Source organism: Mercenaria mercenaria, chromosome 5 (assembly GCF_021730395.1).
Source record: "Mercenaria mercenaria strain notata chromosome 5, MADL_Memer_1, whole genome shotgun sequence".
Classification (NCBI taxonomy): Eukaryota; Metazoa; Mollusca; class Bivalvia; order Venerida; family Veneridae; genus Mercenaria; species Mercenaria mercenaria.
The window spans coordinates 14,040,384-14,112,472 of record NC_069365.1 but is presented as its reverse complement, the minus strand read 5'-3'; the positions used below and the strand labels follow the sequence as shown (position 1 = coordinate 14,112,472).

Sequence of the window (72,089 nt, the reverse complement as noted above, 5' to 3'; positions counted from 1 at the left end):
ACATCAATATTACTGCTTAAGTAAGTTAGTGCACTGGTGCTGTCATATAAATTTTCCACTCAGTTCAGTTACATACACAAATCACCTGCACACTGTATGTGCTTAAATGTTTACTACTACTTCCAGCTGCCTGCCACCGAATGTTAAACTCACGTCTTTCCTACCATTAACGCTTCTGTCTTACATGATTGACACGGTCAGACCGAAATATTAATTTCAACTTGACAGATGGTAGCCTTACTCGTTGGTTTGAAACGGTAGCCTTACTCGTTGGTTTGATATCTTACCGTTGCCATCATACGGGACAGCGACAGTAAAAGATATCACGCTGTCCCAAAACGTCATATAATTTTGACCAGACAATGGTTTTTTGTTGTGGTTGTTGTTTGGTTTAACGTCGCACCGACACAATTACAGGTCATATGGCGACTTTCCAGCTTTGATGGTGGAGGAAGACCCCAGGTCCTCCATGCATTATTCATCCTCCTAATCAAATCAAGATGAATTGAAAATGAATAAGTGGAATCTGGACAGAGCTATGTTACTCTAACATACAGTTGCCCTATGGTCTTCTTCCATCTAAATGAACGTTTTCAATATGGCTTTAAACGAAATAAAAAATCAAATAAACAGTAGCGAGCCTATGAAAAAAAAATGATATACTCGAATTAATCAACATTGCTAAATGACACTTTTCGTGGGCGTTCAGTTGGTGTAAAATACGTAAAAGTTAAACTTGTCGCTCTACGTCAAGGTAGTTCCCCTAACATAAAAGAGAATCGTCTACTAGTAATATGGTATAAATGTCTAATAGATAAACAATGTCTCAATAGGTTATTGATTCCCCGTCGAAGTAGAGCAACTATTTATAGCAATTACACCTAGCTAAAGTTCAATATAAATACGATAGATTTATATGCAAAATAACTATACTTGCAGACTTTCCACCTCACTTTAGGTAAGAAATTAATTGTTTATTTTTATTTTCATTTTTGTATTACATATTTCGTGTTTATCACGTTTTTAATTTTACGATTTCACTCTTAAATGGCGTTTTTGTTTAAATATTTACCATTGAGTTACAATATTTGGATTTACCGCTATTATTCATAGTTGCCTGTTAGTGTATTCTGTAATGTATTCGATCTAGCGTACTGTAGCGCTTCGCCATCGTACTGTCGCGCTTCGCCATCGTACCGTTGTACTTTCGCGCTTCGCGTTCACAGGCAGCAGGCACTGTGCCCTAACGGAACACCGTAGTTTAATATCAAAACTAAAGTCTCTTAAAATTCTGTAAAGAATGGTTTAATAGATATGTAATCATATAGAAACAACGTAACATGATATATATAAAAGTAAGACTATAATAAAATATTTTTTTCCGTGACATGTTTGACGTCGCGTGAGTGTTATAAAGCCATTACATAAAATGATATAGAGAATCTGTCATTGGTCTTCGGTTAAGATCAGAAAATCCCAACCCTCGGGCGCACCGCTCAAGTCTTGAACGAGGCTGTGCCGAGTTTAAGACTTGAGCGGTGCGCCCGAGGGTTGGGATTTCCGATCTTCATCGAACACCAATGATGGATTCTATTTCTCACTTACCACAACAAAAACAATAAAAACAAGCACGAAAATGTGAAACTATTTAAAACGCGGGAAATTGACGCCCGTAAGCAGAAGTGACGTCGTGACTTTCAGTGACGCACAATAACAAAGTTCCGCTTTAGTTTTATCATGCTTCTGGACTCAAACCTGTTTGGAAAACACGTTATTTAGATTCAGAATGATAATAAAAGTTTCCTTATGATAATTTAGAAACAGTTATCAGTACACTAAAAACATGCATCGTTGTCAATGCTCGTCACGTTAGAGTCATGCGAACGAATAGTCGGCTCCATTTGAAAATACTGAGGCTGAGTGCCAAACTTGTCATACAAACATTCATTCGCTAGTTAATATCAAGTCGAAAATAAAGCAGAGAAATTATAATCCGAAATGCGCTAGACTGCAACATTTACAAATAGATACGGAGGAGCATCTTCTCAGCAGGCTTCAGAGAAATTATTACGCTCGCCGTATAACCGCCAATCGTGTATAAACAGTGTTAAAATACTGTTTTGCTATAAATTATTTCTTAAATCATAAACAGCATTTTGCATTATATTGGATCCAGTAAGAATTGTTGTAAAATATTTTTCATATCATTGGCGTCGTGTAGTAGGTTTTGGCTCATATCATTGTAAAATTTATTACCCGAGCACACATCATATCTCCTCGTTGTAAAGCAAATTAGGCAGTATCTCTGATTTTTTTTTTTGCCTCAAGCATATTATTTTTTTTTTTGATTCTCAAGTTTATCTCCTTATCTTAATTTCAAATATGAAGCAAATAAGCTATGCATAGTATTTACATGTACTTACATGGCCCCAATTACGGTCGGACAGATAATAAAGACTATATTTGAATATTTCACCAAAGTATTCATACAAGTGTTTAATCCACAATCTTACTATTTCAAGGTTGGTGCTTTCACAAATTAAGAACACACAGAGTCTCTTTTCCTCACGGACGATACAACAATGGAAGCTTCCGGAACGCCAGTGGATTATGACAGAATGTCTATTATTTCCCGAGCAAGCACTGCTGTATCACAGCTACCTAAAAAGGACTTTCAGGAAATGAAAAGTTTTGCTAACCCACCTGTAGCTGTAATAGATGTGTTGTCAGCCTCCATGTTATTATTAGGGCATAAGGATTCAGAAACTGTAAGTATCACGTCATAGATACGGTGCTATTTGTTACTTCTGTATATATTTGCAGAAAATTGAATGATACTCTGTATACACATAATAATTAACATCTAGAATGCTTTTCATAGTATTTATTCAGCAAAGGAAACAGAATCTGATATCAAATATTTAAACTATGTTTGAAATGAGAAAATGGATATTGATAGTCTCAAGATAATGATATGAGCACAAAAATATACTCGTTTTTATTCCGATAGGAAGTTCGAAAATTGGCAATGCGTTTGATGTTAGTATCAAATGTCGTTAATTCAAATTATTTTTATTTAGAATTGGAAAATGATTAAAAGTTGTCTTGGAAAAACCGGGAAAGAATCGGTACAAGAGAGAGTGGCAGCCCTTGACGTGGAGAAAATACCAGAGAAGAATCTAAAGAAGGCCAAAGATATACTGGCAAAATATGATTTAAACGGGATAGCAAACGTCAGTCAAGCATTAAAGGAATTATATATTTGGGTATGTTTTTAATTTGAATGATAAAGTTGTTATGAATCATTATGTATTTAAAACGTTTCAGATCAACATCCAGATCACATTAAATTAAATAACAAAGGTCATAAATCAATTCAAGTTGGTAATATCATGATGTAAACTGTGCTTGTATTTAACATCAAATATATAGTGACTAATGCTTTTCCCATGTTCAGACTCTACATCCGTATTAGATTTGTAACAGACTACATAAATTCTTTAAAATATACCAAGCAGAATCACTTCATATTTACTTTTGTTTCACAATTACTAATTTATGAACGTACTTTCAAAATTTCAACGTGTCTGACCGAACATGGTGACAATGAAAAACAGATTGGACAGTAATGCTGTTTTTACTTGAGAGTGTCTGGTTTGCTTTTGTATTATTACAAAGTTGAGAAGAATATCAACAGAATAGTTGACATGCCTGACATTACCTTTGTATAGGAGACAGACATAATAAAATATATATACCACCGCTGTGAAATACGGAAAATTTTACCGGTTGACTAAGTTATGGTCTTTTGGTGTAGGAAGGCTTTGTTCTTACTCTATGTTTTCAAGATTTATGATTGCCAACGAAAAATTAATATGACCTAAAATTTAATATATTTACTTCTTTTTCTAGGCTGGTGCCGTGACAGACGACTAGGTGAAAATAAAGTGCTTCATGTAAAATATGCAATAAGGGGATGTTATTGATAAGCTTTCAAACAAAAGTACGAAACAATACAGTCTTAGAGGAAACTAAAGGGCGTTCCATATATAATGTTTCTACGATAATTGTTCAAAACTTTTCTTGTGTACAAGGACAGAACAGAACAGTTATATACTTTGCCAGAGTGCAATATTGGTTGATCTACATTTGTATTGAATAAAAGTATAATATATCTGAACGGGTTTCAAAATAAATAAGTAAGTTATAGTTGTTTGCATCAGTACCCGTTTTACTTCATTGCACTCCCATTGATTCAATGTTATAACTCTAAAAATACCGAACATAGAAGATCAAAACACTATTGCGTAAATCTAATACTTTTAAAAATGTCTTTCAGTTAAAATAACATTACAGTTTCTGTTAGATACTTCAACTAGAGCAATTATCATTATTTGGTAAAGAAGATGTGACAATAGAAAAAAACTCACCGAAGTGCAAAAGTTTAAAAAACATACAGACAGGTTCAAATAATGCATAGTATTAACAACAAATCAATTGACATTGATCATACATCTTAGTAATATTTGACTAAAGTTATCCACCATTATTCAAAATTATATGTATACATTTATCATCTCGTGACAGTCGCAGACAGACAGAGAGACCGAACGCTTTTTTTTTATTTCATCATGAAACAGTTATTTGTTATTATTTTATTTTCTCTTGTAAATGCTTTTATATCCGTCATCTGTAGTTTATTATTGCTCGATTTTATATGATGTTATTTTTGTGTTCGTTTTTTTTCTACAGCTAAAGGGAAGGACAGTCTCTAATGTTGTCAGAATTTGCCGTCCGATCATTTTGCCCTTTGATTATATATGTTGAAATGGCAAAATGCTAGGATAAATAGATCTGCTTTTACGCTGAGTGCAACAGCATCTAGACATTGTAAGGATTTTAACACTTTGCATACATTGATTGTAACATGGATTGTAACTTTAATATTTATCAGTGGTAACAGTGCTATACAGACCACCACCAACAAAAGAAAGTGGCGTTAATGTAAGCGTGTTTTAGATATAACAAAAAAATGACATATGTTTCCGGCCAGATATGGAACACTTGATAAGGACATTAAAATGCACATACCCGCTAATATCCATTGTAATATAGTCACCTAAATCTCATATTCTCTTTCCGTCTTCCCTGTATGTTACACTTATATAAGTATTATAATGTCATATTATGAATTTCAGATACAGACATGTAAAATAATGTAATTTGTGTAATGTTTTGAATACATGTATGAAATAATAACAGTGGAGACCTCAGTTTTTATCTTGACATTCCATCAGATCGAAATGCCACAATATTTGTCAGAGTTGTTGTGGCGGTTGAATTGTTCATACAAAGTTGAAAGAATACCTAGCACTTTTTCCCACTTACTGTGGACTTAATCAACAGATTGATTTGTTACATGTGTGATATTCAGTGTATCTGGCGTGACTGTAACGATTGTCGTCCCTGCACATTTACAAGTGTTTTTCAGTTATTTCGATGTTGAGGATAACATTGTATCTTCAATTAGAAAATGACGCATATTCTTTCAAGCAGGACTTTTTGCGTCTATTGCACTAAAAAAACTCCCCCAGGCACAGGTGGATCAGCTGGTGAGTGCATATATAAATGGATGATGAGAACATAGTCATCTCCACACTTCGACCCTACAGACGAACTAAATGATGTTAAACATTTAAAAGGCAAACCGGAGTGCAAGTACTTACAATCGATTATTACATTAACAGAGATCAATGTTTAAATGTTCAGAAGCCTGTATGAAATTTGCATACTGGTTAAATAGTGAAATATTTGATACCCGTATGTCCAAAAGGCAGTAGTTCGAATTATCATTAGAACATCGCACCACGTACAGTCATATTACAACTGTTCAGAAGTAGTTACTCATTTGGTTACCCGGGAAATACAAAACCCAGTACTAAATAGCGACCATACCAACAGCCGCAATGTAATCTACAATACGGAAGCATAGAATGGTACGGAACCACACTTGAATGCGAAAGAATATGAATTATAAGTAATAGAAAATTCCTTGCAAAATATACTCCAATAAAGATATAGATCTAGATGTAAAAAAATACTAACAGGAACATAAATATATATATACATTCTATCATAATAAAATGTAAAAGAAATCAGGAAACGTAATAAAACTATTTACAGTTTTCTACAAGGATATCCTGACGTCACGCCATTATGACGTCATGATGCGATGCACGTGACTTTGCGCGGAAAAACTAAAACTGGATATAATTTTGTTAAAACCATTGAAAATACATAAAATAAATAGAAAATTTGTTTGTTTCAGTGTAAGATCGAATATATATTTCACTCGTGAACACCATAATTACATTTTCACGAGTGGCTTCGCCACTCGTGAAAATATTGCATTATAGTATTCACTCGGTGAAATATATTTCGATCTTATACTAAAACAAACAAACAAATATCCTCTATTTATTTTATGCTCTTCTGTGAAATACTGAAATTTATCAGTGAAATAAAATAGATATTTTCACTGTTTCAAACAGTGAAAATATCATTTTTATTTTTCACTGGTACGGAACTACATCTGAATGCGAAATGATATGAATTATAAATGATAGGAAATTCCTTGCAAAATATTCTTCATTAAAAGTAAAGATGTAGTATAAGTGATTAAAGGATCATAAAAATTTACATTTTATCATAATCAAATGTAAAAGAAATCAGGAAACGTAACAGAACTATTTATAGTTTTTCTACAAAGACATCCTGACGTCACGACATTATGACTTTATGATGCGATGCACGTGACGTTGCGCGGACAACTGAATATAATTTTGTTAAAACCATTAAAAATGCATAAAATAAATAGAAAATTTGTTTGTTTCAGTGTAAGATCGAAATATATTTCACTCGTGAACACCATAATTTACATTTTCACTCGTGGCTGCGCCACTCGTGAAAATATTGCATTGTAGTGTTCACTCGGTGAAATATATTTCGATCTTAGGCCTACACTAAAACAAAAAAATATCCTCTATATGATATCTTTAAGGACTCCTTACGGCAGTTAAATTTTGCTGTTGTTGTAGTTAATAAAACATAGAAAAAGACCATTTGGATGAAAAGAAAGCAACCAAGCAAAATACTAGCAGACTCAGTTTGTCTGTTCATAGGATGTAATGAAATGTAAAAATTCACTCATGCCCTCACCAAACACAAGCACGATACCCTTAATTGTCATTTCTCTGCCTATAACTGGGAGTTGACAGAAATGTACAGGCCAGGCAGGAAGCTTGGATCAAAGTAAAAAAAAGACTGTATAGTTATAAAGTTGGAAAGTTGAACGATCTTTTTAATCTAAACAGATAATTCAAAGCCGATCATAGTGTTTATGTCTACGTACACTCCAGGACTTTAATAACGTCCCAATCTAATGATCCAAGAATATTTTCTTAATTCATATATTTATGAAAAATGCATAGTAAATAAGAGTATAAACGTAATAATTTCTTTGTGCTAAATGAAGCGTGACTACCGCACATGAAGCTCATATTTTGATAAGTGTTTTTTTCTCAGATATATAGAGATTCGGTTTTCGTCGCCGTACTAAAATTTCGAACATCCGTTTAAGTCGTTACACTGTTAAAAGATAAAAAACTGAAAATATTGTTCAATGATAAAATGATAAATTGAATTTTTCGTTTGCACACACCAACGTGAGTGATATTGACGCAAGTTAAAACGTTCACGTGGTGGTTTTAAACACAGAGCCTTAGAGCCACAGCCTGTAGGACCACATTCGTAACAGATCGCATTTGTCACAAATTTCGTACGTATGCGAACGCATTCGTAACAGGTAAAATGTGTTACGAATGTGTTTGTCCAACATGGGGGTTGACATGAAAAGCACATATGTATCATGTTGAGTTTTATACTGCAAATGTTCAATCAGTTGGTTGTCATCGCAACATCATTAAATGACTGCCATAAGCACCATCACAAGTTAGCGTCGTCGTCGTCGACGTCAATGACGTCATAAAATTTTTTGAGCCGCATCATGAGAAAATGGGCCTTCGGGAATCTTCGAGGCTTTGCGACCAGTGTGGGCCCAGATCACTATTTTAAAGTATACATAAATGTATATATACCCGGTGTTCTACGGAAACAAGCTTTTACAAGACTTTCTATGTTAGTTGAGACTGTCTTGATCTTGATTTTAGTGCATTTTATTTGTTGTTGAAGCGACACAATCAGCGATTTGCCGATTATAAAAGTTGAACAGGGATTGCATGTGGTGTGCATCTTCCCCTTTAATCATACACATTCATATATTGCATTTAGTAAAAATGAAATCTTACAAACCAAAAGCGATATAGGAAATTTATAAGTGACATGTACATGTAGTACCATGCTACTATAAATAGACCAGTCATGATAACGGTATTCTTGCCAAGTTTAATTGCCAGATAACAAACCAGTACCAAGATATTAACCTGACCGGAAATATCCCTCTAATTAACAAGAGGGCCGTCATGGCCCACTATCGCTCACATGAGTAATATTACACTATACATGTTATTAAATCTGCGATTTTTGCCATTTTAGGGGCCATATCTTTAAGACAAATAGCGTGATATGGCTACTTTTCGAGGAAAAAAAGCAAGATCTTAACGATATATAACTTTAATGCAAGTTTGGTCAAAATCAAATAATAAATGTGATCTCTGTCATGTTCACAATGCTAAAATCAGCAATTTTTCATTTTAGGGGCCATAACTCCAGGACAAATGGTGCTATATAGCTGGTTTTCGCAAGGAACCGAGATGTTAAAGATATATGACTTCTATACAAGTTTGGTCAAAATGACATAATAAATATGGTCTCTATTGTGTTCACAAGACTAAAATAAGCAAATTTCGCCATTTCAGCCATAACTCCGAGACAAATGGCGCGATACGGCTGTTTTCAAATAATAAATGTAGTCTCCATTGTGTTGACAAGGATAAAATCAGCATTTTGTTTGCTAATTCAGGGGCCGTAACTCCAAGTCAAATGGTGCCATACGGTTGGTTTTAGAAGGAACCGAGATCTTATAGATATATAAGTTGTGTGCAAGTTTAGTCAAAATAAACAAAAAATGTGGTCTCTATCGCGTTCACAAGGCTAAAATCAGTAATTATTGCCATCTCAGGGGCCATAACTCCAAGACGAATAAGGTGATATGGCTGGTTTTCGAAAGGAACCGAGATATCCTAGATATATATAAATTCTGTGCAAGTTAAATGGTGGCTCTATCGTATTCACAAGAAAAATGTGAACGGACGGACGGTCGGGAAACGGACGACGTACAAAGGGTGGTCACAATAGCTTACTTTGTCACTTCGTACAAGTGAGCTAAAACATGTTACAAATGTGTTTCAGATGTAAAAAATGCACTTTTTTGTTAATTTTTCCGATCGAAAATGACATGTGACAAATGTGATCAGATGTCACATCAAAAATCGGCATCGATCATATTCGTCTCAAAAATTGTTACATATGCGATCTCATTTGTAACACCTGTTACAAATGCGATCTGATACGAATGTGGTCCTACACAGCCTGTCAAGTATGATTTCGATCATTCTCCCATACCAAAATATCTGGTTGGTGTTTGAAATATTCGCTTTATAGCGTTTCCATAAAAGATTTTGAGAAACGCCAACTTTTGAGATTTTAATAAAAAGATCTTTGAGTTGTTTAAGACAAATATACAATATGCTTATGCAATTGTATATTTTATATTGACTGAATGTGCACTAATGGACAGTAAGTTTATCTATAAAATTAAAAAAAAAAACACGATACAAATATATTTACAAAATAACACATACTATCACTGAAAGGCTGTAAAATATCTGATCATCTACAACTAGACCTTTAAGATATTTTTGTTTAAACCAAATTAAAGTATTAAATAAGTTAGCCGTTCATATTATGTTTGTATGCGTACAAATTCGGACTGTTTACAATTTCTCCTCAAACTGAAAATTTCAGCCGTTTTATTTTTCAAAAGTGCGTCAGCCTGTCACTCTACGTGAAGGTAGTTTCCCTACAAAAAGTTAATGACTCAAGAAAGTCCCCATTAACTTTTTACAAGATGTCTAAAAGATTAAAGTACATTATACTAATGTATTATTGATCATACCTCAATGATTTATGGCAATCAGCCCGATAAATCAATTTAAATACTTCGTGTTAATAAGTACTTCGTGTTAATATGTCGAGTAAGATCATTTAATTACGGATTTTTTAAACTTTTTTAACAACACTTCAGATACGAAAGGTATATATAATATTGTTACAATCTAGTTTAGTTTAGTTTCTCAAAGTTTATTGTCTATTCCATCACATGATTACATATAATACACGAAATCAATTCAATAAAATACATGTATGGCCAGTCTTAAAAGATTTGTAATAGACATCAAATCAAACATTAAAACAGTTTAACAAATCAATGGCACCTTACTTAATATATAGTTACAAAGAACTACAAGAGACTGCATAATCTCAATCATATTATACATTACAACAATATGACTGAGTATTAATATCTACATGATAAAATGTAGACTATAACTGCTAATCAAGACTAAAGTCTGCCATAAAAGGATTCTAGAACTAAGACACTGACAAGGAAGTTATGCACTAATGCGCTAGGGAAAAAAATGGTGTTAAGAAACTAAGTATCACCTCAGATCAGATCTGAAATGAACAGATTAGCAGTAATATTCTACATAAATGATAAAAATAATGTACATATGTACTAAAAGTAAAATACAATGGACATTATTTACAAAGAAAACACATTCTTCTATTAAGTATACTAAAACAGGTTTTGGCACTAACCCTTATAACATCATGGTTGGAAAATATAAACTTAATTCTATCATTATCAGTGAGTGACATAAAATTTTCATCAATATCACAAACTTTGCTGAACAAGGCATTTCTTAAATCACTATATACCTCGCATTGCATCAGTACATGTATTTCAGTTTCGACATCATTACAGAAAGGACAAATTCTGTCATCAAATCTGAGACCTTCATAGCGCCCAGTTTCTATTCTGAGAGGTGCAACACCTAGTCTAAATTTACAAAATGCTGATCTATGTGAAGGCGGTAAAATCATTGAACAGTATTTTTCTACAGCATATTCTGATTTAAAAGTGCAATAAGTACGAAGTTTGTTACCACCATTTCTAGAAGGACCAGTATTATTATTTATTTTAGTTAACCAATCTTGTTTAAATTTACACATAGCAAGATCTTTAAGATTCTGCACATTGGAAGATATAATTGGTGAATTAATACATGTATTTAACATACCAGTATCATGTATTTTCTGACAAACATAAAAGAACCAGTTCTTACAACGACTGCCAGCCAAGTCCATAGACCAAAGCGCAACTCGTTTATTCAAACGAGATTCATTGGTGCGGGAAAGACGTACCAAAAGCCGGTACACAGAGACTAATTGACGGACCTGCGGAGGATCCCAAGCCAGCTCACCATATAAACCCATAGTAGGTAAGTACTTGCCTACTCCCAGAAAAAAGCGCATTGCCCTATTCTGGACTGTGTCTATACATGAGCGAGCCCTGAAGCCCCAAATGCTAGAACCATACTCAATAACAGGCCACACCAATGAATCATATAATTTCTTAAAAACATCATGTGGGAAACCTTCTGCCGATTTACTTTTAGCAATTAGTAAGCCTTGAGCACGACCAGCGCTTTGTGCCACAGCCTTGGCAGTAATACTATAGTCTAAAATTCATTTAATACTAAACCAAGGTAAGTGTATCTATCAACTACATCTAATGTTTGATTACCACACATAAAACTGAAAGAAGACCTCTGAACAGATTGTTTTCTAAAATGCACAACATTACTTTTGTTAACATTGATAGTCATATCATTTGTACCACACCAATCATGTAAGGCGTTCAATAAAAGTTGCAAATCCTTGGCTGACGAGTAAAAAATGATTGAAAACTGGGTTTGGCACAAAATACGTTTGTTTAAATCTTTTCAAGAGCTAATTAAAGTAATAAACTAGAATTAATGGAGTAATGTCATTTATCCGAATAACGTAAAACAAAGCCTGGGCTTGGTATACGGTGTTGTGAGTTAATGAGAATTCATTAGGAAAAAATCTATTGGCGAAAATAATTTTCCCGTAGACGCCCATTATGAAAACTTAAGTGAGGTCGAATTTCTTAATCAGTCTATCAAAAGGTCAAGTATACGACCCTATTTTTTATTTGCCAATTTTTAAAGAATTTTCTGAAGTTTTGAAAAATCAGGGTTAATCAAATTCTACATTGTAGGAAAAAATTGATCTGAACGTGTAGAATTACCTTATGTACTTACTGAAAAGAGTACGTTTTTTTTTCGGTGCAGCCGTATTAACCTCGTTTTCATGACATACAATGACCTATGCCACGTGACGAAGTTCGCAAATCAGCTTGCTTGAAAACGAAAGGTTTATGCAACAAATACAATAAAAATCCCTTTTAAATTTTTTTAGAGAGATGTGTACTGTCATACTAGTACGTACTGCATATTACATTAACTGGTGTGGTTTTCAGGCGCACTCGATTTAAGTCTACCAGAAATAGAAGGGATTCTAGTAAAAACCTTTTTCGCTTATGTGTAATAAACTGCAGTCATTTTCATTTAATCCCAAATACAGCATTTTGGTGTAGATCCGAAAGCGAAAGTAGGTATCCCGTTTGGTTGATTTACAGAAGAATGGATTTGTTAACATCAGCTGTTTCCGTCATGTGACCATGACTTTCTTTCATTCTTGCATAACGAATAACCTGCCGTTTTCGCCATTTTTTTCCATTATATTCCAGCTTCACTACGCCGAGCATCTTTTTAAAAGATGTTTCTTGATATTCATATATGTGATTGCATTGTAACACAATTACCACTACATTTGAGATAAAATAGTATTAGAACATGCTTTTCTGTTACTATTGATAATGATCGAATTCTTCCAAGTATTTAAGAAAATGAAAGTTTTGTAGCCTGTACACTCTTTCATATGGACTTTCTTTGGGACATTTCAGACATATAACATGCATATTACTGACAATAAAGAAATTGATAAGGTCTTCATTACATTGACTAAATGCTGATTTAACTTCGCAGTTCTGGTATACCATATACTGAGCGTCCTAAACTGTATTTGTAATATGTACATATTTGGCGTCCAATAGTGTCCAAATGCTGTCAATAATTAACTGAATTGCATGACGTTTTCGGATATTTACTAGATTCAGATGTAAACCTGCGTGTGACTGTTTGACTTGTTGATATTTTTTCCATGTCAGTATAATTTAGTTTTTGTTTTTTAATGCAATACAATTCTTCTTGCTATGTCTACAGGCAATGAGATACACTATGCCTTCAGAAGCAAAAACTACCACATGAATGTAATTGTCTGGAATTTAAAGATACAATGACAACAATAAAGTTACCGTATGGAAGTATAAACAAATTATATTTTTTTCGGTATTTTTTTACTTCAGGAGAGAGAAAAACAAACATATCACGCCAAGTTTTGACAAACAAATTTGTCTGTTTATTTGACATACATATATATAAATTCCATAAAAATTAAGTAAGTGGATAAGGTAATTATTTATTACAGTGGCATGCGTTTTACTTTATACTGCGTGGACATATAATCTCTATAATGCTTGTGTCCGGGCTTCCGATGACCCGATTCTATAATAGTTCAATAAAAACAAATTCTAAAGGTTACAGTCACGAGGTACTGGAGATACTGTTGTAACGACATTTGGACCATTCGGCACCTTGGTTACAAACGTCGTTTGGTTTTCATAGGAAAAAATTAGACAACAAATCCCATCTAAATACGCCTGCACCGAAATAATAGCGAAATCATAATGGTGAGTGCTAAGTTCTCATTGTCGAATTTTCCTTACTTTCATTATCGTATGTCGGTCAAAGGCACGTACAACGTGTACAGGTGTGATATCAAAGGTTCGTTAATTTTACAAAGATTAAATAGAACGTTGCTGTATTGTAGTATGCAACAGCATAGTCGAACGGATACAACGAGTATTGGTCATTACATCAAGGAATCTACAAGTATATAATCCACAAAGTGATTGTTTCAAGGTTATCTTTGTCTTACAGACGACACGACAATGGAAGGCTCCGGAAAGCCAGTGGAGCACGACAGAAGAATGTCAATTATTTCCCAAGCAAGTATGGCTGTATCACAACTACCCAAGGAGAATTTGCAGGAAATAAAAAGTTATGCAAAGCCTCCTGAAGCTGTTAAAGAAGTACTATCGGCTGCTATGTTATTACTTGGTCACCAGGAATCGGAAGTGGTAAATGTCGTTATCGTCCCAGATAGAATAGTTATTTATTATCTGCTTGTACTAGTAATAAATTCTTAAGGATAACATGGTGTAATAGCCATATTTCATGTCTTGTAACTGGAGGGTAATATTCAAATGAAATTTGGTCACTTTAAAGACATTCAGAATTAAAAACTTTTCACCGAGAGATTTTTGAAATTTTATCATTTTTGGGGAGATAATAGGTATTGAAGTCAACATTGATGCCTATGGGAAATATATAATTTCTTTGATTATGAGAATCTGAACTTGAGTTTCGAGAAAATTTTGCGGTAGAAAACTGCATTATATGATTTTGATACAAATAACAAAAAGAAATCTAAAATTCCCCGTAGGGAAAAGGAGAAAATCATTTTTTCTAGTTTTCAGGGGAGATAACTCATGAAAAACCAACATTATCAGGGGAGGTAATCTAAAGGAAAATTTTTAGAACTTCTGTCACTATATAACTTGTCAATATGCACCTTACTTCTATTGTTTGACATTTTTAAAGCTTACATTATCAAGTTTTATGTACGCTTTTGGTAAAATTCAGGCCTATTACACCATGTTATCCTGGACCTAGGCTTAGATTAACAAGGACACGAATGCCTGATTTACATTAGAAAACATGCTTTCGAACTCTTCCAATATTTCAATATCCCTCATGACAGATATCCAGTCATAAAATATATTTCGAAATTTGTCTTTTGAGTAAATTGTGCTGCTGGAAAATACTGAGTAAAGAATTTTCACTTCAAAAGCACTCACAAATATACGCAGCAGAAGGTTTCGTTAAATTATCAGTTGTCAACATATTTAGTTTTAACATTTGAGCATTTTCGACAAAATAATTGAGAACCGTTCTCTTTCTGAGATAGTGCCGTTGGGAAGGACCAACAATGACCAAATTGCATCAGGATTTGTATACATTTTCAGCATAAAAATTCTTTTATATGAAATCAGCAGTAATGTATGGAACAGTACGGAAGTAGAAATTACATATTGCTGTATGAGCCATGTCACTACCCCTGCCGAGTGTGCTGTATGACAGAGCCATGTCACTACCCCTGCCGAGTGTGCTGTATGACAGAGCCATGCCACTACCTGCCGAGTGTGCTGTATGACAGAGCCATGCCACTACCTGCCGAGTGTGCTGTATGACAGAGCCATGCCACTACCTGCCGAGTGTGCTGTATGACAGAGCCATGTCACTACCTGCCGAGTGTGCTGTATGACAGAGCCATGCCACTACCTGCCGAGTGTGCTGTATGACAGAGCCATGCCACTACCTGCCGTGTGTGCTGTATGACAGAGCCATGCCACTACCTGCCGTGTGCGCTGTATGACAGAGCCATGTCACTACCTGCCGAGTGCGCTGTATGACAGAGCCATGCCACTACCTGCCGAGTGTGCTGTATGACAGAGCCATGCCACTACCTGCCGAGTGTGCTGTATGACAGAGCCATGCCACTACCTGCCGTGTGTGCTGTATGACAGAGCCATGCCACTACCTGCCGTGTGCGCTGTATGACAGAGCCATGTCACTACCTGCCGAGTGAATGTCATGATTTTACGACTGGAATGCTGAATTATATATTTGAGCCGTGCCATGAGAAAACCAACATAGTGGCTTTGCGACCAGCATGGATCCAGACCAGCCTGCGCATCCGCGCAGTCTGGTCAGGATCCATGCTGTTCGCTAACAGTTTCTCTAATAGCAATAGGCTTTGAAAGCGAACAGCATGGATCCTGACCAGACTGCGCGGATGCGCAGGCTGGTCTGGATCCATGCTGGTCGCAAAGCCACTATGTTGGTTTTTCCATGGCACGGCTCATATTGCATTTTCGTGTAAAATACACTTGCTATTCCGATTTAAAGTATGCTGCATTGTTACACTCTTCATTCGTTATACTGAAAACTGAAATGTAACGTTTTGCATTCTGACATTGCCATGCTGCAATGTTACATTCTGCACTCGTTTTTGTAGATGTTACTTGGGGGTATTAACTACATTGGGTGTGTCTGACTGTTTTCAAATTTTTAACATTCAAATTTGTATAACTTAATTTTTCTGAAAGTGCTGTATGTTGAGACATTCAATGCCCATTCTTACTACATCAGTTCATACATCAGTTCAAAGAATTTTATATGTAACATCACTAAGCAGTATGCAGCATAGAAGTATGTAGTCTCAGAAGCTTCTATGTAACTACAACATCAGCGTTCTAGTTGATATTTAGGCAGGCTTCGCGAGTGTTGCATACATTTGTAAAATCTAGGCAGTTTTTCATTCTCTATTTCAATTTACTAAGGCAAAAATGTCTTTTTTGAGACAGATAAAATTATGTAATGAATGCTGTTCATTTTGTTGTCAATAATATGCTAAAAAAGATTTCAATTCTATTGTGTAGAATTGGAAGATGGTTCAGAAATGTCTTGCTAAACTAGGAGAGGATTCATTACAACAGAGAGTAGCAGATATGGACCTCGAAAAAATACCACAGAAGAACACAGAGAAGGCCAAAGCAATACTGTCAAAATATGACGCAGATAAGATAGCAAAAATCAGTCTTGCAGTCAAGGCAATTTATGTTTGGGTATGATTTTGTTTCCAAAGATATAACTGTTATGAAACTTAGTGTATTTAATAAATGTCGGATGTAAACTTATACTATCTTGCTTTGTTGACTCCAGGTTTTGGCATTCCTGTAATATCTCTAGAAAATAAAAAGATCTGCTATCAAGAAAGCAAACAGGTGTTATAAAAACGGATTCAAACTCCTGAACGAGGAATAGAACCATCATAGAATCGATATACATGTATTATTTATAAATAGGAGAAAATACTACGTGAAGAAAAGCCAATTAAACACAACCATGGACACATTAAGTGGAGTCTTTAGAGGCACAAAACTCAACCAAGCAAACTGGTAGTTCACTTGGTATGATTTAGTCTGTTCATGAGAGATAATGAAATTTGCAACACCCCTCACACACCCTAGCATAAGGCTTAAGCGGAACTCTATATATAGAAACATTGAATAGGCCCCAAAGGACCAGCAAACAACACCCAATCCATGAAAACCTGATAGTAGGTTGAAATGGTTTTAAGAACTATGAAAATTAGAATGACCTAAAAATTCCATAACATATGTTTCTTTTGCTTATTTTTCTAGGTTGATGCCGTGACTGAATACTAGGCGACATCAGAGTACTTCACGTGAACACTTTTCTTCATTTAGACACTGTTAAGAAAACGGACATATTACATGTAATTGTTACATGTTTGATTTGTAAAGCTACTGGAAGGATATAACATGTAACGTTACTACGATGTCTGAGCTTCAACCTTTTATTTATAATAATAGCGAACAGAAAAGTAGCAGTACAGGAGAGAGAGAGAGAGAGAGAGAGAGAGAGAGAGAGAGAGAGAGAGAGAGAGATTAGTTCTAACGTTATAACATTATGGTTTTATCATGGTGTAATATTGCCTCAATACTGTCACTACATCTATTTGTTTTATGTCATACATGGTATCCTTTGACCAACTGACGTTAAATTTCAAGGCGACATCACTTGAATGTTAAAGAATATATTCACGGTGTTGACATTATCTTTTATTACAGAAAAGTGTGTAATTTTATAAGCAGTTATTGTTGTTTTTACGTCAAAAAGTAGATTGGACCGCTAGTGCATTACTACGTTTATTAAATCGCCTCTAGGTTTATTCCATGGGATGGCATTCAACTCTAATAATTACAGTTGTTAGCAAACACGTCACTGGTAATTACGGTGCCTGTTATACTAAACTGAATGCAAAAGGAACAGAGTTGTAGAGCCGGTCTACGTGTTTATTGAACAACCCTCATACTAGAATACATCAGCGAAAATAAAAATGATATGTTCACTGTTTCAAAACAGTGTACCGGAAGCTTTCTTGAAAACACAACACCATTATAACAGTTCTAACATTTTTATTTCTTAAGAAGAGCAATGCACAATTTCTTATAAATATTCGGTTGAATTTCAAAGATGTAATTAATTTTCAACAGTTCTGTTTCCAACTCTATTAACACAATTTCTTATAGTTTAGTTTAAACATATTTATTCCCAAGAGTACATAACATAGATTTGTATATTTACAACAACAAGTTAACATGATACTAAGGAAAGGATAAGAATGAAAGACATGTCTTATAGAATTCTTCTCCTTAGGCGGACAATAAAGTTTGTATGTAAACACAAAAGAGCATTATATCATATTATACTCGTAGTGGGAATAGGTCGTGATACAAGTATCTGTATAGTGTAAAATGATAATGATAATTAAAAATAGAAAATAGAACAACGTTAAGTACTAAAGACTAAAGTAATCAGAAAGAGGAAAGGCAGAGAAAGATAGGGGTGGGGGTGGGGGGGGGGGGGCGAGTATTGTCTCGGAATGAAAGGAAAGGCATCACGAAAATCTCTTACTCTCAGATATGTAATTCTGAACATGCGTGAATATTATAGTATTATCCTGGTCTGAAAGGAATGGGTTTCCAAAGAGCAATGTGTTGAGATCAATCTCATAGTTTTGTAGATTAAGTAGTAAGACGTTACGGCAAGCACTGTATAATCTACATTCGAAAAGGAAATGGAAGTTTGATTCAATTTTTCCACACGTGCATAAAGGAGAGGGAGAAATGTTTTTCATAAAGAGGTGATGGTTGAGGGAACTGCATTTAGTGCGAAGTCGTGTGTGAAGAATTTGGAGTTTTCTGCTACCAACGTAAAATATACTGTGGCGTTTTCGTTTTGTTCTTGTAAATTTGACTTTTAAAGGCTGACAAAGTTGAGCAGTTGCGAACGTCTGCTGGTAGTTGGTTCCAATCACGAATGACTGAAGGTAAAAAGGAGTTGTAATATAAAGCAGATTTGGCATGTATAATTATGTATGTCATCAGAGCTTCTTAGTGAGTATCGTGGGTTACCAGCGTCGGGAATCAAAGATGAGAGATAATCGGGTGTTTGATTTGCCTGCATTTTATAGAATATAACGAGTTTGTGCTTATATCTTCTTTCCGATAGGGGTTCCCAATTGATTTCCTGGTGTAGATTTTCCAAAGAGATGAGTTTTGTTGTCCCAGAAGCAATACGTGCACACTCGTTTTGAATTTTGTCAAGTTGATCGAATTCGTACTGGCACAATTGCTCCAAACAACGTCAGCATACTCTAATATTGGCCGAATAAAAGATGTATAAATAACTTCTAGGGATTTACGGTCTAGTGAGTACTTTAATTTACGCATGATGTTAACACGTTTCCATGCTTTGTCTGTGATGTAGTTGATATGTTTATGCCATGTACAATCACTAGAAAGAAAAACACCAAGGTGTTTATGCTCAAGGACCCCAGGTATTTCTTGATTGAACATATGTAGAGGCGGATGTTGCGGACGGTTACGTTTTCTGGTTACAAGAAGAGATTCAGATTTAGATGGATTGAATGTACTAACCATTTTTTGGCCCACGACGAGATTGTCTGGATATCTGACTGGAGAAGAGTTGCGGCTGAATCAGGCTGTTCTACTATTACATAGAGGCTAGTGTCATCTGCGAAGAGATTTATACAAGATCGTATTTCTTGTACAATATCATTAATAAAGATAAGAAATAGCAGAGGTCCCAAGATTGACCCCTGGGGAACTCCTGCTTTAATGTGAGCCCATGATGACTGAGTGCCAGGAAGTATAACCCGTTGACGCCTATCTGATAGATAACTTTGAAACCAAGAGAGCAAGGGTCCAGTAATTCCTGCATATTCTAGTTTGGATAAAAGACCTTTGTGCCATACTTTGTCAAAGGCTTTACTTATGTCAAAGAAAACGACACGAACTTCCAGCCCATCATCAAGAGCTTTGCAAAAGTGTTTCGTAAATGAGGACCAGTTGATTGACAGCAGAGTCACCAGGAATGAAACCGGACTGAGCTGTAGTTAGAAAGTTGATATCTTGAAGATGATTAAAGACGTGCTTAAAAACCAGACGTTCGAACACCTTTTCAGTTGTTTTTTAAAAGAGAAATTGGCCGATAATTGCTTGGAAGTGATGCATCGCCTTTCTTGTGAATAGCAGTTACATGGGCCTCTTTCCAAGCTGACGGCAGTGTACAAGATTGTAAAGATGCATTGAATAATTTACAAAGAGGGAAGGAGAGCTCATGTGAAATTTCTCGTAGGAGTCTGTTACTGATACCATCTGGTCCAGCTGCTTTGTCAACTTGTAATGATTTGAGGACATCTTCAACTTCGACTGGGCGTAGAATTAGATTAGACAAAAAGGGACAAGGAGTTGGGAGGGCCAAGGTCAGGTGCTTCTCTATTGTCGTCGTCAATATTTGTTTGCTGAACAAAGTAGTCGTTAAGAAGATTAGCCTTATCAAGGTCAGAGTATGTTATTTGGGTGGTGTTAAGGTCTTGAAGAGGGGAATGTTTATCTTATTTGGTTTAGAAATAAAGGATTTAAGAGTTTTCCACCAATCCTTGACGATAGAGAACCGCTTTGAGTTTGTCAGAAAGTTTAAGAAAATAATTTGATTTGGCCTCGCGTATCAATAGGATTGTTTCGTTTCGAACTGTTCTAAATTTTTGCCAGTAGTGTTGTGTTGATGTTATTCTGGCCTTTCTGTATAAACGTTTGCGTTTACGTATATTTCTTCGAATGTCATTTGTCATCCAAGGTACATCAAGGGGTCTTACTTTAATAGTCTTGTTAGGAATGTTTTGTTTTGCAAGGTCAGATATAGTTGTTATTACTTTATTGGCATATGTGTTGATATCTACATCAATGTAGTTATCCCATGGATGATTTCTGACAGCATCTCTCAAACTATCATAGTCACCGCGGTCGTATTCCCAAATAAGTCTATCAAAGCAGTGGCGTTTTGGTTTTTGAAATTTAAGAGGTCCAAATACAGGAGTGTGATATCTTTGTTCTTGGTCAAGAAAGTGTTCACCAACACCAGAATAGAGAACGTTGTTCTTGTTGGAAACAAAAATAAGATCAATCAAAGATTCGGAGTGTTCGGTAAAATGAGTTGGCTGATCAATTAATTGCTCAAGATTAAATTGTTGTGTGATTGAAGTAATTTTGCGATTTGTTATCGGACTGAATACATTGTAGTTGAAGTCACCGGTTATTATGACATCAGATATATTTGTATCATTGCAAGACCGATAGAATCCTCAACAAGATTGTTGTAAATAGTATCAGAATTTGGAGGACGATAAAACACTCCGAAGAGAATATGTCTGTTACTATATAACGTTATTTCCACCCATATACATTCCAAACGATTCAACTCTAAATCAAGCCTCATCCGATAGTGAAGACTGTCTTTAATATACAAGATAACACCGCCGTGGGTATCACCCACCCGATCTCTGCGTTCAGGCGTATGAAAAGATGATAATAGCAGATCTTCTGTAGGAACAGAATTGTTAAGCCAAGTTTCTGAAAAGGCGAGAATGTCAAAGTCACATAGTTCTGTGTAAAGGATATCAAGTTTGTGCTGTATACTTTGAACATTGAGGTGGATAAAAGAGAGATGATTTGGAATGTTTATCATTTCTGTTGATGTGGAAGACACCGATGAGTAAGAGGAACTTGGACCTGGATTTGAGTGGACATCTCCAGCAGTTAGCAGAAGTAGAGATAACCATGTGTAAAAGTTTACTACAAACAAAACCTTGAGAAGGAATTGTGTAAAACGAAGGTTAGTAAAAAAAATTCTTAGTGTACACAGAGACTTTTCTTAGGTGATGCTTGTTGTGTTTCTGCTTTTGAAAATATATTATATACGTGTAAAGTGAGAACGAATTTTCAGGTAAACTAGAAAAATGCATCAAAAACAAGATATGCATAAACATTGGGAAGCGCCCTTGGAATCTATATGAATGCATGACGGCTTCTTTTGAGATTTTGTTATTCATGTAACTAAGTAATTAACAGTCCAAACAGTAGGAAGACTTGAGAAGCCGCCACAAGCATTACAACTAAACCAGGAATACTATGATGCGTGAGAAGGAATTGCCAGCAAGTTTTGGGCTGAGAAAACGAGACAGGTGTGATCGTGATGGAATAGAGAAAATACAGTGAGAGAGAAAAATAGAAAAGCATTGGTATCAAATAGATGAAGGGATTTTACGAGGGACAGATTCAACAAAATTACATTAAACAGTTCATTTGACAATGTTTTAAATAAATGAATACGGACAGATGTGGCGTTACCGTGATGATTTACTATTCATGTTAAGTTTAGAAGTGATGAATATTCCTTACATTTGGTAAAATGCGTGATGTTACACAGTAGTTCAAAATGTGATAATGATTCAAGTAATATACAACTATGAAGGCTGCAAACGTAAGTAGAAATAACTTATACATTTGACGTTAGTGCACAATGTTATGCTGAGATAGTTGCAACTGATGAGAAAAAGGTCTAGAGCGAGAAGACAAAAAAAAAAAAAAGAAATCAAAGGCGGATACAGTAATGCCTTCCGAGAAGAATTCTAAGGACTCGTGAGTAGTTACATAAACAGAGAAAATGTTATACATTCCTAGAACAGATCTAAAAGTTGTACTACTTTGTTTAGGAAGGGAGGTAAATCAGACACAAACGGTAAATCAACAAAAATACGAGATACACAAAACAATAGCTACTACGTGACACGGTATTTTATCACTGAAATGACAAATAAAGCCTGGTATGTATACATATTTTGCTAGCATATACATGTGTACGCTAAGACAGTATACTGTACTTTAATTGGTAACAAGTTCATCGAATTTACACAAAACATAGTTACTATAAGAATTCTAAGGACTCGTAAATAGTTAATTAAACAAACAGAGAAGATGCTATACATATCTAGAACAGATCTAAAAGTTGTATTACTTTGTTTGGAAAGGGAGGTAAATCAGACACAAACGAATAATCAACAAAAATACAAGATACACAAGACAATAGTTACTACGTGACATGGAATTTTATCACTGAATTTTATGACAAATAAAGCCTGGTATGTGTACATATTTTTTGCTAGGATATACATGTGTACGCTAAGACATTATACTGTACTTTACTTGGTAAAAAAAATCATCGATAATTACACTTGAACTATGTACAATTATTTACTATTCGGAAATTGACAGCAAGGAATGTAGTAACCACAGTGATCAACTCAAACTCAAAATCGTAAATATAAATCACAGAAAACTTGTATTCAGTAATGCGACACGTACCTATTTCTGTGATTATTAAGCAAATGTATAGAAAATGCTCATTAACTGAAACCGCCGATTGTGAAATAATATATATAAATGGCATGCCGGTCGTACACATGTATGGCATACAGGGCATACAAATGTATAGATTGAAATACTCATTTGTTGAAACCGAAGACCGTGTAAATAACATACGATTACTGAATGTCGACCTAGAGCCCTGGAACAAATACTTAATAGATAAGAACACAAATTAATCCTCGTATTATATTTTAGACATTGTCATAGTGCTGGTCAAGTGGCACATGCAAAATGCCGGCTATTGGTATACCGAGTTATTTTATATGAGCTAAATTTGTTATTTATGATGCAGTATAGCAAAAGAATAATATACGAATACTAAGTGGCATACCGGTCATACAAATGTATAGAAATACTCATTAATTGAAACCGAAGATTGTGTAATAACATACAATTACTGAAAGGCATACCGGTCAACAGATAAGACTATCCCCCTAGAGACCAAATGCTTTGACTATTATCCGACAAATCCTGGAACAGATACTTAATACATGAAATCACAAGTTAATCCTCGTATCTATTTTAGATTTTGACATAGTACTGGCCAAGTGGCACATGCAAAATGCCGGCTATTGGTATACCGAGTTATATCATAAGAGCTAAATTTTATTATTTATAATGCAATGTAGCAAAAGAAAACGATTACACTGAAATAACAATTTCTATTTCAAGCGTATTATTAGACAAAACGTGGGGGACAGGTTGGATGTAACATAATAACATATGGATGTTTTTGTCCCGTCAGCTGTTGGATGACATGCTATACAGTAGTATGATTTTTCAAAAATCCAATCAATGGTGGTACACGCAATTTCGCAATTTTGATAAAATATATCTTAGTGACCGTTATATATAAATCAGCTGATCTATCTATTTATAGTTGGGAGAATTGGATATTTATGTGTGATGCACGGATAACGCGTGATGTTGTGGATTGTCATTGACGGATTACGCGACAATACTATAGTAACGGTAGGTCGTTTGCAAAGCAAACACAATTGAGTAATCGTACCGGTCATATTTCAATTCATTCACAACTTTTCAACCCATAGGATTAGTGTTGATAATCATGTATGGATAGGTATGTTTACATTATCTTATTAGCTGTTTACTAAACATTTTTTAGCTATTTCGTGTTAGTAAATCAAAGAGCATCAGTTAGTTATTATAATGCATGGACAATACTATACAAAATTCATCAAGCTATGATACGTTGTCATTAATAGAATAAAAAGTCTATATAAAAAAAGAACTACGTCTTAAGTTAAACATTACTTAGGCGACTATATTGTACTTGCACTAAAGACTAAATTTCAAAAAACATAACGTTATACATTTTTTTGTAGAATTATGAGGTTTTATCGTAATTCCACCTTTATGACTAGACAAAAAATCTATATAAAAATACGTCTTAAATTAAACATTACTTAGGCGAGTATGTTGTACTTGCACTAAAAACTAAATTACAAAACGTTGCACATTTTTTTTTTTGCAGAATTATGAGATTTTATAATAATTCCACCTTTATGATTAGAATTTCTTATTTATAGATACATTTCAACCTCGCTTTTAACAATGATTATTTGGTTTCAGCCCCTGAGAGCTGTCTGTCAAACCTGGGCCCATGTCCCTAGCCCGTTACCTGGGCTGTTTCCCTCTCTGATCACAGTGTACATTGAGTTTATATAGGAATACAGGAAAACTTCGAAGACACATCATTCAACTTCCTGTCCGATACGTAGAAAAGAATTCACTGATGTGTACATGTTTAACACCCTCAAGCTACTGAAGATTTGACAATCTTGTTTGACTTTTATACTTCATGAAATGTAAAGTCTTTGTATAATTTTTAAAATCTTCTCTGAAAGAAATATCCAAATTAAAATACAGAACCTAGCCATTACACTACAGTTACAAAAAGCGTAGGAAAGAATATCTATTTCAGCAGGTTTAAAAAGTTACATATTAAAATACTGAAACTATATATGAAAGTCTAATGCCCCCATTTATAGAAGTGTAACTCGATAGTAAACTATTGTTACAACAAGCACTTATCATACCATTAAGGGCTGTAGCACTTTAGCAAAAAATTAAATGGGTTAAACTTTGAAAACACGATGTTTTTTAATTTTTTGAAAATAGAACGGTCGTCATTTAGGTAAGTTTCAAATCTTTATGTTTCGAAAATAATTTATATTTGGGGCTAAATTTTCCCCTTTAATAGCAAACTCCAGCGTGATCCCCTTGCCTCGCTCTCTTCCTACGACCCTGCGAAAAAAGGGGTCAAATACGGGAGGTACGGCCCCGATTTTTCAAAAATCGGGCGTATACGGGATGATATTAAAAATTTTCGGCCCAAATATACGACCCCGTATTCGGAACATCTAGTATTACGGGAAGTCCGTATATTGTCATGCATATACGGGATCCGTATACGCCGAATATACATAAATGTATATTTCCCGTATATGTGCAATAACGAACTTCCTAAAAAATCCCTAGAAATGGTTTTTTATTCGTGTCCTGCTTTAACATAGTTTCATTTCATGTATTCGAAGGGTCTTGAGATTTTTTTTTCCTGTATACTTCCGTATTTTAGAATATACGGAACACTATACGAGCCTGTATATTCCGAATATACGTGGGTATAGGGTCCCTTTTTTGTCATATACGGACTGTGATGCATCTAATATACGGGGCTATACGGACTTGTATTTCTAATATACGGGCCTTCGGATTTTTTCCGTATACCATGATATACGTAGTATACGGACCCGTATTTTTGTCATATACGGACTGTGATTGCAATCTAATATAGGGGGAATATACGGCCCTTGTTTTTTCTAAATACGGCTTCGGATTTTTTTCCGTATACGGCCATGATATACAAGTATACGGATCCCGTACTTTTGTCATAACGGGGCATCCCGAAACTGTACTTTTGATATACGAACTACGGCTAGTCCCGTATATGCAGGTATACGCAATTAAGGATCCCGTATTGGGGTCATTACGGGGAAAAAATACGAAACTGTATTTTTTATTATACGGGCTACGGACTAGTCCCGTATATGCATGGTATACGCAATATACGGATACCGTACTTGTGTCATATACGGAATGTATTTGCATCTGATATACGGGGATATACGACCTTATTTTTTGATATACGGGCCAGGTTTTTTCCCCGTTTATGCAAGATATGCAGAGTATACAGATTCCATATTTGTGTCACATTTAGACTGAATTTGGTTTTCGTATTCGGGGAATTCCGGACCGTATTTCTAAAGATACATTTACCAGACTTTTCCCGTATATGAAAGTTAGTATACAAATCCCGTATTTTTCTTTTATGTAAACTGATTTTGTATATGGGCACACACTGAAAGTGACAAACTGAATGTCGGTGATACCTACAGCAGAATACGGTATGTTAGAAAAAAGCAAGACAAAGACAGGGTATAGAAAAAAATCATATTGTTTTTAAATTTGGAGACATGTCAGATTAAACTACATTTTATTCAACTTAAATACTTTTTAAATCAGTTTTTCAAACGGTTATGAATCATTTTCTTTTCTTGTCCAAATGAAATAAGCAGAATTAAACTGTGAGTAATCATAACATCAAGCATTTCTTTTTATTATTATATGTTCATTTCTGATTGAAAAAACAGCAATTCGCACATTTAATTCTGCGCGGTTGACTCAACAAATCAGTTGAGTATCACTTCTTTTACTATTGCCCTGTACATGTTTTTCGCTATTCCATAAATGCTGATTACCGCTATAGGCTTTTCGATTTGCCGTCTTTTTAAAAAGAGCAGTACACCCCTCCTAATGTCCAAAGATGAAACTTTAAAAAGACGCATGTTGGTTCTGTACTGGAACACGATATGTAAGCGGGTTTACAAATGATGAACCACAGGGAAAATATTTCAGTTTCCTGATCTCAATAAGTATAAGCTTTTATCTGTTTTTTACGAATGTCACTGAGAACGAATAGCTCATCCGGGCTGTCTGTCTGCATCTGTTGATCAAATTTAGTAGAAACTTCCACATAAGTATATTCTCTATCGTGAAAAAAAAATAGTCGTCCCGTTTTTCTGATTCCAGTAAACAACTCTTGTGTCAACCTGGAATAAAAAAAGCACGCATTAAAAGTTATAAAAAATGGACTCTTGCAATTCATGGATACTGATAATTATATCTATTAAATTGATGTAAAATTATGACGAATAAAATGACATGTGGTCGCGCCGGGAAACAAACCCCTGACCGCAGCGGCAATAAAGAAGTTTTCCACTTTTCGTTACCATTAAAAACGCAAGGGAGGGTTTAGTGTTTAATGCGCGTTAAATATACAATTTTTATCGAAAAATTAGTTAAAACATCTAATTCGCATGTGTTTCTGCAACATTATGTCTGTCAGTATAGTAGCAAAATTATACACCATTAATATCCATATATCTAAAAAAAATATAATGCCGTGCCATGAGAAAACCAACATAGTGGGTTTGCGACCAGCATGGGTCGAGACCAGCCTGCGCATCCGTGCTGTCTGGTCAGGAGCCATGCTGTTCGCTTTCAAAGCCTATTGGAATTAGAAAAACTGTGAGCGAACAGCATGGATCCTGAGCAGACTGCGCGGATGCTCAGGTTGGTCTCGATCCATGCTGGTCGAAAACTAAGACTATGTTGGTTTTCTCATGGCACGGCTCAATTATATATTTTTTTCTGTTCTTGTCGGACGATCTGGAGGCCAGTGCCTTTTTATTAGTATTCGTTTAAACATTGCGTTATTTCTTAAATTTATTTTAACCCCAAGTTTGCTTTACAGTTACACAAAAAAGGGTGCCCAAATGTTTTAATCACCCTTTAAATTTCATTGTGAAATTACAATATTGCCTGGGGATAGAAATATCCGGTCAGTTTTTGTTTCATCCCTGGTCAAAAAAAATATGATAACCCACTTACTACAAGTGATAGGTACTTTAAATTTTATGGTTTTATGGTTAACCTGTTAAATACATCATTTTGCGCCCTGCTAAAAAAAAAATGACGTTTGTGGTCATATTTGAAGATTTACAGCTGGTAAAAGGGCGAAAAACAGAGAACTGAAAAAATACCAGTCAATCGAAAATATCGTCAATTTAATTTGTTTAAAATGTCAAAATGATTCCGTTGAAAATCGATTTAAAATAACAGACTAAGCTCAGAAATTACTTATTGTTGTACATGTATGGTCCTGAAAGTAAATGTTTGTTTTTAGATGTATAATATGAAAACGTTTTTTAAATATGTTAGATACCATATTCTTATTACTAAATATTACTTTTATTTTGACAATAAAAAGTATTACATACATATTCGACTTTTTCCGCATTTCACTTTAATATTAATTTAAACTTCATTCAAGTACATCGTTAGTAAACCGTTTGCCTGTAAATGCACAGATAAAAAATATAATGACCAAAGCTATTAGTTATCGATTCACCCCACCCCCACCCCCCCGGTTTTACAACAACAAACACTTTGTAGGGAAAATTCGACAAATTGGATTATTTGTTCTCCCCCCTTTATCGGTTTTAAAGATGTTACTAAAAATTGGTAATGCAAAGATCTATAGAAATGTATGTATTTAAGGTCACTAAAAAATTCTTATAACTTTCAGATTAAAAAACAAATTCTACATAATAAAAAATTTGTTATTATTATCAACCTTTTTTTATATAATACTTTGAAAAAAAAATACGCATGACAACCGCTTTACATAGACTTAAAAAAGTCTGTAGAGATAAAATAATCTGTAATAGTATTAATTTTCTTCATACTGACACTGATATTTTCGCAGAAAAAACATTTTCTCTCTAGACAGAGGCAAGAGATTTTTGTAATTTTTTGCAAAAGTGCCATCTAGAAAAAAGCGTTATTTTGTCAGATTCCCGGTACCCATTTTCTAGAAATAAAAGATTGTAATTATTAACTTTATTAAATGCTTTACCGAAAATTCCATTTTTTAATCGAATGAATGAACGTGCGTGCCGCCTTATTCTTTCTTTAAAGCTAGCCTCGGCTCCCTAGCTTGTACGAAATAAAACTTCTATCATAATCTGGTGTTGTTTTTGTCCTTTCAAACTTTAATCTCGTTTAACCCCAATGGTATTCATCAAATGATTTTTGCACGATATTTTTTTTTTTTTCAAACACTTACAACATCAACATTGGTGACTGGGCATCATTGTAGACTATCGGATGAAAGAATGAATGAATAATAGTTAAATGATTAGTTGTGAAGAAATGATCAATCGAATGAATGAAAGAATGAACTACTTAAACGGCTATTCTGAATTTCTTTTTATATTAAGATTTCAAAAATTTAAAAGACCTTTTTGACGCTTCTTAATTTGGTAAAGCAATAAAAAAGCAACCCGTGTTTCCGATTAATTGAAATGTAATTCATGGTCTGGTTTGTCACAAAAAAAAAAATCAGTTTATTAAAAATTAAACATATTAAGTACTTACTCGTGACTTCCTTTCCCTCGGAAAAATGCCCAATTTCAGATTATCGCGTGCGGTCACTTGAGCCAGATGTTATCGCTTCGGGATATATGAAACGCGCGAAGCGGACGAAGCGTGTTCTCCCAAATGATTGGATACCTAATATCTATGCATTAAAGATCCCAATTAATTTGCGCTAATTTGTGTTAATTGGCATTCATCGAGTTTCTGATATTGTCAATTTGCAGGTAGAAAAATGTTAGAAATTGTCAGACTGGGTTACCAGGCTTAGGGTACATGGGCTATCTATCTGATTTAGTTAATAAGCATACAATTATTTTCAATTAATGTTGCAGTAAAACGGTTCGGCAGAAATTATATGTACAGTTTATGTCGTGGAGATGGGTAATCAGTGTAAATGCTTATATCATTTGATTTAATGAAAGACACTCATTATCTTTGCCAATATTTTTCGAGCGTTTTCGTTAATTTAAGCAATATTTGTATTTTATACAGTCAATCAGTCTCACGCCAAACCACGTTACCACGGTTATCATTGCTTTAAAGTAAAGTAATGTGATGTTATCGCTACCTGTTTTATCTTTATAAATTTTATTTTTTCTCTTAAAATTTTTATTTTTAGTACGCTTGTGACTGGTAATGTGTCTTTCTTTTGTCTAGAATATTTTAAATAATTGACTTTTTACAACGGGTGAAAATGAAACTTTTAATAAATGGACCATAAAAAATCACGGTGCGTTTGACAAATAAATGGAAAGTTTGCAAATAAATTTAGGGGAAAAGGTATGGCCCCAAAAATCGAACCCACTACCCTGATATTGGGAGCTAAACGCTTTGCCCCCCGCTACCTGCACATGCGATAGTATAATATCATAAGATTTATATGTAATATTTGTATCGCTATTTATGTTTGGACATTGAAAATGATTTATGGAAATAAAGAAATATTCCACATGTGCTAGGTCAATACTAAAGGACCCTACATCCACGAGAATAAAATAGTTTTGCCACAGTGTATACTACAGTGGAAAAGAGGGGACATAGGAAACATTTATTTATCACGTGCACACGTGTTAGCACCAAAATTCGCACATGTTAGATACCACGTGCGAATGTGTTGATTAACACGTGCGCACGTAATAACTATCTTAGCTAACACGTTTTGCATGTGATAGCTATCACGTTCGCAGTTGTTTTGCTGGGCACGTTCGAACGTGAAATATTTTCCAACGAAACTACGAGTTTTCAGCCTTTTTCATTTAAAAAAGAAACACTTACTTTGTAATTTTCAGCTAAACTATAAATAACACTTCCTTATGAAAGACATCCATTAGAAAAATTGCAGATCTTTCACGCTTTTTCATTGATCAGCTAACACGTGCGCACGTGTTAGTTATCACATGGGCACATGGTAGTATAACGTGCTGTCCCCTTGCGCACGTGTAGTTATCACCCGCACACGTGTGAATTACCACATACGCACGTGGTAGCTAATACGTGGCGCATAGAAAAAGTAAAATATTTCATATGAAAAAGGGGTTTTTCGAATCTTTGGACGCAGACACATTATATCGATTATTTTTCGTCTGTAAAAATATTAGAATTGATTTCATAAGTAAAGTATCAATCATGTCTTATATACTTTTTCAGTACAAAATAACAATGGATTTAGTTCCTCTTTTTTTCTATAAATATTTGCATTGTATGCACAAGCGTTGGAAATGTGCGAAAAACAGTTAATTTATGCTTGCATTAGATTTTTTACAATGGGATGATCAACGGATGTATTTATCACTTCAAATAAATAGGGATGAATTGATTAATCCTTTTCTTTTTTCAATCACTATTTAGATTAAAAAGTTAGAATAAATCAGGAACGCGCTAGATGAAATGATGGATTCATTCAAGTTTGATTTTAAATTTTTACCTGTTTTGGTCCGTGAATGCTTTTTTCAGTTCATGTCATATTAGTATTAAACATATCTTTCTTTCAATATTGGCATTCATTCTACATACACGACAAGTTCGAAAACATGCAAAACGTTTGACCTTTGAAATGGCCCGGGGAATAAATTTCACTACACAGATTGATTGCATCCCGTATTTTTGAAATATATAAGTTATCTAACCCCTTTTTTCCGGCATATAAAGGGAAATAAAACGGAGTTGTATACCAAGCATATACGGACATATACTCCGTATTTTCGAAATATACAAATTATTTAAAACCCGTATTTCCGGCATATAACGGGAAATATACGGAGTTGTATACGAAGAATATACGGGAATTTAATCCCTGATTTTCAAAATTACAAACTTTTTACATACCCCGTATAAACCCGAATATACGGGAAATATACGGAGTTGTATACAAAGAATATTTCGGGAAATATAAGTCCCGTATTTTTAAAATAAACAAATTATTTAAATCCCGTATTTCTGGCATATACGGGAAATATACGAAGTTGTACACCAAGCATATACGGGACATATACGTGCCGTATTTTCGAAATATACAAATTATTTAAATCCCGTATTTCCGGCATATACGGGAAATATACGGAGTTGTATACGAAGAATATACGGGAAATTTAATCCCTGTATTTTCGAAATATACAAACTATACATATCCCGTATATCCAGAATATACGGGAAATATACGGGGTTGTATATGAAACATATACGGGAAATATACGTCCCGTATTTTCGTAATATACGGATTTATGTATTCCCGTACACCAGACATATACAGGAATATACGGTGTTGTATACGATCAGAATAACCCTTTTTAGAATTTCCCGTATTTCAATAATATACGGGGTATCGTATACTAAGAATTCCGTATTTCATAGTATACGGAAATCCGTATTTTATTAGTATACGGACTTTTAAATATACAAGCCCCGTACACGCCCGTATTTTAGTTTTCCCGTATTTCTTCCCGTATATGGGTAATATACGGGATCCCGTACACTCCCGTATATTAACTCTTTTTTCGCAGTGGCAGTGATCTCCCTTGCCGGCTACGCTCTCATTGAGGCATACAGACACTAAATAGAAAAATGGCGCGAAAACAGGTCACAATAGCCTAAATAGTTTCCCCTATATATTCTATATAAAACTGACCTTTTTCAAAGTGCTACCAAACATAGCTAGACCCATTTCAGAGAACAAATCCTTACCTCATTTTAAAGAGTTATGATAAAACTGATATAAATTGAAGAGAAAAGTAGGGGTCATGTATCTTCTAAGAAAGATTTCTCTGGTCACATTTACTTACTGTAAACTGACATCAAAATCACACTGCTGTGACCTGGAAGTACTACTCATACTAAAATGGAGCTTGACTTCACCAAATACAACCTGCTCTCCCATTTTTCCTACCAAAATGTCAACAATACATCCACAATGAAATTTAAACAAAAACTAGCCTCAGTTTAGATCTCTGTTGCCATGCAAAGTGAAAAATTAGTGTTCAAATACCTGGCAGCCATTACGCGACTAGACCAGATGGCTCCCAAGCTGGTTCCTTTAGTTTAGTTAGGCCAAAAATGGTAGTCGCATAATGGCGGACACAAATAGTCCTCAGTTTTTTTTTTGCTCTGTACAGCTATTTTCCTTATTTTTTGCAATGTTTTTGCTAAAATCACATGAGAGATCTATGCTTGACATGAAGGTAGCATTTTCATAATGAAATAACAACATGACAAAATTTTTCATGGAAACTTAGATCATACACCACCAGTATAATTTGGGGTCTCATTTTTTAGCTGATTTTGCAGTTTGTGTGTTTGACTGAAATTATTTTTCTTGCATCAAACATGACCCCCACTTTTCTTTTGATTTTTAGTTAGCACTGACAATATTCTTCAAGAAAATGTAAGTTACAAAAATTTAAAATGGGACCTGATGTGTGCTGCGGCCATTGGAAATAGGTCAATTTTATATAGAATAAAGAACAACAACTATTTAGTGTGTTATAACCTTTGATATCACTTCCAACACAATTTTCTTTTTTATCTAAAATTGCTATAAAATTTACCTTAATTATTAATTCTGGCAAATTTTTCCACTTAAATTATAGTACCTCTTTCTATCACAAAGAAAAAACAATTAAGGGAAGCCGTTTCTTCGGAGTATCGTCCGCCATGTTTACCGATCATCCGTGATAAACAATGGTCACGAGAGTGTTCAATGCGTAGGAGTTTGAGAGCGTAGCAGCAAGGGAGATTACTGCGTAGGACTTGCCATAATAGCCGTGATAACACAGACAAGTAAAAGTAAAAGTATTACAGTCTTTACATTTTGTAGGTCTGAGTTCGATATCCGTTAGAATCGCCAACTGTTTATGCCCCTCACCCCCACCCCCAAACACACACAAATTTTATATGTGGGGTCATATAGCGTTGCTGCTGTCTGTAGGTCCTCCCACACTATAAGCCTGACTTGCTTCAAATTTTTACAGTTGAACACGTTTGATGTGCAGATGACAATAAAGAAGGAACTGTTGTTGTAACTATTTTTAACGCTGTTATGACCCTCTGGTAGTTTTGCTATATAGAATATAGAGAAAATCGTGTGTGTCCATCTCCACAAACACTATTGAAATGATATGCTTGAAAGTTTCATGGTTCCTCGAGCAAGTAATGCTTTAGCTGAATTGTCGAAGAAAGATATAATAACAGGAACTAAATTTTTTCTCAAACCACCACCAGCTGTAATAGATGTTCTGACGGTAACCGTGATTTACTTGGGAAGGCAACAAGGGTACTAAAAACAAGGGTACTAAAAATAAAGTATTGAATATTCACGTATCGGTAGAAACTGGATGAATATCAGTTAGCTTTGAAAGCATGGCTTCTCTTGTGTAGTTCTTGATAAACCGTGAACTGGAAAGTGAAACTAGACAAAATGTTGTATATAATTATTTCTTTAAGATCATATAGGCTTTGCGGAAGACTTGAATACTAATACCAATACCCGAGTTATGTTATAAATATAATGCTTCTAAAAGTGAATTTTACCATCGGCATACTCAAGATTCGTACTCTGCTGACCAGGTCAAAAAAGTGAATTTTGCAGCTGCAAAATTTTACGACTGGGTATGTATATTTTCGATAACACATTTTCATTTTATTTATTATGAGAATGTGTGCATAACAATATAATATTCGTCATCGTCCAGAATTCAAAACTTCGACCGAGATTTAACTTAATTTGCTAAAAAATATATATTGAATTCGAAGTTCTAAGCAAAGTCTGTACTTGTGACTTAAAATTGCACGTATATTAAGATCTTGGAATGTAGGGTAAAACTGGAATTGAAATGGTAAATGAAGACGTAGTACTTAACAAAACGCATCTTTACATTACCCCACTTTAACAGAGTGACTTTCCTTAAGTGCCATGTTGTGGCTGTAAAATGTCACCCGTACATGGATTCAGTGACTGTGTTGTTATATTTTCTGATCATGGAGTCCATTCAATATATATGCAAAAGAATTCCGCTTAAGTGAAGGGTGTTGCACATTATAAGATTCTTTCACGGATGGTAGGTGCAACTGGGAATATCCGGCTCGAGGATAACTGTTTTTGGCGGTGGCGAGGCTCTGACACGTTACCGCGTAAACAGTTACCCGAGAGCCGATTATTCCATCTGCACCTACCACCAGTGATTGAATATTTTCTTGCATGCCTTATTCAACAGATATAAATAAACATAAATTGAAACAAATAGAGAATATTTGTTTGTTTTAGTGTAAGATCGAAATACATTTCACTGAGTGGACACTATAATGCAATATTTTCACGAGTGGCGCAGTCACAAGTGAAAATGTAAATTATGATGTTCACGAGTGAACTAAATTTCGATCTTACACTGAAACAAACAAATTTTCTATTAATTTTATGTATATTTAATGGTTTTAATCCAAATTATATCCAGTTTGTCCGTAGGAAAACTGTAAATAGTTCTATTACGTTTCCTGTGTTCTGTTACACTTTGTTTTGACAGAATGTATATACTTATGATCCTGTTAGTATTCCTATACATTTATATCTTTACTGAAGTATATTTTACATGGAATTTTCTATTATTTATAATTCATATTCTTTCGCATCCAAGTGTAGTTCCGTACCAGTGAAAAATAAAAATGATATTTTCACTGTTTGAAACAGTGAAAATATCAATTTTATTTCACTGATAAATTTCAATATTTTACCGAAGAGCATAGAATAAATGATTTTCTTTTAGCACTTTTTACTTAAAGTAGCACATTAACAAATCGCGGGAACTTTACGTCCGTAAACAGGAAATAGGCCTACGTCATGACGTTACAAAGACGAAAACAACGTACTTGTTTCGGTTTTGTTTTATCATCTGCAGTGAAACGCTATGTTTTTCCCCGTAAAATGACGTTTTTGTATCGAGAAATATGTTACAAGGAACAAAGAGAAAATATCAAGATATTTAATGTTTAACCTGTTTTACGTAGGACATAACTACATGTATTACTACACACATCTACTATAGAGTTGTAGTTCGTTACACGTCATTTACAGCGCGAGAGTAATCATACACCCTGGCGTGTTAGACCAATCTTCCAACACCGATGAAATCACAAGAAATCCAAGTTTGGTATGCAAGAACTCATTATCTCTTAAGAACAGACTCAATAAATAAAAGATATAAGAAGATCCCTTGGAAGCATACCGGCTTGAATAAAATTTTCCAGAAGATAATGACCATTATTTTAAAAAAAATTATGTCGTTTATAGGACAGCTGAATTATTTAACTCTCGACAGCCTTATATCAAACATTAATAGTTGAATGTAAACAAGGTAAACAAGTCTTTTCATCGTTAATACCGACCTAAAAGTGATTATGCGAGACAGAAATGACAATAATTAGCGTTTTCCTACTGTCCGATTTCTGTGCCCTGCAACACGCTAAAAACGTTAAATTTACGTACCCTCTTTCGGGCCTCAGTGACGTGTTGAGTTTAACTTTAGATACAAACAAATACGCGTTTTGTGACACCGAAGAACTGAACTTGATTGAGGTAACATTTCATGGATCTTGCATTAAAAATGAAAGTATGACAGCTGATGATTGTCCTTCAATATCCAAAGTTTGAAGAAATTCTGTTTTTGGGAAAATTTTCGCACCAAATTCTAGCATACGTCCTTAAGTGCCGTGCTGTGGTCGTTAAAAGTCTTCCTGTACTTCGATTCGATGTTGTTATATTTTTCAAATCCTCCGGAATCATGGACTCTATTCAATATTCAATATTTATGTCGTATTATTCCGCTTAAGCCGGAACCGGTTTGTTGTTGGGGGGGGGGGGGGGGGGGGGGGGGGGGGGGGGGGGATTGAGAGATGTTGCACATTTTATTACCTCTTATGAACAGACTCAATCAAACCGAGTCTGCTATTATTTTGCTTGGTTGTATTCTGTGCTTCCAAAGATCTTCTTACAGAATTTATTACAATACCACAAGTGCAGTTTTTATTCTTCTTTTTTTCAGGCACATGCAGAAGCTACAGAATAAACTGGTCGTTAGAAAATGGGGAAAAATAGGAGACTAATAGCACGCGCAAGCTGTAGAAATTAACTCATTGTACACCAGCCTTATTGAAGTATACCTTAATTCTGTTTTAGTATTCATCAACATGGAAACTATGATTTTTTTTCATCTATAGACGACGGCTTTACGTGTTCGTGCCACATTTTTTTTTTGGTCAAATATATAGAGGAATGAGATCATGATAGTGTAGTAAATTTCAGTGTTGAGCCTTTGTCTATTTATGCATGTATATTTTTTTACTGCATTAAAACCCAACTCACTCACTAATCAATACACCACGCTATTTGGATGACGTTTTGCTCTATTGACCGGTGAAATTTATCACATAGAGCTCAAGCTAATAAGGCCAACACTACAGATACTGATGTCTCGTGTTTGGAAATATAAAGATAAAGTGGATGATGTTAATGTTAGTATTGTAAATTTCCCTCATTTAGATTGAGATGCACATCTTGCAATATTCTATATGATATATACTTCTTAGTTGATTATATTTTCTAGCTTTTGTACATTTTGAAAACTTCTATCTCGTTTTGCAGGGTTACTGTGATACTGAAGTGTGAAAATATTGTACTAAAAGTTATAATCGTAAAATTAGATTTTGTTTTGAAATTTATACATACGGTAATTTAAAAAATACTTCTGTCGCAAGATATGTTATAAAGTTCTAGGCATGACTATTTCCCAATTTTATGTAGTAAAATTAAAAAATGTTCAATAAAAGACGTTATCACCGTATTATTTTGAGACACACACCCTGTTTTGTTTTCAGCCCTATTACATTTAGACACCACGCTTTCCTCTGATTGTGTCTGAAGGAACAGGAGAAAGTTTTCACGATAGGAGATTAATTTTCTCAAAGCCGACTGAACTAATCTGTTTTGATATATGTCATCGGGTCTGTTGTTGTTTTGACTACTATAAAGGCACTGAGTATATTCGTACATATATAGTTCTGCTGAATGGTCTCAGGACGTAGCGATTCCCGTTGGACCAGTTTAAGACCTGCAAATTCACTCTGTTAAATGTGTAGTTTGATAGAAAATGCATATAATGTATCTGAAATAATAAAAAGGTCGTCAAAAATTTTATTCTAACATTTCATAGCATTATTCTGTTTTTGAATACCCTGTTAAAGATTTATATAAGGAACAAAAATAGAAAACCATGTTTTATCTTGTTTTCATGAAATTTTGTTATAACCTCAATTAAATCTGAAAATATTTAAAAACGGTCTAGACTATTTCTTTTGATTTCAGTATAATTTCTATTTTTTCATTTGCACAGATACTGTGATATTTCAACAATCGGAACCCAAAGGAAAGTTTTGAAACAAGTGTGTGATTTCCGAGTCCGACCTTTTGCAATCTATTTTGCTTGAGCAACGAGACTAGGCAAAATGGGTAATACAAATTTTACAAACAAGCATTTCATAAGAATGTCTGTTAAATATATAATTTTCAATGCAAATCTTTGACAAAAATAGTACAGTTGCTCTTATTTTCAAATCATCCCTTAAGAAAAGTATGTTTATTAAACTTACACTTCATCAAATTTAAAAAAAAAAAAACCACCTGCTGTGAAAATCTAAAATGCATTAAGGTCTTAGTGAACACACATAAGTGTAAGCCCGCCCGCTTAGCTCAGTAGGTAAGAGCGTTGGTCTACGGTTCTCGGGGTCGCGAGTTCGATCCTCGGACGGGGCGTATGTTCTCCGTAACTATTTGATAAACGACATTGTGTCTGAAATCATTAGTCCTCCACCTCTGATTCATGTGGGGAAGTTGGCAGTTACTTGCGGAGAACAGGTTTGTTCTGGTATAGAATCTAGGAACACTGATTAGGTTAACTGCCCGCCGTTACATGACTGAAATACTGTTGAAAAACGGCGTTAAACCCAAAAACAAACAAAACAAACATAAGTGTAAATAATCAATTGTTATAGTTTCGTACAGACACCTTTAGGTAACCAAAAAGTGAAATCTGGTAAGAATGAGGGATGTACATTATATCATTTTAAGAGAGCCTCAGACATTTTTTCAAACTTGAGAATCATTGTTTTAGAAATAGAAATTTTGGGGTTATAACCTGAAACATACATGTATGTTCATATCAGACACCACATTCATTAAATGCATTTAAACTACATTCATTTCACGGGATAATAATTGAGCTTTAATTATGAATTCTTATATCGTTCTATATAATAATTATACATATAAACACGATGCACTTGGGTTATATTTAACGGAGGATCAGATATACGGAAATTGAATACTAGATAAACAAAAATAGAGTAGTTCGAGGGCAATTCGTACAGAAACAGAGTATTTGTTGTAAAAACATAACCGGATTTTGCTTTATATGTAATATCATTCTTTTGACTTTATCCTTTCGAGGAGTTTTACAGTAGCTAAAAGTACACTACACGTAAATGGGTTGAAACTGTGCGTTACATCTCGCTCACGCTGTAAATATTTATATATTGCACATAACTGAAATTTATTTATTTTTATCTGTTATTATTGTCATATTTTCAAAAATGAAAGAAATAAAACAGTATAATGATTAAAAGGCAACGATTTAATGCTGTTTAGTTTCTTCGTTATCGGAAATAGACAAACAGTTTTAAGTCGTTTTTGGTAGCTGCTGCCACCAGCGTCAAAAAGAATACCAACTTTGAGATATCTACCAGTTCCAATGACCAACCTTACAATAACCCTGAAATTAGTTCTACGCTTTCCACAAGAAGAAAGAAATCAAGAACGTGTAGATATGCAGTGTGACAAATATGCCTTAAAATAATTTTTTTTTGAAAATTCGGCGACACAAACAAACAACCTAAACTTTAGTCTACGTTTTAATTAAAACAACCTAGTGTTATGAATACAAATATGCAAAATTATGGTCACGTGAACCATACAAGACCTTATGCAGCGATGATATTTAGTAGTCCCCTCTAATCACCGTACCATAGCATACCATAGTACTGATCCAGAGGTCAAGTAGACAATTAAACAGAAAAAAGTGGAAACCCATAGGCCACCAAACTTAACAAAATGCAGACTCGGGTTTGTTGAGCGAACCGTTTTCAAAATATTTTCTGATTTTCCTCTTCAGCTAAATTACCTTTTAGAAAAGTCTGTAACAGCTGATACAAACATATGTTTCAAAATTAAAACGGTGTTGTTTCGCCAGTTACCCATTTTTCGTTTTTTTTTTCGGTTACACAAATGTAAGTTTGATTAACCGAATGTAATGCAGTTTAGCACTGGCTTGCTACGTGTATTTGATCTGCTTTAAAAAATATAAAATCCATTCATGCGTCTTTTGTTTTCTCGACAAATTTGTCATAACCTTTTGGAAAAAAACTAATTTCAAAATTTACAAGCAGACTAAAGAAGACGCCATTCCACTATCCTCATTAGTGAATGTTTTCCTGCGGATTTGATGAGTAACAACATTGAAGTACAAGTACGAAAGAAAGTTGCTGCAAGATGCAGCAAAAGGAAACCCCGCGCCAAATGTGTAAAAGTGTACATAGTACTGATAGAACAGGAGATGATATAACGGTACTCGTGTCTTTATATATAAAGATATATAAATATACAAACATTAGTAAATACAAATATGCAATAACATCTATATCTGCAAATGGTCATTCTATTACAGAATTATAAGAGACTTAAAATAAATTCATATTATTGACAGTACATGTTTCAGTTAAAACCCTATCTAAAATGGAAAGATGATGTTTACTAATAAAATACATTAAAAGATATTGAAACATTTATCACTATCAAATATATGGTAGACTGATTACTGCACTCATATAGATTAGTGCTAGTTTTACCAAAATTAAAAGTCCATTTCAAATTATTCTCAGGTTAAACTTCCATAATAGCTATGTTTAACGCGTGCCTCGTATTGAATTTAAGCCAAAAGTGTGTGGAGTTTTTTATAAGTCCAGGTCATTACATTTTGGAGTTCCACATAATGTTGAGTCAATATAAATTTGAGATCACAGCATTCCAAAAGCAAGCATGTCTGAAATATATGCACCTATACCAATCGACTGTAAAAGAATGGGACCTCATGTTGTGCCACTTCTGAACCAAAATGGCGTTCACACCATCCATCTTTTATTTTGTAAAATTTGCTACATGTACATTCTTTGATCCTTTGGGTAGAACTTCATTAACCAGAGTTCCTAAATATGCTGTGAACATGATAATTTGTACCAAATACATCACTTTGTAAAAACAAAACAAATACAATATTGATAAAGTATGATTTTTTTACATACCTGATGCTATTAAAATATATCAGGCTATCTAATAACACGTTAAAATCTATTAGTATTTATACATGGCAAACTGGTTAGAATATTTCGGACAGCTGTATTGTATTTTGTACCTACGTCTTTTGATGAAACCCAACAAATACCATATATCAGAACATAATATCAGCTATTCAAAAAAAAACAACACTATTCTATTAATAACATAGAAATCTATAAATAACATAGAAATTTCTTTGGAATTTCCATCGGATATGCTATATGGAAAATACCAGGCATTTTCAATCAAAATGGTATAAAAAAGATAATGCTTTCCTATTTATTAACAGTGTTTAAACGAATGCCAGATAAGGAAAATATTTTAAAGAAGATAAACACATACTTTTTCAATCCAATTTTGCCGTGCCATCATGGATGCAAATGTACATGCTGAAATGTTAAGATCGAGACATTTTCAATGTACAGACTGTCTGCGCTCATTTACCGCTGAGTTTTGTCTCAAAGATCATCAAAAACACACCGAACATCGAGGAATAAACATTGCCGAGAGGTGCGATAATAAATCCATTGAGGCGACATACGAATCGTCAAATGATTTGACAACTGCAGCGTCTAAGCCGGATATGTACGGTTTGGAAGAAAGAGATTTAGACATTTACATAGCTGAACACATTCAAGCTGATACGTTGTTTTTAGGGTGTTGTGGTGAAGTTATTAACAATCTTGTCAAAGATTTGCAGGATAAGGAAAAATCGCCAAAACATTTACGACCAAGGAGAATTGTTAAGGTAAATGTTGTTTATGGCAAAAAAAGAAAATAAACATATATTTTGCTGTTTTACTATATATTGCCTTCAATGAGAGAAAGCATTTGTTTAAGATACGAAATATGATATTTTCTATCATTATTCTTACTGCGTGTTTACCCAGTCATATATAATGTATTTGATTGGTCAAATTTTAAACTTAACACGTACAGGGATATGGGCATTATTTTTCGATATATATTCTTTAAAAGCTCTTATTTATTTATAAAAGAAAACAGACAGGTGTTCTCTTACAGTCTGGCTCACTCGGGAAAGGTACGGCAGTAAAAGGAATCTCTGATATAGATTTGGTCTTGATGCTTGTCAACTATAAGAATGTTGAGGACCTGATGAAAGTCATGCCAAGTTTACTGAAGGATCTAAAGAATTATCTGATCAACAACGCTAAATCAAGACACCAAAGAACCACCCGATATTCTGTACAAGTAGAGCTCGAATGTCGTACTGGTCACAAACATTATGTCGACATACTTCCAGCTGTCGACCTGCTTGGACTAGGTAATTAATGTATTAGCAACGTCTGTATTTTGCTGATATGTTAAATTCTTTGTTACAACTTTACGTTGATAAAATGAATACATATAACACATTGTGTATATTACTAAAAGTAGTTAACCTCATCTCTTCAGGTATTTTTTCCTATATAGTCTATGTAAAGCCACCATCTTGGAATGAGGGAAAAACTGAAATCAGCCGGGCGTAGAATTAGCGGTGTCTATTTTTATCAAGATGTCTCTGCTGATTTAAGTTTACATTATGTAGACATAATACTAGAGCCGATTTACGCAATCGAATACCGCCGGAAGTAGAACATTTATGTCAACACCGGTTTCGTATTTTCACGTGAAATCGGCCGAAAACTGAGAGGTTATCAACAAATTATAAGTTTACGGGTACCATGAGGATTTTTCATGCATTTAAACGGTAAGTATAATGTTTATGGATTATTCAATACAGTATGAAAGTAAACTGTTACGCTTTAAACGGAAATTATGAAAGAAAAGTCGATAAGAAAATATTGACTTTCTACTTTCACTTTCATTGTCGCTTTTTAAATTGCCCAAAAATGTTCTTTCTATTAATTTGTTTTTTCTTGTTTTTTGTTTGTAGATACATAACCCTATAGCAAATTATTGTGTGAAATGACAGGTTATTTAAAGCATCTGTGATTAACTGGGCCTAAGTTTACCGATTTTTCCTTTTAGGGTGACCTTTGACCTTATAATAGCTTATAGTCTGTTCTATGTATTTTAGCTGTAGTCAGAACAGAATGTACAGTAATAGAGATAAAATGAATTTTCAAAAGAAACTGTTGCAAATTGTAGGAAAGGAATAACATAATATATTTATAATTATAAGTTATTGAAATATTATAATTACCTCATTTCAGACAGAAGTACAAGTGAACAGATGACACATTAAAGTGGCTGCAGAAGCTTGAAAAGTTAGATAGAGCAGGGACAGTCAAAACTGTGGGATAATACTTCTATGTAATTTCTTTTTAAAGGCAATTTATACAGGATGGAAGGGTATCTCATACAATGTTTTACAATTTACATGTAGTTTTATCTCTCTTTATGATGTTGAAACAAGTACACAATTCAGTGACATCTAATTAACACTTGTAAACTATTGACAGTTGATATATATATTAATTAGACAGCATTTGATAAAATGCAATTGCCTATCAATATTAAAAAGAGCAAACAGTTGACAATTAACAGGCAGGTCATTCTTTTAAATAACCATAAATAAACTTTCATAATTTGTTTTTCTTCCAACTTCTGGATTTAGACTGGAAGCCATTCCAAACTATGAACTGGTAAATTACATAAGGAGTCATGTAATGATTATGGATGGGATACATTATACTTTTATGGACAATCAACTGTTTGCTCTTTTTAATATTGATAGGCAATTGCATTTTATCAAATGCTGTCTAATTAATATATATATCAACTGTCAATAGTTTACAAGTGTTAATTAGATGTCACTGAATTGTGTACTTGTTTCAACATCATAAAGAGAGATAAAACTACATGTAAATTGTAAAACATTGTATGAGATACCCTTCCATCCTGTATAAATTGCCTTTAAAAAGAAATTACATAGAAGTATTATCCCACAGTTTTGACTGTCCCTGCTCTATCTAACTTTTCAAGCTTCTGCAGCCACTTTAATGTGTCATCTGTTCACTTGTACTTCTGTCTTTTGTTTGTTTTGTTTGTTTTGGGTTTAACGCCGTTTTTCAACAGTATTTCAGTCATGTAACGGCGGGCAGTTAACCTAACCAGTGTTCCTGGATTCTGTACCAGTACAAACCTGTTCTCCGCAAGTAACTGCCAACTTCCCCACATGAATCAGAGGTGGAGGACTAATGATTTCAGACACAATGTCGTTTATCAAATAGTCACGGAGAACATACGCCCAGCCCGAGGATCGAACTCACGACCCCGCGATCCGTAGACCGACGCTCTACCTACTGAGCTAAGCGGGCGGGTCTGTACTTCTGTCTGAAATGAGGTAATTATAATATTTCAATAACTTATAATTATAAATATATTATGTTATTCCTTTCCTACAATTTGCAACAGTTTCTTTTGAAAATTCATTTTATCTCTATTACTGTACATTCTGTTCTGACTACAGCTAAAATACATAGAACAGACTATAAGCTATTATAAGGTCAAAGGTCACCCTAAAAGGAAAAATCGGTAAACTTAGGCCCAGTTAATCACAGATGCTTTAAATAACCTGTCATTTCACACAATAATTTGCTATAGGGTTATGTATCTACAAACAAAAAACAAGAAAAAACAAATTAATAGAAAGAACATTTTTGGGCAATTTAAAAAGCGACAATGAAAGTGAAAGTAGAAAGTCAATATTTTCTTATCGACTTTTCTTTCATAATTTCCGTTTAAAAGCGTAACAGTTTACTTTCATACTGTATTGAATAATCCATAAACATTATACTTACCGTTTAAATGCATGAAAAATCCTCATGGTACCCGTAAACTTATAATTTGTTGATAACCTCTCAGTTTTCGGCCGATTTCACGTGAAAATACGAAACCGGTGTTGACATAAATGTTCTACTTCCGGCGGTATTCGATTGCGTAAATCGGCTCTAGTATTATGTCTACATAATGTAAACTTAAATCAGCAGAGACATCTTGATAAAAATAGACACCGCTAATTCTACGCCCGGCTGATTTCAGTTTTTCCCTCATTCCAAGATGGTGGCTTTACATAGACTATATAGGAAAAAATACCTGAAGAGATGAGGTTAACTACTTTTAGTAATATACACAATGTGTTATATGTATTCATTTTATCAACGTAAAGTTGTAACAAAGAATTTAACATATCAGCAAAATACAGACGTTGCTAATACATTAATTACCTAGTCCAAGCAGGTCGACAGCTGGAAGTATGTCGACATAATGTTTGTGACCAGTACGACATTCGAGCTCTACTTGTACAGAATATCGGGTGGTTCTTTGGTGTCTTGATTTAGCGTTGTTGATCAGATAATTCTTTAGATCCTTCAGTAAACTTGGCATGACTTTCATCAGGTCCTCAACATTCTTATAGTTGACAAGCATCAAGACCAAATCTATATCAGAGATTCCTTTTACTGCCGTACCTTTCCCGAGTGAGCCAGACTGTAAGAGAACACCTGTCTGTTTTCTTTTATAAATAAATAAGAGCTTTTAAAGAATATATCGAAAAATAATGCCCATATCCCTGTACGTGTTAAGTTTAAAATTTGACCAATCAAATACATTATATATGACTGGGTAAACACGCAGTAAGAATAATGATAGAAAATATCATATTTCGTATCTTAAACAAATGCTTTCTCTCATTGAAGGCAATATATAGTAAAACAGCAAAATATATGTTTATTTTCTTTTTTTGCCATAAACAACATTTACCTTAACAATTCTCCTTGGTCGTAAATGTTTTGGCGATTTTTCCTTATCCTGCAAATCTTTGACAAGATTGTTAATAACTTCACCACAACACCCTAAAAACAACGTATCAGCTTGAATGTGTTCAGCTATGTAAATGTCTAAATCTCTTTCTTCCAAACCGTACATATCCGGCTTAGACGCTGCAGTTGTCAAATCATTTGACGATTCGTATGTCGCCTCAATGGATTTATTATCGCACCTCTCGGCAATGTTTATTCCTCGATGTTCGGTGTGTTTTTGATGATCTTTGAGACAAAACTCAGCGGTAAATGAGCGCAGACAGTCTGTACATTGAAAATGTCTCGATCTTAACATTTCAGCATGTACATTTGCATCCATGATGGCACGGCAAAATTGGATTGAAAAAGTATGTGTTTATCTTCTTTAAAATATTTTCCTTATCTGGCATTCGTTTAACACTGTTAATAAATAGGAAAGCATTATCTTTTTATACCATTTTGATTGAAAATGCCTGGTATTTTCCATATAGCATATCCGATGGAAATTCCAAAGAAATTTCTATGTTATTTATAGATTTCTATGTTATTAATAGAATAGTGTTGTTTTTTTTTGAATAGCTGATATTATGTTCTGATATATGGTATTTGTTGGGTTTCATCAAAAGACGTAGGTACAAAATACAATACAGCTGTCCGAAATATTCTAACCAGTTTGCCATGTATAAATACTAATAGATTTTAACGTGTTATTAGATAGCCTGATATATTTTAATAGCATCAGGTATGTAAAAAAATCATACTTTATCAATATTGTATTTGTTTTGTTTTACAAAGTGATGTATTTGGTACAAATTATCATGTTCACAGCATATTTAGGAACTCTGGTTAATGAAGTTCTACCCAAAGGATCAAAGAATGTACATGTAGCAAATTTTACAAAATAAAAGATGGATGGTGTGAACGCCATTTTGGTTCAGAAGTGGCACAACATGAGGTCCCATTCTTTTACAGTCGATTGGTATAGGTGCATATATTTCAGACATGCTTGCTTTTGGAATGCTGTGATCTCAAATTTATATTGACTCAACATTATGTGGAACTCCAAAATGTAATGACCTGGACTTATAAAAAACTCCACACACTTTTGGCTTAAATTCAATACGAGGCACGCGTTAAACATAGCTATTATGGAAGTTTAACCTGAGAATAATTTATATTTAGCTGTATAGGAATTTAGGTTATTAGTATGTGTTGTGTATGAAAGATCTGGCGCATTTGTTCATTTTATTTTATGGGTATCAAACCCACGTTAAATTGTTATTCACATTCCGATAAAAATACTGTTCCTGTTTATTATTTATAATAACGTTAAATCCAATGAAAAACCATATAGTCATATCGATTCAATTTTAATCTTTACCGCGAGAAAATTCAGTTTTGTCTACGACATCATCTTGTTTTTCATTTCTTACGCACGATAGTACTACAGGTAGTGTGTACTGTTATGTCATTCAAGGCTATTACCTAACAACTTTTATATATTGGCACTGTTGCAAATATTGTATGTTGTTTTCTGTTTGTTTGTGATCTTGAACATTCGGTAAATACACGTTACAGGCGCTATACAACAATTATGTTTACAGTAATAAGTTTCATTGTTTTGATTTGTTTAAGCGGATTACAATGTTCGGGTAAGCCATCGATTATGTTAACATTTAAAAACATCTTTTTGCTTTTCCATTATTTAGTCGCCAAATATACAGACATAGTATTCACATTTTATTTACGGATACAAAAAATGTTTATCATTTTCAGAATTTAAGGAAAAGTCTGCTCTTTAGTATTGATTTACATAAATGTAGCAATTATTTGTTATTACCTGACGTATAATGATCATAGTAACGTAGCAGTAATCGAACAATCGTTTGCATTACACAGTTAAATTCGATACCTAATGATAAACGTCGTCAACACCTCATGGTAAGCATCATCGTTACCTCACTGTACACGTCATCGATACCTCATGGTAGACATTAAAGATACCTCATGGTTGACATCTTCGTTACCTCATGGTAGATTTAATCGGTACCTCATGGTAAACATCATCATTCCCCCATTGTACGCGTCATCGATACCTCATGGTAGACACAATCTATACCCCATGGTAGACATCATCGTTACCACATGGTAGACATCTTCAGTATCTCATGGTAGACATAATCGATACCTCATGGTAGACATCGTCGATACTTCATGGAAGATATCATCGTTACGTCATGGTAGACATCTTCATTACCTCATGGTAGACATACTCGATACCTCATGATAGACATCGTCGATACTTTATGGTAGACATCATCGATACCTCATGGTAGACATCTTCCATACCTCATGGTAGAATCATCGTTATCTCATGGTAGACATCTTCGTTACCTCATGGTAGACATCTTCGGTACGTCATGGTAGATCATTTAGAAAACTTTTCTTTTTTACAATATATTAATATCAAATGTTTTGAAATTGCGAAGCGGTTTTCACAAATATTCAACTTGCTGTGTCTACTTAAAATGGCATAATACTTTTTTCTGTTAAATTTCTTTACAAAAATCATCAAATAAAAATCTATACATTTTTTCTTTTCTTTTTATTTTATACAACATGTACACACTTTTCGTTAAGTTAATAGGAAATTTGTTGATCCAGTGTTCCTGGTTGGCTTTCCAAAAGCTTTTGTTTCTCCCTGCTTTGTCATTCATTTGTAATTCTGACATTATTCAATCAGTCTACATTCCATGCAAAATCTCCCACAGCATATACACGTATATAGTGTACATAGTTTATATAGTGTTCTTATGGAATTATATGTCGAAATCTAAAATTACGCGCACAATATCATTTGCTCTACCGTGCTTTAAATTAACAGATCTGGTAATTGAAGGGAAGGCACATGTTCAGACTGGAAGTACATTATCTTTAACATGCAATGGTACTGCCTTACAGTCACAACCGGCGAATCTTGACTGGTTTAAAGATGAGGAGAAACTGATTCCGAATGAAAGAATACATATAAACGTTTAAACAAAAGTTATGGATCGATCTGTTCGGACCATATCAAGTACATTAACCATCAATGATATGGACAAACAAAACGAGGGACAATACAAATGCTGGATTTCCAATACCAGAATAAATATATTACCGTACATGTCAGCGGAGACATGAAATCAGGTTTGTATAATTGTCCTTCGTTTAAATTCAAATTTAACGTTGGGTGTCCAGTCGACATTTCTGCTCCACTGTGCTATTTTTCTTTGTATTTTGCTTATGATTAAAATGTACTTTTGTTGAATTTTTAAGCAACCCGTTTGCTATATATTTCGACTACAGTTTCTTTTTGATACGAGTCTACTTAGCGATGCATGGCTCTTTGGCTGTTACTGAGTTGCGCTTCCGAGAAATCTACCCTAAATACATACAAATTGATAGCGTTAATCGGAGGTATTTTTCTCAAGTAAACTACGGAATTCCGTTAGGGCCATCGCCTTTGTATGTGTTGATCTGAAACGCGATACTCGATAGTACGATGATGAAAACGCGAAATCACGAAACTACGATAACGAAAACGCGACAACACGATGATGATAACGCGATACTACGATAACGAAAACGCGATAATGCGATAGGACGATGATGATAATGCGATATACTATCGCGTTTTCACCATCGTACTGTCGCGTTTTCACCATCGTACTGTCGTATTATCGCGTTTTCGTTAACGTAGTATCGTGATTTCGCAATATCATTATCGTACTATCGCGTTATCACCATCGTACTGTCGCGTTATCACCATCGTACTGTCGCGTTATCATCATCGTACTGTCGCGTTATCACCATCGTATTGTCGCGTTATCACCATCGTACTGTCGCGTTATCATTATCGCACCATCGCCTTCCGGTGCGCATGTGCATGCTAAAAATGAGAAGATTAGAAGTTATACTTTTAGAACTACAGCTCCTGCTCTAGCGATAGGGCGATAGTCAGATTCGAACGCGGGTGCTAGTGTGTGAAAATCTTGATTTGTATTGATGATCCTCCTATAGCTACAGCTGCTAGTTAGTCAAAAGCAAAAAAAAATTAACATTTTTCCATGCTTTTTTAGCTTTTGTCAATTTAAGAGTCATTTACAGAAAATGAATTTAGGGAGACAAAGCGTGTTGGATGTTGAACAGGTTCAGAATGCTGTGCAGATATAATTTTACTGCATTTCTCATTCCTGTAAAATCATAAATAAAATGTCTGAGTAAGGGGGCGTTAACTCACTTTTGGTTGTAAACTGCTTTACTTTTTATTTTATTTTTGCAGAAAATTGCCAGACTTTGATGCATTAAAAGAAACTATGTGCCATGAAAACTGCAAACAATATTCTTCGAATATTTGCGATGCTCCGATTTCAGTGTCGTTATGCGTCTTACGGAATTCAACATCAATGACCTGAGCTTTACAAGACATGCATTTGCTTTTCAGTGTTGAAATATAAACCATCATATTTGTGAAAATATTCATCATCATATTTGTGAAAATATTCATGTCAGACCAAAATAAAAACAAACAAAAAACGCCCTGATCATGGTACAATATAACATTCTTTTTTCTCTTGTTATCATATACTATATAGAAAACTCAAACCGATTGACCTGCAGAGTTTTTGCCTTAGTACATATTTGGTTTTAGCTGCAAAAACTTTTTACAACCCATTAGTAAGCAATAGAAATCATTTTTAATTTCAACAGAGCTTAAATAACAAGATAAATAGAAACCAGAACACTGGAGAGGAAATTCTTCTGTGCGCATGGGCACCGGAAGGCGATAGTACGATGATGATAACGCGATAGTACGATGGTGATAACGCGACAGTACGATGACGATAATGCGACAGTACGATGATGATAACGCGACAGTACGATGGTGATAACGCGATAGTACGATAATGATATTGCGAAATCACGATACTACAATAACGAAAATGCGATAATACGATAGTACGATGGTGAAAACGCGACAGTGCGATGATGAAAACGCGATAGTGTATCGCATTATCATCATCGTACTATCGTATTATCGCGTTTTCGTTATCGTAGTATCGCATTATCATCATCGTGCTGTCGCGTTTTCGTTATCGTGGTTTCGCGTTTTCATCATCGTACTATCGAGTATCGCGTTTCAGATCAATACATTCAAAGGCGATGGCCCTAACGGAATTCCGTAGTAAACCGGTAAATTCGTTGCCTAAATTTTTGTGTATTTAAAGTGTGATGAGAAATTTGAAACAAATGAAACCTAGCCTTCCACAGTTTAAAGAAAGAAGAAGTAACAATTTGTCTGATCCTTGCCGACAAGTGGCTGTGATCGATCAAACATAGGTACATCAAGGAATGACAACGGGATAGCGTGCTGCAGATAATATTCCGAATTTATAATGACTTAAATGGAAGTGGTTTAGAACCGCATCTGATATGCTTTTTCTCATTTCTTTTCAGGGGCTGATATGAAGAATTTTATGACAACGTCAACAGCTGCATTGACCCTGGCTGTGATTGCGTTCTGAGAGAGAGAGAGAGAGAGAGAGAGGCTTTCCGACTAAGTAAACTTAGTTTTCGTAGAGCATCGACACACATGAAACCTTCTTCCTTGTGAACAACTTGTACTGGCCTCACAGTTGGGTGGGCGACATTCAAGCGTATAACAGTAATTTCTGGTTCTTGGACCGGAAGTCCAACCCTGATCCCTTTATTGACACTCAAGTGTGCTTAACTAGCCGTAATAAGACATTCCTACGCAATAAAGAAATGTTTAGATTTTTTTCCCACCGTAACATTTGTAGTGATGCAAACGATAGGCCACACGCTGTAATACATGTGGTGTTAAAACGCTTTTTGTTTCGTTACTATACTACTTCTGTATCTGAAATGTTTGATTTAAATTGTGGAAAGTTAGATTATTTTGTCTTTTTATTTGTAGTACAGTTTACATGTTAACTGTCATTGCTATGAAGATAAAATATGCTTGTTGTAGCAAAGAAATTAATTTACATTTAGAATGTAATTCATGGAAAAGTATCTACCTTTGCAGATAGGCGTATTCTCGCCAAAGTGTCATTAGCAAAAGGTATACTGTAATTATCTGAGTTCTTGTAAACATTGAATTGGAAGCAAGCAAATAAATCGACAATCTAAATAGCAAGTACACCTACTTCTTTGGCAGCACTGCAAATCTCTGCATTTTTTATTGTTGATTGAATCATCTGTAAACATATCACTGAGACTGCGAGAAAACGAAAAGGAGTTAGACGAACAAGCTATGAAGTACCTAATTATTTTGATTTGCATTATTGGAGTTAGCTCTTGGGGTAAGTATTTATTGTTACTGATTTTTTCCTAAATGCTGTTAAGATTAATTGTTTCAATGCTCGGACGACTGGATGACTTTCGAACAAAATGTTTTATGCGTGTTTCACCGGCACAAATATTCCGCTTGATAAATTAGAATAAACAATACCAACAGTCCGTTTGTTGGGAAAATGTAGACACAAACATAATTATACAGTAGATATAGTTCATATGTATTCTGTTAAGTATTCAGTCAGTCTACATACTTCCAATTAATTTAACTTTAAATGTATTAGAATGAATCGACTTTGTCTTAAACGCGAAAGTAAAAGATAATAAGTAAGATAATAATTTGCTGGAAATCTGAAATTACAACATTTATGAGCACAAAAAACAACAATGAATACACATTTGGTATGTTCTAAAATGAAACAAAAGATAAAAATTTATTTACCTTTATGATGTATAACGGGTAAATAGTTCAATAATCTTTGCACCGAGTGCAACAAAAATTTGATTCGTTAATGTAGTCTTAACCTTAAATTGGCATTTCTAATAAAGCAGAAAAATACCAGTTTTCGGAATTTGGCAGTCATGTAAACTTTGTCTTAGATTACGAAATTGAGATAGGTAATATGGCCAGAAGAAAAATTACCTTTGATATTTGTTACAGATCATTCGGAAAACGTATTCTGAATTGTTTTGACGTCCTAATGATTAAGCGCTAGAGTAAAACTTCAGTTTACGACACATCTACACAATAACGGACACCGAATTTCAACATCTATCTCTCTTAGTATATTAACTTCTCTGTAACAACAACCTCTTTACAACGGACAAAGTTAAACTTCCCAACGCCGTCGTCATAAAAATGTTGTACTGTAGCACAAAGGCTATGTTTGACATGTTGCGTCTTTTTATTAACAACAAATGTTCTTTCCACAAACAAGACTTTCAGTTGATCATGTCATATATTACACGTAGGATATTTGTTCATTTCTGATTTTTTTTTATTTATTTATTTATTACTTTTCATCCTTTTAAGATATAGTACAGTAAAAACACATTCAGGCAGTTGAAATATTTTATATTCTCGCATTAAAACGTAACGCTATAGATTTTAGACAGCATAGTAAACAGAAAGGTGTGATCTACGAAAATGTGAAATATGGATGACCCATAAAGCTGAAGGTTTTTCTGTATGAAATCTGTTCAATGTTACTTGAAAAGCTGTTACGGACAATAAAAATTCACATTCCATTACTCTTCAAGAAAATACTTTATTAACCAGCCATTTTGCGTTGACACGGGGTGTTCTTATAGGTTTTCTTAGCTATCACATCTGTGGTCTTTAAATATTGCCGTAAAATGTTGGCCAGTATTGTACTTTAGATTAGTGTTTCCTATTGTGATGCTAAGGAATCCCTTATGCTGATGATGGAGAGGGTGGGGTAGAAGTAGGAAATCGTTAGAAGTTTTACATTATCTCTCATACACAATCTTAATCAAACTGAGTCTCTGCAATTATTGTATTTAGTTTATGTTCTGGTATGAACGTATTTACAGGTTAGCTTTTAATGAAGTATCATTTTGGTCTATTATAATTGTAGATTATATCACTACTATGAAATGAGATTATCAGGATGAATTTTAATATATCTTCATATTCCAGTATACCACTGAGAATTTAGATATGAAATATTAAAAGCATAGTTCAGTTAATCAAATGTTGTTCTTGTTTTCCTGTGGAAAATTACAAAAGTCTGATTACGATAAAATGGTTTCACAACGATTTGTTTTCTTTCAGAGAATTTGGATACTAGCACTTAGCTTTTGTCAATCTATTTCTTTCAGACATAAAAATCAAAGGACCGTCGAGTGTACAAATCGGAAGCACTCTGTCTTTATCGTGCAATGCAACTGATATGGTATCTCCACCAAGAATAGTTGTTTGGTACAAAGGTTATAGCAAACTTGCTTTAAGTGAGAGGGTATCTGCAACAATGTTATGGTCACCAAAGACCATAACAAGCAAACTGACCATAAAGGATGTAGTTCGACAAGATGCAGGGAAGTACAAGTGTTGGGTCTCTAACGAGATCGTTAGTCAGGTCACGGTGGCAGTCGTAGATACTGCAAAAGCAGGTGAAAACTTTATAATGTTTGTTTTATTATTTTAAGTGTTCTACTCAAGTAATTGCAAAGAAAATTGAACAATATTTGACATTTGTATAAAAAGAAACGGTCAGAACAGCCAACAAAGTTAATCGTCACCACAGGCAATATGATACAAACTGACAAGTGTTCAAGAAATTTTAATATATTTCAACGTCTTGCTTTTGCACATTTAAAAAAAAAAAATTAAGTGAAAAATTCGCATTTGGTTAATTACCATTCCATTTTGTATAATACTTTCATAGGTTAGTTTACAGGAGACGCATATATTTGCATCTTATCATTATAAGATATAGTTATCTGACATTTAGTAAAATTCGGGTTTCTACTGTTTTTTTCAGGTGGCGAGTCTACACAGATTCAGGGAATATCACCATTTACATCTTTAGTATTTTTATCATGCTTTTTGAAGATATTGGGTTAAAACTAGCAAGTCGATTAGGCTTGTTACTTTAAAATCAAATTTATATTAATTCTGGTTATTTAAGCAAACGTCATTATATCACCTACGCAAGAACTGTCTGTTAAGATAAGTTTTGAAGCTAGAACGGTAGTGTGCTTTTCTGTTTACAGTACCTGTCATACATCCCTGACGAAGGAAATACTTGGATATCTTATACACTTATGAACAGTTGTTTCTCGCATGAGACTTTAACATTTACAACGTTGTTGTATCATGTGTCTTGGCTACAGTGTTACTAAAATTAGGTGTACCTAATGAAGAAAGTAAAAAAAACAAACATCAAACTTGAAGACAAACAAACGATCTTGAGCTGTAAGTCTGTAAGTTATTGAAAGGTACTCATCAATATTGTCGTTAACGTCGGAATATCCATTTTGCAAGAATTTGGGTACTTGATGTCATCCGTCTGTCAACGCTATCATTATGTGTATAAATACGAATGTTTACAACTTTGGTCAAGGCATTGAAAACATTTGGCAAATAAATAACAATAGATATGAAATTGTACGAATTTTATATTCAATATCACAAACTAACTCCTGAATAGCTCTTTTCCAATTTTCTATCAAATAATTCCTTCCTTCTGGTGTCAATGATCTTGACTATGACGGCCTATTTTGGGCTCACCAGAAGTAAGTATTAGCCTAAAACTATGATCAATGATCCAGAATGAGTAGCGATCTTCAAAGACCGCAGCCGCGTTAAAGACACATCTGACAGTTTCTTATATGTATTTAGGCAAAAACGTTCCTACGGACAGAATTTCTTTAAACTTTGTGTACTGATAGAGAATCAAGTTTAAAACGGAAATACCTATATATAAGTCATATTAGACCATACTGAAATATCCTAAAACTCCCTAGAAATCAGCATTTGACATTTGACATGTACAGATCATCAATTGTACTTCATACAAAGGCTATGCACACTAAAATATTCCTACTCAAAATATTTTTTCTCAAAGGCTAATCATGATATTTTTTAACTTGAAGTCTCCCTAGTCACTCCCACCCTGTTCCCCAAACTTTGAAAAAAAGTAAACTCCTACATCCTGGTGTACATACATACACATATATAAAACTGTGTATACATTATCTGCTTCAGGGGTGTACGCAACGCACCAACCTAAACAACGCAAGCATACATGTCTGAAAACCTAGAGCATTTTAAAAGAAATTTTCTGCTCGCTAGCTCGTAAAGTAAGTAAGTAAGTAAGTAAAGACTTTATTTAATGAGGCTACACATTTGGTTTCCCAATCTTCCATGTGGGCCTCAGAAGTGAACCTGCTATTAGTAAAATTATAGTTTGCTTAAGTCCAGGATAGATCAAACAACAGAACAACTGCTTCTTATTTATACAATATATTTTGTTTCTTCTTCTTTTCCGTACCCGTCAAATTGTTTGTACCTTGCAGGAGACGGATTTAGCAATATTTTATAGCAGTTAAGATTAGCTAAAGCCCTTTTTACTAACTTAAGTTAACAAATACATTTTATCGATATTCTACTTGCCAAACTTACTAAATGATTAAGTTCTGTAAGTAACCAGTCACAAAGAAAAATATCAAGTTTTTTCACACCAGACTGGCGTTTCCTTAGATTCTACCTATGCCGACAAAAGCCTCACAAAAGATAACTCTCGTGCTGTAAATTACAATTTACGATTCATGCAATGATTATATATTGTTTAAAATACGAAACAAATCAAATACTAGTACCTTGGAAGTTTATCTTCGTTTCTTATAGTATATTTCTCAATTCAAAATACCTTATTGTACGCTACAAACGATAATACTAAATTGGAACTTTGTTATTGTGCGTCACTGAAACGTCATGACGTCACATCAGTGTACGGACATTGAATTTGTCATAATACTTTACTTTAAGAATGAGTGTTACAAATAAGTACATTGTATTTCGTTTCGTTTTTATTTATTCTAGGATATGGAAACATATGGTAAAATGAAAGAAAATAGTCTACCATATAGATGTAAATATCCGTCTTGCAGATATCTGTCATTGGTTGATGATGCAGATGGGAATATCCGGTTCAAGGATAAATAAACCGGATATCATCTACATAACAACTAGTGACAGATTATAATATTCTGCAAGCTAAAATAGCTAGTGTCAGTTTTATCTACTTCCTAGTTACGTGAAAGCTTGAGTTACTTTATTGTATGTATTCTTCATTTGCACAATTATCTTATTTTTTATAAATTCTTATGTGTACATCAAACATGGGTTTTATTGAACTAAAGAAAAGATAATAGGTAAGGGTAGATTTCCTGGAAGCACAGAACACCAAAAACACAGCCTCAGAGCCAAGCTACGTTCATTAATCACAGTTACACAATAGCGCAGACATTCATGTACCAAAGATAAACCCATCCAGATCCAACTAACTAGCATAGAAAAACAGACAAGTAAGATACAAGAACACAGTAGGGCACCGCTTTAGACTCACAAGCACACAAACGCACCCTTATAAGCAGAAAAAAAAAACCAATCGTGCACCGCCTTAGAATTCTGGCAGCCAAAATAAAGGGGAGCTCATTTATAAATACAGGCAATAATGTACTTGTAGCATAAATTTAATTAAATTTTTTAAGAAATTTGCTTGGTACCTAAAATCAGCTAGTACATTCCAAGACTACTCCTTGTTCTAAAATTCCACTAGCATTTTGCTTGTGTGCTTGTCTAAATTTGATTCCTGACCTTGCATTTAGTGTGCATAGTTAGGATCTTTGTTTTACCTAAAACAATTGTTATTTAAATACACCAGTGAACTTTTTCTGTTATATAACGGTTTATATTTGGGTCGTGAAAGTACATTATTTAATTAAAGGCATATACTAAAAGACTTAAAAAGGGGAGATAAATTTATGGACATAATCTGTAAACTACATGTATTGAAAATGCCGACATCAACACGAACATTGAAAAAAGTAGATAGAAATTATGTTATGTTAATGCAATACTATTACGGCTCAAAAAGTTGTTTTATTAATCATATGAGTATACTATACCGCGTTTTTCTTTTTAAATAATGAGTAAACTTTGTGACTGTGAAATGAATTTTAAGATATTTTAGTATACTAATAACGATCGCGCGTTATATGTTGTAAGTTATTAGTAGAAATTGTTATTATTATTATTATACCAGATTTGTTGAGCGCCCTTTTCATATGAAATATACGTTCAAGGGCGCTTTACAATTAAACATGTGACATATCGCAGATGTGTGGGAAACTCACAAAACATGACATATGCAATCATAAGAACAACTTCAAGTGAAACTCAAGTCTTGCAAAACACACACATAGAATGGCATAACCCTTAAAATGTGACATGATGAAATAAAGGATGAATTGCCAATTTAGTTAATTACATGATGAATTGTACAGTAAAAGATCTCCGTCAGCGATGAATGACTTGCCGTAGTTCTGTATCACAAAAATAACATTAGCATATTTATTATGGGTAGAAATTGTCACAGTTGGTATCTATGTGTTGTAGAAAATTTTGAAAAGGTGTGTTTTGAGAGCTCTTTTGAATGAATGTAGCGATGAATCTTTTCTGAGATGGTCAGGGAGAGAATTCCATAGTTTTGCGGCGGCAACTCTGAAACTTCTATCACCGTAGGAAACCAGTCGACTTTTTTTGTGGCACAAGAGTTGTTGCTGCACTTGCTGATCTCCGATTTCTAGTTGGCACGTAAACCTCCAGTAAGTCTTTCATATACACCGGCGACTGTCCATGCATGGCCTTGAATGTTTGAATGAGAATTTTGAATTTGATTCTATCTTTTATTTGAAGCCAGTGAAGATCTTTAAGGATTGGTGTTATATGTTCAAAACGGGTTGTTTTCCTTGTAAGACGTGTATCTGTGTATTGAACATTTTGCAGTTTGTTCGTTGTTGATTTTAGCACGCCATACAAAAGAGCATTGCAGTAATCTAATCGTGAGGTCACAAGCGAGTTTATAAGGGTTTTGATGGCATCAGTTGTCAAATATGGTCGAATGTGACCAATTTGTCGTATTTGGCCATAGCATGTTCGAGTCACCGAATTAACATGATGGTTCATGTGCATGTTCGAATCAAGCGTAGCACCAAGGTTTCGAACAGTTTTTGATGATCTTATGCTCGAATCGCCAACTTTCAGTATTTTCAACATGTTTAGAGTGTTTTTGACTCGTAAAAAGAATTACTTCAGTTTTGTCTGCATTTAATTTTAACATGTTTGAATTCATCCATGAGATGATTTCTGTTAGGCATTATTCAACTCGCATGATTGTGGCTGTCTTTGATGCTTGGTTAACTAGTTTAAACGATAGATAGAGTTGGGAGTCATCTACATAAAAATGGTGGTTTAGACCGTGGTTTCTACAGAATGATCCGACTGGCGTAGTGTACATCGTGTAGAATTTTGGGCCTAGAACAGATCCTTGAGGAACACTGAATTTCATAAGGACTGGTTCAGAGAGTTTGCCATCGATGCATACTGTTTGGTAGCGGTCTGTTAGATATGATGCCACCCATTGAAGAGATTTATCAGCGAATCCAAAGCTAAATTCGTGTCTATGAAGAAGGGTGTTATGGTCAGTGGTGTCGAATTCAGCCGACAGGTCCAACATCACAAATACTGTGACGTCACGTTTGTCTAGGGATTCGAGAGTGTCGTTCTGAACTTTTAACAATGAGGTTTCATTTGAATTAATTTTTCTGTATGCTGACTGGTTTATTTCATGTACTTGATTATTTGTCAAATGTCCCTCAATTCTTCTGTTTACCACTTTGTCGAGGATTTTGAGAGGTATGGCAGATTGGAAACAGGTCTGTAATTCTTGAGTGTGTCTTGGTCAAGACTTAGCTTTTTTAACAATGGTCTTATTCGTGATGTTTTTGGCACGATTGCACTTTGTAGAGAGATGTTAACAATTTTCGTCAATATTGGGAGAAGTCCGTTTATACACGATTTCAAGAGCCATGTAGGAAGAGGGTCTATCAGGTAACAGTTCACCTAGATGGAGGTGCCTAACCATGTCTCAGTTAATTAAAACGTTACAGCAATAAAATCTAGATCATTCGAGAGTATAAAGTCACAGAAGGATGATGTGCGTGAAATTAGCCAGAGCAGCCAGAGTAGCCAGAGTTCAGCCAGAGTTTAGCCATAGTAGCCAGAGTTCAGCCAGAGTTTAGCCAGAGTAGCCAGAGAAGTCAGAACTCTGGTTACTCTGGCTAGCCAGAGTAGCCAGAGTTCAGTCAGAGAAGTCAGAACTCTGGTTACTGTGGCTGGCCAGAGTAGCCAAAGTTCAGCCAGAGTTCAGCCAGAGTAGCCGGAGTTCAGCCAAAGAAGTCATAGCTCTGGTTACTCTGGCTGGCCAGAGTAGTCAGAGTTCAGCCAGAGTAGCCAGAGTTCAGCAAGAGTAAACAGAGTTCATCCAGTATCCAGAACTTTGGTTACTCTGGCTGGCCAGAGTAGCCAGAATTCAACCAGGGTAGGCAGAGTTTCTAGATTTTTAACATGTTCTGGCTACTCTGGTCAGCCATAGTAGCCACAGTGGCCCGAGTCACCAGGATTACATTTGCTCTGGTTACTCTGGCTGTTTCTAACAGAGTAGCTAGAGTTTCTAGGATTTTAACATGTTCTGGCTACTCAGGTCAGCCAGAGTAGCCAGAGTAACCAGGTATCATGTTCGCAAAATATTTTCAGTCTTAGCTAAGTTTAATTATGATACTTAATATGTCATTTCTATCATAGCATATTTATTTTCAGGTACATGTGTTTTTTTACTTTCAATTTGGTGCCATTGTTTCAACAGAAGGAATATGAGACAATACACTGGGGATAAAATATGCCATGAATAAGATCCAGAATTGGTCAATGCAAAACAAAAGACCATGACAGCCAGGTCGCACTGCACTAAATCACAGTCCAGTGTGGTATGGCATACAGCCGTATAAGTACTGAAGATCCATCCGGATCGGTGTCGCTTCGTCGTATCTACCCTTCGTGGGAGGCAGGCTACTTTGTAAAATAACAACTTATATAAAAAGAAAACACACCTAAGCATTATTTACAATGTATAAAAATCCTAGAACGTCTGACTATTCTGGCTGCTGTCTGAAAAATAAGACAATTTTTTGAAGTCCGTTTTATGAATCTGAGCGTCAGAATCCATGCTGTTCGCTAACAGATTCTCCAAGTCCAATACGCTTTAAAAGCAAACAACATGAATCCCTTGATACATATAAAACACTAAAAAATCAAACCTGAGAGAACCAAAAGGGTCATTTCGCAATAGGTATTACAGGATTTTCTCTGGCTATTTGGGCTAGCCTGGGTAGCTAGAACCAATGGACATCTTGGAAATTCTGGCTGTTCTGGCTAGCCAAAGTAGCCAGAGCAACTGACATCCTGGTTACTCGGCTACTCTGGCCAGCCAGAGTAACCAGGTTTCTGGCTACTCTGGCTGAACTCTGGCTACTCTGGCTAAACTCTGGCCAGCCATAGTGACCAGAGTTCTGGCTAATCTGGCTACTCTAAATAGCCACTTGAATATAGTTATTAACTTGAAATTCAGTTTTAAACATGCTATTTAGGGTTAAAATTCCTCTACCGTGAAAGTGAATTCCTCACTTTGCACACAAAAAAGCTCTTAGTTACATCACTTGTACAATGTCATTTCGACTATGCCTCTTCTACTTGGTTTAATAGTTTAACACAGGAATTAAAACACACGTTACAGGTCACACAAAATAAACTTATATGTTTTGTGTTGAATTTAAATCCCATGTCACACATTGGAATTGAGCATTTTTCACGTCTTAACTGGTTACCAGTTTCAAGTAGAGTTAATCAAATAACTCTCTGTCATGTTTATAAAATAAATTCTAATTTTGCTCCTTCATATTTAAGTGAACACTTTACCCCTATCAATACTGTTCATGATTATCCCACAAGGTTCAGAGCAAAGGCAAATGCCTCTCTTGATGGTACAGGTTTTTTAAAGTCAGATAGTAAGAGATATGCTCTCCCAGTGGTCAAAGGTTTTGGGAAAAAAACATTTGCTTATAATGGTTGTTGTTTATGGAACAGTCTGCCACAAAATGTTAGGGATGCCACCACCATGTATTCATTTAAACGTAAGGTTAAGGAACATTTTTTAAGCTTAATATGACTTTTAGTTAGATTGCATTATAGATAGATTTTTGCATTGTGTTTTTTTTACTAGTCAATCATTTTTTATACTAGTCAATCATTTTTAAGCATAGGATTTTTATACAAACTTATCTTCGGGCATTTGCTGTGTTTATTTTTTTACTGTGATAAATTATTCTTCCTATGTCATACAATACTATATCTTAACGACCACAATGGAAATAAGAGTTTATTTTAACTCTTTTTTGTGTTATCCTTAACATATAATGTTGATTGACATGGCTATATTAATTCATACATGTTTGTTTATTGTTTGATTGTATGTTTTAATTATAAGTCGCCATGTAAATTGTACATTTTATGTTGAAATAAATCTATCTATCTATCTAACTAAGATATAGTAAAAGTACATCAAAACTTTAACCTGAAATTCTAAGTAAAAGTGGGGGATGATTCATTAAAAATTGGTACCAGAGTTATGCACCTTGTGTCATATGATGTGGGTGATAAGGTGGAACAACTACATGTATTTTAAGTTTGAATCAAATCCATTTAGTAATAACTGAGATAGAGTGAAAGTGCATCAAAACTTTAACCTGAAATTCTAAGTGAAAAGGGGAGATAATTCAAGAAATATTGGTGCAAGAATTATTGCTCTTGTGTCATACAATGAGAGTGATGATGCTGAACAACTATTTAAAGTTTAAATCAAATCCATTTATTTATAAATGAGATAGAGTGAAAGTACATCAAAACTTTAATCTGAAATTCTAATTAAAAATGGGGGAAAACTCATAAAAAATTGGTACCAGAGTTATGGACCTTGTGCCATATGATGTGGAACAACTACTTTCAGTCTGAAACAAATCCATTTAGTAATATTACTGAGGTAGAGTGAAAGTGAAATTCTAAGTAAAAAGGGGGGATAATTCATGAAATATTGGTGTGAGAGTTATGGTCCTTGTGCCAGATGATGTGAGTGATGATGGGAAATAACTATCTTAAGGTTAAAGCAAATCCATCAAGTAGTTACAGAGATAAGAAGAAACAAGAGGGGCAGACTGTCACAACATACACCCGTCATCGAACTTGGCCTAATTCAAGGGCCATAATCCAAGAGTGCCTGGGGCGATTTGGCTGTTATTGAACTTGGCCGAGATATTATGCACACAAACATTGCCAGCAAGCTTGGTGAAGATCGGATAAAAACTGTTCGACTTAGAGAGCGGACAAGGCTAAATTCCCAGATTTAGAGTAATTCAAGGGCCATAATCCAAAAGTGCCTGGGGCGATTTGGCTGGTTATCAAATTTGTCCGAGATATTATGCCCACAAACATTATCTGCAAGTCTGTGGAAGATCGGATGAAAACTGTTCAACTTAGGGAGCGTACAAGACTAAATTCACAGTTTTTTGAGTAATTCAAGGGCCATAATCCAAGAGTGCCTAGGGTGATTTGGCTCGTTATTGAAGCTGGCTGAGATATTATGCCAACAAACATTGTCACCAAGTTTGGTGAAGATCAGATAAAAACTGTTTGACTTAGAGAGCGGACATGCTTTTGGACGCCGACCGCCCACCCACCACTAGTGTTCACATAATATGCCCCGCTCTTTCAGAGACCAGCGTATAAAAAGAGAAAGTGTAAACCAAGGTGGGGACGTGGAAAGATGCTGACACCAGGGTGAGTAGGATAGCTCTCCATATACTTCGTATAGTCAAGCTAAAAAATTAGGAATAAAATGTCAGTCATTTTTACATCAACAATGGAGAGTTAGGTGGTTTCCAGGCTTAAAGTGGTCAAAACTGACAATGGTGAATATTTATGCTAAATGTATCTTTAAATTGTATTTTCTTACCAGCATTTAATCCAGTTTATAAAAATGAATTTGAAGTCATTCTACCAGACCTCAACCTTACAATATATCAAAGTGAAAACCTCATTGTATATATGAAAGTTCCTCACAAGTACCAATTCATGCATTCCATGCTTGGATACAGACATATTTCATTTTCATCTTTAGGAACATTCACTTGCTTAAAATAATCTTTAAGACATTCATATTGTTTTAGTTTATCCTCAGAAACACTTTCACTGAAGCCACACATTCTCCTCAAATCCTTTTCAGTTTCTTTTCGGAAGAAAAGACGATGATTTAAAAACACCCACAAACAAAATATTCCTGAAAATCGGTTGTCTTTGGGGTTGAGATTTTGATATCCAGCAGTTGCATAGAGTTCATCATTTATAGGGTTATAAATAAATGCAGCAAATTTCCCATTTGAAATCAAAATGCTTGGAATACACGAATGACTCTCTGGATGACGATTATATTCCGTCCATGCAAACACGATTGATTCAGCTATTGCTTTGCACAGCACATGCCCAGCATATATACTATTCTTTTCCACTTCAAAGTTTGTGCAGTCTCTGGGACAACTTTGCCCTTCCTCATTATCCTCCACGTTTTCATCATCTGATATATTATCTGGTGATTTTACAATAATATTTGTTGATTTGTGTTCAGCAAGCATATCTAGTTCTCCATACCAAGTACTGGATGTCCCTAAAACCAAAGCAAATGAAAACATATAATGTCCTCACAATAGTGTCAAGGTAAATTCAGGTTAATAATACGCAACATTTTAAATGAAGTTCACCTTTACCTTATTAAGGTTTTTGGGTTTTTATCTGTAATACTTACCTTTTACTTCTAAAGCCCAAAAAATCACCAACAGGTCCATATTGACTCACCCGAAATTTACAGTTAAGTTAGGGGTAACAAGAAACATTGCTGTTGAATTTGGAAAAGTTCGTTACAGTCATATAGGGAATGGCAGCCTTTGATCAATCAAAATATTAATTTAGTAGGTCACCCACGGAGTATTTCAGTGAATTATTACAAAATCAGACCAGTGATTCTGGAGATGTTTAAAGATTTTTTTCTATTTTTAGCTCTGATGGCTATGTCTTTTTTTCACAAACTGGTATAGAAGGAATATTGTTAGTAGATGATCATGCAATGCACATTTCTGTGAAATTATTTCAAACTTGAACCAATGGTTTGAAATTAGATGTTGTCAAGAGATTACTTGTCTTCAACTCAAGCTTTTTAAAAGAATCAGAATAATCTTGGTATACGCAAGACAAATGCCTTCTATGAACTTATTTCAGAACCATCTTATTGGTTAAGGAGACACTGAAGATTTATTTTTATTTTCAGCTTTGGGAAGCATGCAGAATCGTTTAATTCATGAAGATCCATCCAAGAAACATCCAAGCCAAGTTCTATGAACTTCCAACTAGTGGTTTCAAAAACATAATTGTATGAAAACAAGAGGACCATGATACATGTAGCATTAAATCACTCAAATAAGTTTAAAAGTTTCGGTAGTGGGTCATGCAATTTTTTTTTATATATATATTGACCCCACATGACCCAGATTCGAACTTGACTTATAAATCATCAAGACAATTATTCTGAAAAATTCTCCTGAGTTTCAAACTTAAACTTTTGACTCTTGAGTGCCAACAAGATTTTCCTTTGATCTGGCCTAGTGACCTAATTTTTGACCCCACATGACCCAGATTCGAACTTGGGCTAAAGATCATCATGAACATTCTGAAAAAGTTTCACGAAGATAGAATCATAAATGTGGCCTCTAGCATGTTAACAAGCTTTTTCTTTGATTTGACTGGGTGACCTAGTTTTTAACACACATGACCCAGATTCAAACTTCACCTAGAAGTCATCAAGACAAACATTTTGTACAATTCTCATGACTTTCAAACATGAACTGTGGACTCTAGAGTGTGTTACCAAGATTTTCCTTTGATCTGGCCTACTGACCTGGTTTTTAACCCAACATGACCCACTTTCGAACGGGCCTAAAGATAATCAAGACAAACATTCTGACCAAGCTTCATAAAGATTGGTTTAAAACTGTGGCCTCTAGAGTATTAACAAACTTTTCCTTTGATTTGACCAGTGACCTAGATTTTGACCCCCACATGACCCAGATTCGAACTTGACATAGAGGCTATCAAGACAAACATTCTGCCAAACTCTCATAAGTTTTAAACTTAAACTGTGGACTCTTAATGTGTCAACAACATTTTCCTTTGATCTGGCCTACAGACCTAGTTTTTGACCCCACATGACCCAATTACGAACTTGACCTAGAGATCATCCAAGTTTCATAAAGACTGAGTCACAACGGTGGCCTCTAGAGTGTTAACAAGGCAAATGTTGACGCATGACGGATGACGCCAGACAATGACCGGTCACAATAGCTCACCTTGAGCACTTTGTGCTAAGGTGAGCTAAGAAGGGGCATAATTTTGTAAAAAAGCAATGTACAGTTATGGAACCTGTGCACTGCGTGTCAGATCATGACAGTGAAGAGTGTTAAGTTTCAATCCATTCCCATTAGCGGGTACTGAGATACCAGTTTACATACAAAAACTTAACCAAAGACTGCTTAGTCTAAAAAGGGGCATAATTTTGTAAAAATGCAATGCAGAGTTATGGAACCTGTGTACAGAATGTTAGATCATCACATTAAACAAGTGTGTGAAGTTTCAATCCATTCCCATTAGTGGGTACTGAGACACCAGCTTAGATAAAAACCTTAAGTAAAAATTTCTAAGACAAAAAAGGGGAATAAATTTGTAAAAAAGCAAAAAGGGGTTATGGAACCTGTAAGTCAGGGGTTCCACTAGACCTGAAAACCCAAGAGTCCCAGGACCCTTGGGCCCAAATTTTGAAGGGCCCTTTTCCAAAATACAAGAGTCCTGTCCCAACACGTCCATATAATTGACTATATTTTTTTATTTAGTAATACGTAGATCTTTACCTAAGAAAACAATAAACCCAAGATTATGTTACAGCATAATAAAAATGTCAGTTTCAGGTCATATACTGTTAAAGACACTGATTCTGGTATGTCTGGTATGTGGCCTATGGAGATGATAAGGTCTGCGTATTGGCGATAAGGGCCAATACACAAGTCGGGACCATTGGTAGACTTGCTTCTGTTTATCATAATAAGCTACTGTATAGCTACTGTGCAGTAAATAAATTGCAGGTGATATTTCTCACCTTTATAGCAAATCAGTTCTCACCTTTATAACGAGTTTAGAAAGCTTGATTGAATTGGGGCTAAATAAAAAAAAGTGATAAGATACAACAGTGTTTTTATCATATTTTAATAAAGTAAGTTTTTTAACAATTATATCTCATTATTGCTGTTTTTTTTTTATTATCAAAAATATAAAAAATGCATTCAGGCACATAGCTTTCAGAAGAAATAAATTATTGTGTATTTTGAACAATGATATATCTTTATTGCTGGATTTTATTATACATTATTTAGACAACACAAGAGGAATTAAGCATTTTAATATATAACATCCTTCTGTCTATATACCTTCTTTATCTATTAAAAATGCATCTGAACGCTTCTTTAATTTCTGATAAAATCCAGCAATTATCTTCTTTTTTTTTGTTTGTTACTTTTGCTAAAAATATCATAATCATTGAATAAACAAACTTGTAATTTCTCTTATTAAGTTTTGAATAATCATTTTATAGTGAGAACTGCTTTGCTATAAGAGTTATAATTTAATTGGCCAGGACATTACTCAACATGACTGTGCAATCAAAATTAGTATCTTATCAATTAAAATAATTTTGTGTACATTCTGAAAAAAAGACTTAAAAAAACAGCATTTCAATTAATAAAATGCAAAACACAGGAAATAACCAATTTACCTGTAGGCAATAAAATTTATGATTCTCTGACAATGATTAGGCTACATGTCAAGTCTACAGGGGTTTTATGGACCCTTATCAGACTGGACCAGACAGGATCTTGTATATTGGGGATTAAAAAGTCTGGTATTTGGGGGGGGGGGGGGTCACTTATATAGGAGATTTTCTTTGCCTTTAACTAATATTTATCAAAATCCATGTTATTTTGATTAGGTCTTTCTTCTATGTTTCATTTAATTTTTAATAACAGAACAGTGCTATAACACGGGAGACAATCAAAATCCCCTTGATCAAAATCCCCTACACTGAAAAATGACAGGGTGTTACAAAATCCCCTTCATACTTTTGCAGGGGGTATCATAATCCCCTCTGTGATTTTTACTTAGTTCATCAAATTCAAATACAACTATATACAACTTAAAAGTCTATTGCATAAAGCATGTAAATACAATGCCTTTAGCAAACATAATAAAATTTGGAGCACTGATATCTATGTATCTGTAATGTTAATCACAGAGGGGATTATGATACCCCTTGCAAATGTGTGAAGGGGATTTTGTAACACCCAGTCATTTTTCAGTGGAGGGGATTTTGATCAAGGGGATTTTGATATACACTCCTTTAACACTCTATAACAAGAGCTGTCTCCATAGGATGACATATGCCCCCGATGGCACTTTGAATGAGTAGTTATGGCCGATGTTAGAGTTTAGGACCTTTGACCTACGGAGCTGGGTCTTGTGCGCGACTCCTCAACTTACTGTGCCACACATTCATGCGTAGTTATTTTAAAATCCATGCATGAATGACAAAGATATGGACCGGACACGCCCATCAATGCACTATCATGAAAAATTACCTTTAACGTCTAAGTGTGACCTTGACCTTTGAGCTACCGACCTGGGTCTTGCGCGCGACACGTCGTCTTACTGTGGTACACATTCATGCCAAGTTATTTGAAAATCCATCCATGGTTGACAAAGATATGGACCGGACAAGCCCATCAATGCACTATCCTTTAATGTCTAAGTGTGACCTTGACCTTTGAGCTACGGACCTGGGTCTTGCGCGCGACACGTCGTCTTACTGTGGTACACATTCATGCCAAGTTATTTGAAAATCCATCCATCGATGACAAAGATATGGACCGGACACGCCCATCAATGCACTATCCTTTAATGTCTAAGTGTGACCTTGACCTTTGAGCTACGGACCTGGGCCCCGTTTTATCATTGGTCGTACGCCCTGTCTTAGCTAAGGCTTGGTCGTAAGGCCGTTCTTACGTCAACGTCGCGTTTTATCAAAAAGATCGCAGGTACGACGTCGCAAATAAGAGCCTTAACTTTACGACTGGTCCTGAGTAGTCTCAAGTTGACTGGAAAGTCGTAAAGATGGCGGCTATACATGCAGCTCAACCCTTGCGTCGGCGCCGCGCTGCCCGTGTCTTTCGTGCCAGGGCCAGTTTGGACGAAATGCGAGATGTGGACATTCTGGCAAGGTATCGGCTTACCAGAGAAGCTATAGGATTCCTGGAGGAAAGACTTAGACCAAATCTAACGCGGGTGACAAGCAGGTCGCAGTCGATCCCCGTTTTGACTCAGGTATATTAAACACCTGCGAATAATTAAATTCTTCGTCAATCCATAGATATTTGCGTACATTTTCCCGTACAGTTACAGTAGTAGATTAGATTCTATATTTAGCAATTATCTATTTAAAGATTCAAGGGACACTACTATAAAGTTTCGCTCTGCAGCCTGTCATGAAAACAGGAAACAGGAAATAGGATTATTATTTCCTGTTTTCATGATACCTTTACAGATACACAGATACTTGATAATCAGTGAATATCAAAAATATGATGCACGCTAGGAATTCTTTATATGCAAGGTACGTCTGATATGTTATACTCGTTTGTAATGAAAGTGTGTGAGTCAGTGTATAACGTAGGCAAATTTATTCGTACTCAGCCATGTCTTAAATTTACTAATACGGTATGTCGATAATTTCACTGACACACTGAAAAAATATTGTAAGTCTGAACTTTTGAGATGTTGAGCAACATGTTACGCTTGCATGTGGTGCATTCTACATGTTTAACTTAATAACTGAACAGAATACAAAAACAAAACAAAACAAAACAAAACAAACAAAACAAAATAGTCAATATCTAAGCAGGTTGTCAGGTTCTGCCTTTTATCCTGTCATAATTGAATGTGGACATGGGGCACAGCTTCCAAAAATAATGATTGTCATTTGATTGCAATGCAGAATTAAAGTCGAGTCAAGTAATATTTATTTAATAAAAGTTTGGGATAAATATAAGACTGGTACATAGTGAGAGGTATGAGGCAACACAAATTCTGAAGAGCTTTATTAGCCGCCAACAACAGTTTTAAATGGCAACTTACATTAATACGTATACATATTGGTTTGAACATATCGCCCCCTTAATGCAAAAAGGTATCAAGTGCCTTCTTTATTCATATGCACATGGTACCTTTTTGCATTAAGGGGACGATATTATAAATTTGCATCTGAAATATGTTTGTGATAAGAGCTATAAAAAATGTGTACATATATGAGCCATGCCATGAGAAAACCAACATAGTGCGTTTACGACCAGCATGGATCCAGACCAGCCTGTGCATCCGCGCAGTATGGTCAGGATCCATGCTGTTCGCTTTCAAACCCTATTGTAATTAGAGAAACTGTTAGCGAACAGCATGGATGGCGCAGGCTGGTCTGGATCCATGATGGTCACAAAACCACTATGTTGGTTTTCTCATGGTGCGGCTCATATATAGTAGGGTAGAGTATAAGGGTGCACTTATACTTCCTTGCTAATCAGCTAGCTTTTATAGTGACATGGTAGTGTCCCCATAGATGTGAGAGGTCCAGGGTTCGATTCTTTGTCAGGCCTGAAGTATTTTCAGCCTGTTACATAAATATTTTTTATACTTCTTTGGGAATATGGACTAAATCAAAGACTTAAAATGACAGATTCTTGGTTAAAGTCCGTGTCTTCAGACAGTGCCAGCAGTAAGCATTGCCCGATGTTGCAACTTAAAGCTTTTTATAGTTATTTACATTTTTGAAAAAAGATTGGTTATTTCATGGTACCTTAATTGTATATACCGTATTATACTCATTTCATGAAT

The 72,089-nt window shown here is 34.8% G+C and overlaps 6 protein-coding genes across 12 annotated transcripts in view; 5 read left to right on the top strand and 1 right to left on the bottom strand.

Annotated features, from left to right (window-relative positions):
• The first annotated feature begins 806 nt into the window (after nt 1-806).
• LOC123558783 (dynein axonemal heavy chain 17-like) lies at nt 807-6,061 on the top strand. 2 transcript variants are annotated; one of them, XR_008370882.1, is made up of 5 exons: nt 807-958; nt 2,523-2,768; nt 3,081-3,266; nt 3,913-4,199; nt 4,753-6,061. XR_008370882.1 is itself a non-coding variant. In XM_045350647.2 (4 exons), the coding sequence occupies exons 2-4, from the start codon at nt 2,583-2,585 to the stop codon at nt 3,934-3,936; spliced, it is 396 nt and encodes a 131-aa protein (XP_045206582.2). In that variant the 5' UTR covers nt 807-958; nt 2,523-2,582; the 3' UTR covers nt 3,937-4,209. The 2 variants fall into 2 exon arrangements, 1 of the variants encoding a protein (XP_045206582.2); XM_045350647.2 differs by lacking the exon at nt 4,753-6,061 and having other exon boundaries at nt 3,913-4,209.
• A 4,169-nt stretch (nt 6,062-10,230) lies between these two features.
• LOC128556880 (dynein axonemal heavy chain 2-like) lies at nt 10,231-18,497 on the top strand. Of its 2 annotated transcripts, none has more exons than XM_053542743.1 (4): nt 10,231-10,333; nt 14,229-14,428; nt 16,853-17,038; nt 17,618-18,497. In XM_053542743.1, exons 2-4 carry the CDS (start codon nt 14,240-14,242, stop codon nt 17,639-17,641), a joined length of 399 nt encoding a protein of 132 aa, XP_053398718.1. In that variant the 5' UTR covers nt 10,231-10,333; nt 14,229-14,239; the 3' UTR covers nt 17,642-18,497. The 2 variants fall into 2 exon arrangements, with proteins under 2 accessions (XP_053398718.1, XP_053398717.1); XM_053542742.1 differs by lacking the exon at nt 10,231-10,333 and adding an exon at nt 11,443-11,582.
• Nucleotides 18,498-42,546: 24,049 nt separating this feature from the next.
• LOC123556496 (2'-5'-oligoadenylate synthase 1A-like) lies at nt 42,547-43,637 on the top strand. The gene is made up of 2 exons (XM_045347264.2): nt 42,547-42,984; nt 43,260-43,637. Exons 1-2 carry the CDS (start codon nt 42,607-42,609, stop codon nt 43,527-43,529), a joined length of 648 nt encoding a protein of 215 aa, XP_045203199.1. The 5' UTR covers nt 42,547-42,606; the 3' UTR covers nt 43,530-43,637.
• A 2,676-nt stretch (nt 43,638-46,313) lies between these two features.
• Nucleotides 46,314-47,743, bottom strand: LOC123556497 (2'-5'-oligoadenylate synthase 1A-like). The gene is made up of 2 exons (XM_045347265.2): nt 46,965-47,743; nt 46,314-46,691 (listed from the first exon to the last, which is right to left on the bottom strand). Exons 1-2 carry the CDS (start codon nt 47,340-47,342, stop codon nt 46,422-46,424), a joined length of 648 nt encoding a protein of 215 aa, XP_045203200.1. The 5' UTR covers nt 47,343-47,743; the 3' UTR covers nt 46,314-46,421.
• LOC123556498 (uncharacterized) lies at nt 47,299-56,490 on the top strand. Of its 5 annotated transcripts, none has more exons than XR_006687462.2 (7): nt 47,299-47,370; nt 47,831-47,987; nt 48,902-49,415; nt 49,887-50,191; nt 52,502-53,370; nt 55,205-55,495; nt 55,867-56,490. XR_006687462.2 is itself a non-coding variant. In XM_045347266.2 (4 exons), exons 2-4 carry the CDS (start codon nt 53,322-53,324, stop codon nt 55,947-55,949), a joined length of 423 nt encoding a protein of 140 aa, XP_045203201.1. In that variant the 5' UTR covers nt 49,887-50,191; nt 52,502-53,321; the 3' UTR covers nt 55,950-56,490. The 5 variants fall into 5 exon arrangements, 1 of the variants encoding a protein (XP_045203201.1); XR_006687463.2 differs by having other exon boundaries at nt 47,356-47,370; nt 47,840-47,987; XR_008370881.1 differs by lacking the exon at nt 47,299-47,370 and having other exon boundaries at nt 47,764-47,987.
• Nucleotides 56,491-70,162: 13,672 nt separating this feature from the next.
• Nucleotides 70,163-72,089, top strand: part of LOC123540066 (putative nuclease HARBI1) — a 13,166-nt gene continuing 11,239 nt past the window's right edge. The window contains exon 1 of the mRNA XM_053542740.1: nt 70,163-70,818. The gene's annotated coding sequence lies outside the window, so the exon portion shown is untranslated. The remainder of the gene's footprint in view (nt 70,819-72,089) is intronic.

Bases quoted from the DNA above. Each gene is read 5' to 3' on its own strand.
- LOC123558783 (XM_045350647.2), top strand. From the start codon at position 2,583: ATGGAAGCTTCCGGAACGCCAGTGGATTATGACAGAATGTCTATTATT. The intron at 2,769-3,080 runs GTAAGTATCACG...ATTTTTATTTAG, and splicing joins GGCATAAGGATTCAGAAACT to AATTGGAAAATGATTAAAAG. The intron at 3,267-3,912 runs GTATGTTTTTAA...TTCTTTTTCTAG, and splicing joins TAAAGGAATTATATATTTGG to GCTGGTGCCGTGACAGACGA.
- LOC128556880 (XM_053542743.1), top strand. From the start codon at position 14,240: ATGGAAGGCTCCGGAAAGCCAGTGGAGCACGACAGAAGAATGTCAATT. The intron at 14,429-16,852 runs GTAAATGTCGTT...TCTATTGTGTAG, and splicing joins GTCACCAGGAATCGGAAGTG to AATTGGAAGATGGTTCAGAA. The intron at 17,039-17,617 runs GTATGATTTTGT...TTATTTTTCTAG, and splicing joins TCAAGGCAATTTATGTTTGG to GTTGATGCCGTGACTGAATA.
- LOC123556496 (XM_045347264.2), top strand. From the start codon at position 42,607: ATGGATGCAAATGTACATGCTGAAATGTTAAGATCGAGACATTTTCAA. The intron at 42,985-43,259 runs GTAAATGTTGTT...GTTCTCTTACAG, and splicing joins GACCAAGGAGAATTGTTAAG to TCTGGCTCACTCGGGAAAGG.
- LOC123556497 (XM_045347265.2), bottom strand. From the start codon at position 47,342: ATGGATGCAAATGTACATGCTGAAATGTTAAGATCGAGACATTTTCAA. The intron at 46,692-46,964 runs GTAAATGTTGTT...GTTCTCTTACAG, and splicing joins GACCAAGGAGAATTGTTAAG to TCTGGCTCACTCGGGAAAGG.
- LOC123556498 (XM_045347266.2), top strand. From the start codon at position 53,322: ATGAAGTACCTAATTATTTTGATTTGCATTATTGGAGTTAGCTCTTGG. The intron at 53,371-55,204 runs GTAAGTATTTAT...TATTTCTTTCAG, and splicing joins TATTGGAGTTAGCTCTTGGG to ACATAAAAATCAAAGGACCG. The intron at 55,496-55,866 runs GTGAAAACTTTA...TGTTTTTTTCAG, and splicing joins CGTAGATACTGCAAAAGCAG to GTGGCGAGTCTACACAGATT.